We start from the raw sequence: 61,687 nt of genomic DNA, 5'->3' as shown, positions 1-61,687 counted from the left end.
GCGAAAAAATGAGAAGAGAGCAAAGTTTCTGTTTTGACGGTGATCCACGCGCTCTGTATCCGCCGCCGTAACGGAACCGTAACTCGTGACCGTGGCGGCGAGTCAACCAATCAGGGAAGGGTTGTACGTGGAACTGGATGCACTGGATGATTGCTCTTTTGGGTGACTTTTGTTAATTTTTGTTTAGTAGAAACGCAGTGAGGGAATTGTTTATAGTATATGTGGTAGGTGAAATATATATCACCATTTTTAATTTGACTTTGCTTGTTTCTTCCATGTATTTGGTCTTGAAATTTAATTTTAAAAAGAAAATGAGTCCAAACCTGGCTTTAATTTTTTTTAAATAATTTTTTAAGAAAAAAAAGACGATTTGATAATAATTGAACATGTTTTAGTCTAATAATTCAGCATCAAACTAGAAGGAGAAATATTCTACCGATTCTCTTTCTATTTGCACAGGTCGGTGTTTAAAGAAGATGTAAAGTTGTAGAGGTTAAAAATGAATAGTTAAGTTATTTAATGTATATTTATATTATTATTTTTGACATGGTATATTGATAGTTGATATTAATATAATTGAATTCACAAGTGTTAAACAAAGAGAGCATTATTGCAATAATGTATATATACCAGATTACATTCATAACAAGGACTTGTTCATAACACCCATCCTTTCAACATGACCAATAAATGTTTTGGGTGGTAAGCCTTTAGTTAATGGATCCGCTATCATTAAATCTGTACCAATATGCTCAATTAACACTCTACGTTTCTGCACTTCTTCTTTGACCGATAAGTATTTCAAATCCATATGTTTTGCACCTTTCGAGTACTTATCATTCTTAGAGAAGAAAACAGCTGCAGAATTGTCACAATAAATCCTTAATGGTCTAGCAATACTGTCAACAATGCCAAGCCTTGAGACAAAATTCCGCAACCACAAAGCATGAACAGTAGCCTCAAAGCATGCTACAAATTCAGCCTCCATGGTGGAAGTAGCAATAACTGATTGCTTTGCACTTTTCCAAGAAATTGCTCCTCCAGCCAATAGATAAACATATCCAAATGTGGATTTTCTTGAATCCACACATCCTGCATAGTCTGAATCCGAGTAACCAATCACTTCAAGATTATCTAACTTCTTGTAGGTGAGCATATAGTTCTTGGTGCCTTGTAAGTACCTAAGAACTTTCTTTGCAGCCTTCCAGTGGTCCATACCAACAGCAAAACTGATTATATATATATATATATATATATATATATATATATATAATTAAATTTAAAATATTTTATAAATTTAGATATTTTGAATTGAGTTTTTTATTTATTTATAGAATGCTGAATTTTTTTTATATTTTTCCATTGAGTGTATCGATTATATTTTTTATTAATTGGTTGACTTAACTATTATATTATTTTGTTATCTTATCTATTTATCTTTTCGACTTCACAGGTTAAGAAATATGAGGATATATGCTTAATATGGGATGACTGAAAGAGTCTCTTTATAGTTTTAGATGATGACATCAAAATTATGAGAGAATATGTTATCCAACACAATTTCAATTAGAGTAATAAAAGTCAATTGTGATTTTACATAAAATTTATAGGAGACTTGAAAATTAAGTAAGCTTGTAAGAGAATTTTACTCATTTTATTTAATTATACATTGAATTTGAAAATTATTTGAATATAAGTTATTGCAAATAAAAGAAGTTACCTTTAATGATTAGGTAATGGTGAATTTATAGTAGAATTTTGTTTAGTTGTAAAGGTTTTATTAGGTTAGTTTTTATGTTACATTTTAGATTTAAACTTTAAAATCATTTTAAATATTAAGTCATTGTTGCATATTGCTCAATTAAGTTAGCTTTGAAAGCAAAGTAGATTCACTCATGGTATTTTGTAAAATGTAATGTTATATGTTGCACCAACAAACATACAACAAAATATATATAATTAATATTTCAATCAACTAGGATGATTTGTACAATATAAAAATTATATAACTATGTAAAAACTTTTTTTTTTTCTAAGAAGACCATCTTCTATTTCACTCTTACACATTTCTTCCATGTGCACTATCATTTACTCACGTATAACATACAATCATAATAAATGAACAGACTATAAACCAAACAAAAAACATATACATAGTAACCTCGTGCAATTGTAATATGTGTGTATAATTTCAACCTACTTTTTACTCTAAATTACACACCCAACTTTTCTCATATAGCATACCATCATCATAACTCATTTATCACATTACTATTCAGCCCACATGGCTTAACAATACATAACTCACACAAATAACAATCTATTGGCTCAACCCAACTGGCTTAATAATCTTCAACAAGAATCAAATGTCTAGATAACTTATCTCTCACTGGCCTCACATATAAATGCATCCCCTAGAGGTTCATTCCTCGACTTTCAAGACTTAGACATTTGACTTTATTTCTGGAAGACATGTGTATTGAATAGAATCAAAGGTTATGCACCTACGATATACTATCTCACACTCCCACGGAGCTCGCTCTGACATAGCAATAAAGTAGGACCAATGTCCCTCTTAAGTATGACAGGTAAATTCCTTACACATGCATGGTTAGATCCTTTTTCATATTGAAGCACCAAATTGTAAAAACCTTCTTCAACACAATTAGATATCTTCTTCTATTGAGTTAGATACTAGTAGAGTAGATTTAGGATGATATATTCAAATCACAATTCAATACACCTTAAACCCAAATTAGTATAACACTCCCTTCCTTGAAAGTCAATATACCCCTATCATCCACATAATTCATATATCACATTTCAAAAACTTTAATATAAACAAAATGTTAGTATTTTGTCTAAATTTGTATTTACAAAAATCCATTACATTGAATAAGTTAAGAAACCAAAAACAACAAATGTTTTTTTAGCTCAAGCATAAATGTGCTTGCTTGAATGAAAATATGATAAAAACTTGGTTAAGTTGCAATGTTATATTTGTTTGAGAAAAAATATTTTGAATAGTAAGATCTAAGTCTATGTTCTATTTTCAATTGAACAAATATAAGATATATCATCCCTCATAGCAAAATCAAACCAGTCCCAAACTGCAACAATAATTCAAAACTTCATATTCATCAACAAATCGACATAAATCAAACACTTTAACCTAACAATTCAAAATGCCAATATGTCAACTCAAATATTACAATTAATATATTTTCATCTAGACAGTAATCACATAGTTAACCATGCTAGATACTATTATAATTGTATAGTTTCCCTTACCTAGATTGTAAGCCACTACCGAAAAGAGCATTACCTCTAAATATCTCTACTCACATTGGATGCAATATCTACACACAAAAAAACTCATATAAACTATTTAAACACACTTTAACAATCCTAATCAAACATATATTCATCTCAAGCCCTTAAACCTCACATGCAAGTCCCACAACCCTTGTATACAACATATCTCACTAACAAACACACAAGAAAGATAAAAGATGAATATAATTGTAACACTCTTACTAAGGATCCTATGTTGTACTCCAATCGTTAAACAAATGAAGGGTGGAATAAAAAATCTAGAAAAAAAACAAAGAAATAATTGTTTTAGAGAAATTATGATTATTGCAAAATAAAACTCAAATAATAAAAAGTTTTATTTATAATATGTTTTTCTAATAAAATATTCAAGTATCATTTATAAAACTATTTTTATTCTTAAACTATTTTCTAAATCCTTACGACTTATACTTTCGGTTATTTGAAATATCATTTTGTTATATTTAAATTTTATTTTGAATGGTTGAAAATTTTATACAAAACATATATATTAAAATTGAAAATATTTTTTAATATGTCAAAAAAAAAATAGAAGGTAATAATAAAATAAACAAAATTTGGTGTTGATTGTGAAAGATAGAAGGACAAACACTTCTTAATTGTTAATATGAGACGATAGATTTGTAAATTATTATATACTAAAATAAAGCATGAGGTATAACACACAGTGAAACCACGTAGTACCTTGAACCAACCGAAAGAAGAAATGATCGTAGTGATGCATCCTTAATATGTGCTAAGTGTCAAAATTTGTAACGTTAACCACTACTTGGTCGGTGCCCCAACACAAACATTAATAACTTTTCGTTAGGATAGGGATGAAAAATAAATAATTGTATTAATTTAACTGAATTTTAAAAATAGTTTAATTGATATAATATTTTAAATTAATTCAACTGAATTGTATAGGGTTTTTAGTAAATCAAATTCAACTCAATTACAGTTATTTAAAATATATTATACTGGTAATATATTTTGAATTTTTGTTGGTCTTATGAGTTATGATAACTTACAAATAATTTAAATTTTAGTAATTAAATTACCATAACGGTTCAGTTCCGATTATTTAATCAAATCATATTTTTTTTCTTCTTCTACTTCAAGATTGTTTACATAACTTGTGATAGTTTTAACTTTTGATATGAACCCTTGTTTTTAACTTAGTTATTCTCTTTTTCTCGAAAAAAATAATACATTTGATAGAGAAAAGAGATGTCGTTTTAAGAAAATTATTCAAGAAAACATATTAATTACTACTTTAATAAATATGAAAAAAAATCTTAAAATTACAATTATAACGAAACAATAATAGTGTTGAGTAAAACTCTAAATTATTTTGGAAAATAACACCACAAATATAATTTCTGCTATGAACATTACCTAAATAGAATTTCAAATACGATTAAAATGTTTAATAACATTTATTTAAAAAGTATATAAAAGTTTGTATTTGTTTCAATACTATTTTATTTCAATTTAATGTCTTTTTATAGATTTGAAATTTGGAATTGCTATCACAATTTTTTTTTTCGAAAGACGAATTAAAAGATTAAATAAAAATGTATAATTAAATTATCTTTAACTTATTTTTCATAAGCGAGGTATTGAGATGTGACACTATTAAGATACGAACATACGATTCAAATAGATTTAATATTAATGATAACAATTAATCCAAATGATAAAGATTAGAACAAGAATATTTTGACAACTAAATTTAATAATCTTAATTTACAACATGAGGTGATATTTTATAAGTCATTTTAAAATATTAAAAAATAAAAAAAAGTAAAAAAATGAAAAGTTACTTAATTAAAAGATGTTACCTCATACTATAAAAGAAAATTATAAAAATGTAGTTATTAAAATATTTTTTTTTAAATTACTAGGAATGGAAAACTTAAGTTTAACACTATGGATTAAATTATAACAATTCAACATTAGTTTACGACCACTGAATGATATTGATAGCAACTTTTTGTAAATTAACAAAAGAAATTGTTTTAAAAATGGTGATTTGATAAGAAGATGAAGAGTAAAGTAAGGGTTTATGAAAACGACAAGGAGAATAGATAGTTGATTAGGTACGTATTCAAGTGTTTCTTCTAAGATTGTAATATTATTTTCTTTTTGTGTGATGATTAATGCTAAAAGACACAACATGACAAAGATCCAAAACACGTGTAGCTAAATCCAAGGTAAACTTCCTAACCTTTGCTTCATGAATGAGAAGATAATGTTCCCATCACTTTGAATAAAGAATAACATTTTCTTTTTCTTTTTCTTTTGATCCACATTTCATCATCTCTTAAACATTCATATTTTTAGAGGTCATGTGAAAACATCACACACATCCACAAACACATGCTTTCTTTTCTAGAAAACCTCAAGAAAAAGACTCACACTCACCATAATCTAACTATTTTCTAAAATTATTTCCAAATCATATACAAAATTTAATGGGAGTCATATGTATTTGTTTTCAGTCAATTTTTCTACAAAAAAAAATTAATAAACATGTATTTTTGAGACAAGAGATAAATTATTTCTTTAAAGGTATTTCATTCTTTATAGGAGATTTTTTATCATGAATTTGTGTTAAAATTTATAAATATTTAATACCATTTTTATAAATAAATATATTATTTAAAATGAGATTGATAGATATTTTTTTTTGTTTTTTTTTTTAAATTATTAGGACAAAATTTATACATGTGACATGAGTCGATTTATAAAAAATTTGATACCACTTTCAAATTTAAAATCTGATTTATTAAATTTAAGATTTTTTATATAAAATTTAACTTTATCATTTTTAACTAATATAAATAAGTAATTTATAGAAGAATATATACAAAATGTATAATTAGATTGTATAAAGAAGTAGAAAAGAGTTGTAAAAGGTGTTTACTTTAAATGTTCAAATAAATAAATTGCAGAATGGTAGAATAATATAATAATGTATTCGAATATAAATTTAATAATATAGTAATAGCCATTAATTCGTGAAGGTTTTATAACTCAAGATTTATATATTGCTTAAAAGTTTAAACCTTTATCACCTTTATTACAAGATAAGATACACATCACTTTTAAGTAATTATAATTTTCTAATAACTTCTATTTAGTATTGACCATTAATAATCTTAATATTTATTCTCTATTCTTGATAATAATTATGATTAACGATGGGTTTGTACATTATGACATTTTGATATTTATTTTTAAAAAACTTGAATTTTACAGGTTTAATATTTAGTTGACATTATTTCCATTTTCGAGATGAATTTTCTTTTAAATTTTTTAGGAAAGGAACTTGTTTATAAGTTTAAATTAACTTATGCATAAATGAAAATAACTAAAATGAAAAACATCCGAAGAAAGTTAATATGAAAAACTATTACAACTTAACTTATAACTAACTTAGTTTTAGTTGATAATATATATTTTTTTCTTCTCTACAAATATTTTGCAAGAAGTTTCTATAATCCCATCTTATATAATAACATATTATGCGTATGTGTTAAATAGTGTATAAATAAACGGAACCTTTAATTTTATTTATAGGCAACTAAAACTTCAATTTAATATTTCGAAACGTATTTTACAAAGGATTTTATCTACCGACAAATAATTGTATTATTTGGTTGTTTGTACCAATGTCTTTATAAATTAAGCCCAAGAATGTTCATATAAAAATTATATTTGGTGAGATTTTGACAAGTATCAATGTAAATAATATTTTTTTAAACAGTGAGATATGAGAATCATTCTCGAAGATCAATAGTCAAATTGCAATTTTCAAGGGTGATTCTGGTATCAAATACAAGGAGTTGTTCTAGTATTATAATCTTTAGATTGATTTTAAATCTTTATTGGGTACTATTTTGATTAGAAATAAGCTAATTTATAATATATAATTGAAAATAATTTGTATTTTTTTATTCCTTTTAAAAATCTGAAGAAAAATTAATTGCACAACTCAAAACCTTTACCCTTTTTTTTTAATTTTATTTACTTTAAACTTGAGAAAATAAATTTAAACTAAGAATGCTTATGTTCTTACATAAGACATACTTTATTATACTCAATAAATATTCTTACCTATATTAAAATAAATTTTGGGTTTTGTTAACCAATAGTTAAGAATAATTAATATGTATTGAATCTTACAAAAATACATAATTAAGTGTGATATTAAATGAAATATAATCTAATAATCATTAATACAGTTTTATTTTATTTAAAAAGCAAAAATACTCACAAACCTGTTTAAATTTTATTTAATGATCACCGGTAAAGTTAAAAAATAATTAAATAATAAAATTATTATATTTTAATATTGTTAAAAATTAAATAAAATTAAACATAAAAATTTAAATTAACAAAAAAAAAACATAAGAAAATAGTGTTAAACATTTAAAAAATTTACAAAAAAAAATACAACTAAAATATTAATTTAAAATCTTAAAAATTTCAAAATCGTAATTTTTTATCAGAAAGTTATTGTTTACAAATTTTAAAAGATATTTTTATTATAAAATATGTTATATATATTTATATTATTTTAAATAATGTATTTAATTATTTGAGATATCAATGTAAAAATATAGAACAAATGTGCATTTTAATAGTGCCATTACACATTCCTAAGATTTTCCTTTATTACTAGCTACTAACTTTTCATATATAATTTAGACGTTATTACAAACTTTAACCTCTTAATTATACTAATATTTTAAAATTTATCAATCATTTACCACATTTTTGTGCTATTTTTATTAACTAAAAATTCTAGTGCTATTTTACAATAGATTTATCAGTTTTTTTTTTATATATTATAGACCAATTTTTTTATCCCTAAAATCAAAAGGGAATTTTTGAAGAGGTTATTCCGTATTGATAAATGTTATTATCCGATGCTTCAAATAAGTTAAATACCAATTTTGAATCATGTATCTTAAAATTTGCTGTTCTAGAATCAATATTCTTCAAGGGTTTTTAAAGTACATATTTTTATAAAATAGACTTTTCATTTTATTGTTATGATTTAATTGTATATTTAGTCTATAAAATTTTAATATATCTTCAATAAATATATCAAACGTAAATTAAATATTAATAAATGCTTTAATAGAAATTAAAAATTAATTTCAACAAACTTTGTTAGAAAAAAAAACAATCTAAATGACTCTAAAGTTATATTATAAAAGAGAATATAAAGTTAATTTAATTCTGAAAAATCAACTTGTAAGTAATATAAAGTATTTCTTAAAAAAATATGATTTGATGATAGAAAAATGTTTTTTTTTCAATGTAAAGATTTAATAAAGATATTTGTTATTCCGGAAGGTACAAGAAGATGAAAAAGTTGTTCCAGGTGGGTCATAGATATTTGCCTAGATATTTGCCTCCGTACGAACAAACTTCAACTACTCACATTTTCAATAAAAAAAAAGTTGTTCCACTGAGAAAAACATGAGAACCCTAGATATTTGCCTCCGTACGAACAAACTTCAACTACTCACATTTTAGGTGTACAGACACAAGTTTAATCTTCTAAGCACTTATTAAGCCAAAAAAAAGATGAACATAATTTTAATATATTAGAATCTCTGAAAAAATATTTTTATTGAAACCATAATATTTTAATTATTAAAAGGTCAAAAATAATATTTTTAATCGAGTACCGTGTATTTTATATATCTTTATCAAGTATTTTAAAGACAGTTGTTGGGTCTGTACTGGTTTATAATTTTACTAAAAAGAGGGGGTAATGTGAAGCAGACAGCTGAAACAATTATTGCTAAGAAGAACAAAACTATGATCACAATAATTGATTAATGATCGACGTCACAGCAAACAGTTAAGGAGAGGTGACTGTTGCAGTTGAAGAAGAAGATAGTTTAAATTGGATGAAGAAGATTGAGAAAATAATGACATGACAAGGAAGGAAAAAGGTTGTGTGACAAAGCATCTCATAGGTAAAATAGTTATGAAAAATAAAATTGTGTATTTGTAAAAAAATAAAGAAAGTGAAAAATAAGAAAAAGTGTAAAAAACATTTCAGATTCAGTGACTTTTGGAAGAAAAAATCATGTATTTAACATAAAAATGAACTAAAGTTTAGTGATTTTTCTTTCCAAAAAGTCACTGAATCCCCGAGAAAGAGAAACTCTATTCTCTCTTCCTTTTCACCTCAGGAAATCTATTCCAGTAGGATCTGGATCTCACTATGCATGGGGTGAGTATCGGAAAGGAACAGAAGAAACTGTTTACACAGAGGAAGACGAAGTAAAAGCTAACATGATAAATTTTATTCATCAGAGGTTAACCTATCCAAAGGTAACCACTTCCATGGGTCCATTTGGAGTTTTCAAGTTCACACAACCAAGATCAGATTATAGAAAGTTGTCCTGAAGGTTCAAATTAAATATCTGTTCTTCAAAACAACAGAGGTAAAGGAAAACTACCTAATCACAGGTTCCACTACACAAACTTCCGAGCTCCTTCCTAGGCGATTGTGTGAAGGACTAGTCTGACAGCAAGAAGCTTGAGGTTGCTACTGGAACAGAATCAGTCAAATAATGGCCAGCATTTCGCTGGTGTTATTGAGGAATGTCGGTATGATCCCCAGGTACCAGGTTGTCACTTTGGTGATCTTTTTCTTCTTTGGTTTCAGACCTGACAAAAATTTGCACCCAAGTTAATCCAGTACTCATATAATGCAACACAGATATATAAAGTGAATCCAACTACGCAGCAACTTACACAATTCGTCTAACAAATTGTCCCCTAATACGAGGCCGCTGTTCTGCTAGTTTTTTCCTGCTATGATATCGAACCTGGAAAAGGAATGGAAATTCCAGAATATTGAAACAAGTCAAATTGATGACGACAATATATAACATCTCGTGCTTATTAACGATGAGGATCAACTCATTGACGAAAACATGGCCATACAAATCATACAAGGCAAGTACGAAGTACAATGAAGCCTTATCCTACAAGTCATACAATGACTACATAATTCACATAATACTACTCGGCCAGGGTAACTTGGGCAGTAAATATCTTAATTTTTAAATAAAGGAAAAATAATTTGATAAAATTGCAGAGAAGATCACCAGACCATTCATTTATAGAGATTATACGAATACAATGACAAGGGCATAACCACACCTCAATTCTCAAATTGACAAAATCCACATTCAATAAAGATCTTCAGCGAATATATTATAACCACGCAATTTAAAATAGAATTACCCTTTTCTCAAAGCATCTTTCTTTTCTCTTTTGACGAAACTTGGTCAAAGCAGCCTCTCTCAATGAAAGTCGTCCTTCATCTGCCCCATTCCCAATGTTTTTCCTATCAATGCCACCAACTCCAAAGCTCCCAGAAGCCACATTGCCATTTTCCATATTTACTGTCCTCATTGTCAAGGTTCCGTCCTGTCCATTGCTCCCATGTCCATTGCTCCCGTGATCACTCTCCCCAGCATTTCCATCTATTGTGTAGTTTGCAGCATTACTTTCTGCTGGCCCTCCAAACGCATTTGATGATACACATTGCTGAGCAGTGTTGGTTGAGCTTTTGAGTAAGAGATCATGCTCTGATTGGAGATCTACAGCAGCTTTACGGGAAATGTGATTATAATGGTGATGCTCATAATGAGTGTGCTCGGCTTGGAATTCATGTTCAGAGCTTCCCAGTTGTCCTCTAACAATTTCCATATATTCTTCCCGGGCATAAGTTTTCTTACTATTGTTCGGTAAAGTTCGGCGTTCAGAGGAATTAAATGAGCCCAGCCCTCTTACAGACTCTGGCATCTTGTCAAAAGTACAAGGTTTGGTGCCAAGATATGTATTAGTGGAGGCCATGTCATTGATGTTGTTGCTCCCATTAGATTGTTGGTTTGGAGGAGTGACATTTGAGTGAGATGGAAAGTTGTGTATTACCTCTGCATTAGGTGCAGCTGAGCCATTGGCTAGTGGAGAACAGCTTCCTACATTTCCGGTTTGAGCCTGATAAGAGGTAAAGAAAAACATAAGGCTTACCCAAAGATAGATTAAGCCTTTGATTATTTGAGGGAAGAGAAATGTGTGGAGAGAAATTCATGGAAAAGAAAAAAAAAATGAAAAAAAAAACGGAAAGAGAGCGGAAAAATAGAAATTTTACATATAAACACGTTTGATTTGAAAAATGCAGAGAAGGAAAGATATTTTTTAGAATCAACCTGTTTACCTCAGATATTTTTGTTTATTTCTATTCCATTTCAAATGATTTTTTAATCTATTTTATTTTCCACTTCAATTTATTTAATCCATTATTTTTCTTAATATACCAAGCTCCACCTGAACTCTTGAGGTGGGTGCAAGCTGAAGCACCTGTTAGAAAAAAAATAGGCAGTTGCTCCTAACAAAAGTAACCGGTGGAAGGAAGGAAAGAGGCAAAAGTGTCATTTCCTCTCCTTTATTCCCATTCACACGGAAACAGTGTATGGGGGCCTACATGTATTTTTTCATCTTTCCTCACCTTCCTCCTAAACCAAATCAACACATTCTTCTCCTTTCTTCTTCTATTATACCAAACAAGACCTAAGATTTGGTGATAAACAATATTCTCCAGCTACTGGTAGTCAGAATCAGCTTGCCAATTCCACATAAATAACTAAGACATACAGTATGTTCACATTATTTCTTCATATCGTTTATTATAACTTTTGTGTCAACCCCTTTACCCCCTACTTGTTGGCTGGGAAGAAATCGAATAGTCATTCAGAGATGATTCATGGTGAGGAGTACACAGTCAGACAAGTTGATGAGGTGAGTGGGATTTTGGACGGAAATGAAAATCATGCAACTCAAAAATCTCAATTTCAACACAATACAAAAGTTGTCAAAGGACCGAAGGACATCACCTGGTTAGCAGAAGAAGCAGTATTATATCTGCACAATGAAGATAAATGTTATGAATTATAATGCAAACAATATTTGCTTCCACTAGAACTTAGTTATGCTGGCAAATTTTTTCTTACTTTGAGAATGCTGATTGGTCTGAATGTCTTAAAACATTGCATTCTTCACCCGTGACATTTTTAGGATCTCTTACTTCTCCCAGCCTTTTCAAAGATAGTTCCAGGGATGGATGCTCTTTGGGGCAACAGTTTTCTTTCGTTAGTGAGAAACCAGAGAACCCATTTGGAGTGTTCAAGTCTCTGCTTTCAGCCTGTGGACTGTTGCTATCAGTAACATCAATAACATTCATAGTCTGATTTTCCTGTGTCCTGGTTTTACCACCATTGCATTCCAGTTCTCCTTTTTCACAGGCATTACTTTGTCCTTTAACTATCTGCATATCATCATCATCAGACATTTTATTTGCCCCTTTACCCATTGGATGGCTAGACAGTCCCTCAAGTCGATGCTCTAGTTGCATACTCAAAGATATTCCCACAGCTAAGTCCTTGCCCATCGCAACATCATCTGGAAAGAAAATAACTAAGTGGTTTATTCGGGGATATATCCAAATCCATATAGACAAGTCTAAACAATAGATACTATCAAGCCATACCAAGATGATCAATAAGTTCAAGGCACTCCTTTTCTGTTGCATGCACCCATCTACTACTAACTTTTTCAGTCTTCGTTTGCATCACTTGGGCACAAGTGCTATCAGGGGCATCAACCAATTGTTTATGTGGTGAAAGTGGATGAGGACTGCCAACTTGAGCCAGACATTTAGTCCACGAACTCACAAAAAACGGGAGCTTTATGTAAGGGGCAATCAGGCAGAGAAGTGCAACAAAAAGAATTCAATGAGAATCGAGAAATAGCATAGAAATGAAGTGGCAGACACGAACCAGAACAGAAAACAGCACAGAAATGATCACAAAAAAAAAACTAATACAGCAAAGCTACCTTCTTTGTCCCAAGCCCTAGCTAGGCGTACAACAAAAGGAAGTAATAAACATTATCATATTATATATAAAATGTAACATAAACAAAAGTGATGCATGTATTCCAGTCCAAACAAGAGCAGCAAAGATTTTTCATAAACTGCACCTGCCATAAAATTTGGGCCCCCTTGTTTTAAGCAACACCTTGATTACAAACCGATCAAAAATTGGTTCAAAGTAGCACACATCAAATGCTCACAAGAGTCAAAATGGTTGTTTTGTAGGAAATTAGATAATTAGATAATTTCTAATGTTACAATGTAAAATATATGTGCGGACATTTTTTGATCTGACGTAATACAGAAAACTAGAAAGAGTGGGGTGGGGCCTAGTGCTCTGCAATAAGCTGAAGCACCTGTTTGAAAAGTATAGTGTGATTTGAAGAGATTTGAAATGAAAGTTTGTGTATGATGTAATATGTATGAAAAGTTAAAAAAAAATATTAATAGATAAAATTCAATAATTACTATTTTGCCCTTAGTCGTAAAAATAATTTAAAATAAAATGTAACCATTATTATTATGATTAATTGGATTAGATTGCGAGACAATGGATGGCGAATTTTAAAAATTAGATTTGTTCCACTTATATTCTCGTGAAGATCTACCAATACAAATTCACAGGAAGCCTATTTTTGTAATTGTAGTTTTAACATGTAACTTTTGTAGTCTTTCCGCGCCTTCGATTCTTCACAAAACCACCTAAACAAACAATCATAACTTCTCCAAAACCAAACACAGGCTAAGTGATTTAATTACATCTCAAAATTAGGAGTAGATGCTCTCAGTATATTTTATATATTTTGTTGGATAATTACAGGGATAGAATGTGTCTATTGAAAGATAGGAGTTCCCTTATGTTAGATGTAAGGGACTTAGGCCCATCTCTTTGTATTTTCCTATTTATAAATGCATAACCCTAAGCACTTTACACAAATTGGGGATTCAGCCTATGTCTCTCCCTCTCTCTTTTATTTCAACATGGTATCTAGAGTTAGGTTTAGTCCTTGCCTCCATGGTGAACCGGTGCTAAATTGTTTTTGGAATTTTTTCCGGGTCTTTGTTTCTTCACCACCACGATGCTCTACCACCACCTAGTCTGGTCTCCAAGCTGTGCCCTATCGCCATCTCCATTGCTTACATTGCCATGGCTGTCGCCACGACCGTTTGGACAAACAACACAATGATTTTGCTCACCTCAACTAGGCAACCACGAAGCCACAAAAATAGCGGCAATCAAAGTTCCAACAACCCACCCTAGCCCTCACTAGCACCCTAACCCTTACTGGCACCCCCGCTTCCCACCACGCATGGCGATGCATCCAGCCTCTTTCCAGATCTATAACTTTCATCGTGATCAAAGTTTGTTGAATTTTTTCACTTTTTTTGGGGTTGTTTCTCTCTACTGGCAATCATTTTCTCTCTCTACAAATATTTGTGTCCTCCTCTGCTGCTCTTACACATGATCGGTCTATCTATACCAATTATAGTTGTTAAAAGGTGAACTTTAAGCCTAACTCAACATCACAAAACATGCTTTTAAAGTGATATTTACACCCATATACAGTAAATTGGTCTTAGTTGAACATAGTTGATGTGGGACTTCCAACAATATTAATGTGCATCCATCCATTGAGAAATTAGATGGAACTAATGCTCATACTTGGGCATTAAACATTAGTCTTTGGCTTTAGAGTCAGGGTTATGTTGATCATCTTAATCAAAAAGTGGCCACTATTGCTGAAAATGAGCTTTCTTATTGGTTGAAAATTGATGCTTAATTATATATTGTACTCAAGTCTACCAGTCACTTATCATGAAAACAAATATTTTGAGTGAAGTAATTTTTTAAGCCAAACAAGTTCAAAGGTTGCTGAAGTCATAGCTCTATATTCTACTTTTGCTTTAGATCTTGCCACAACACTTTCTTTCTTGCTCTTCCAAAAAATCAAGTTACCTCCAATGGAAACATAGTATCTGGGAGTAGATCTTCTATCAGAAGGAGATATCAAAAGGAGATCATGCCCAATAAACATTTGATAGCAAACAACTTTTTAGTATTATTATAGTGACCATATAGCAAACCATTTCCAGGAGATCCTTTAACGTACTTTAATACGAATGACTGCATTACAATGATCTACACATGGGGAATTGAGAAATAGACTCACCACACTAACTTCAAAGGAAATATCAAGACGAGTAACATTAAGATAGTTCAATTTTCCAACTAATCTTCTGTACTTTTTAGGATTTGAGAAAGGTTCCCCTTGATTAGGTAAGAGTTTTGTATTGGGATCTATGGGTTTCAACAAATTTTGAGTTCATTAATCCAATTTCCTCCAAAATATCCAATACATACTTCCATTGAGATATAACAATAACATTGTTGGATTGTGCTACCTCAATCCCCAAGAAATATCTACATTTTCCAAGATCTTTGGTCTAAAAGTGGTGACAAATGTTCATCTTGGAGATGTCATCATAATCACTACCTGTAAGAACAATATCATCAACATATACTATTAAATAGATACACACAACACTTGAGTGATGGTAAAAGATGATATGACCTGTCTCGCTGCGAGTCATACCAAGTTGTTGAACAACACTACTAAATTTTCGAAATCACGCCCTAAGTGACTGTTTCAGGCCATATAAAGGTTTTCGAAGACGACATATCAATCCAGAAGACTCCCCCTGAGTAACAAAACCTAGACATTGTTCCATATAATGCAAATCGCCATTAAAAAAAGCATTTTTATCATCCAGTTGGTAAAAAGACCATTGTTGAAGAGCAACCATAGATGTAAATAAGCAATCAAAAGTCATCTTTGCCACTAGAAAAAAAGTATAGGAAGTGGAGTTTAAGTCTAACTCAACCCCACAAAACTGGCTTGTAAGGTGAGGTTTGCACCCCACTTATATACTATGAAATTGTCTTATTTCTAGTCAATGTGAGACTTTCAACACCCCCCTCACGCTAAGGTATATACCATCTCGTGCGTGGGTTTAGAAATTGGTGGTCCAATAGCGGGTAGAACGAATGTCCAAGAAATCTAGCTAGGATAGACTTCTTAAACAATGACTTTGATACCATGTTGAATATAGAGAAAATAGGGTTTGAGATTAATCTCACTTGTGTATAAACCACACATAGGGTAATCTATTTATAATAGAGAGATGTACAACTAAAAAGAGCAACTAAAAATAAATAGAGTAAATAGAAGATATTGTTTGATATTGTGATTAACAATATCTTAACAATATCAAACAATATCTAAACAATATCTAATAACCACAATCCAAACAAAAAATTTGAGTGTAATCTTTGACCACAAGACGAGCTTTGATAGCAAAGACCCACCTACAATCAACAATGGACTTCCCAGATGGTAATGGGACGAGCTCCCAAGTTTCATCAAGCATGGCCTGACCAACCAGGATGGGCTAAGGCATCACCTACAAATTTTTGAATTGACACAGTAGAAATAGACGAAAGACACGTATGAAAGATGGATATAGTCTATGATAACTCAAAGCAATGTAATTAGAAGATGGATTACAGTAGAGCGTATACCATTACGAAGTGCAATTGGAAGTTCAAACTCAGTTGTTAGAGCCAGACGGGTTGGGGGATTGAACACTAGAAGTGAGTCACCTGGTGGACAACAAGAATGTTGTCATCGACTATACACTAGAAGGGTTGGTGGATTAGACACAATAGCAGGATCACAGATAACATGAATATTGACCATATAAGGCAGAGACACAGAGAAGACTCATCGAATGTGACATCAACTGAAATAGAATGACAATTAAGAGAAGGAGAGAAACATTTATATCCTTTTTATAATCTAATGAATTGTGTGACCTAGGAGATCATTTACACATACCAAAGCTAAAATAATGAACAAAACATGTAAACCCAAAAACTTTAAGAGATAAGGGATGAAGAGGTTCATGAGGAAACAAAAATAGAATGAGAGATTTTGTTATCTAAAACCGAAAACCGAAAACTAAAGATGACATGTGATTAATAAGATAACATGCAGTGAAAACATCACCCTAAAAATAGTCCAAAAATATTGAGGAACCTTACCATGAATTAAAATTGTGCAAGTGGTTTCAATAATGTTAGAATAATTGCATCTATGTTGGAAAAACCCTAAAGCTGTACCTACTTTTGGACATAGGTGTCTAGTGCAGTCCCTTAGTCTTCTATGTATTGTTATATTAGTTTTTCAAAATAAATAAAAGAAAGTGAGAGGGATCCTCTAAACCCTTTGATCATATTTTTTTCTCTGTTTTAATCTTAAGTTGGTATCAGAGCATGTTGATCCTGCTCTGTCAGTCTCCGTCATCTTCGACACAGTTTTCACTGTCGTTCACCGTCTGTCACCGACCACCGTTGACGGCCACCACAATTTTCATCGAAGACCCCTGGATCCGGAGTGCCTCTCCAACCGAAGGCCAACCCTGCCGCTGTTCGCCGCTGCTAGGCGCATGTCGTCCACACGCCACCTTCTGCTTATCGGAACTCTGTCACGCCATTGTCACCAGTCTCGTCAGACCTTGTTGTCTTCGCTTTGAACTCAAAGTTCCATTCCAACATGGTTCGAAATCACCCCGTGTGAAAGTCACCAAGGGCTTTCATTTTCTTACTGTTTTTACACCTTTGCGCTGGTTTCTTGCTGTTTTCATCAATAATGGCCAATGGAAATCCTATTTCATTCACTAGAAGCCCCTGCATTACTTCTGAGAAGCTAAATGGACAAAATTATTTATCGTGGGCTGCATTTGTTGAAATGTGGTCCTTGGCCAAGGTTATCATGATCACCTTGAACAAGATGGAAGCAATGTGCCAGCTGAAAAAGTTGAACAATGAAAACAAGTTGATTTCCAACTGTGCCTCTTATTGTGGCAATCCGTGGAACCAAGACTTATGATGCCCCTTAGAGTTTTCAAAACATGCCACTCTTTTTGGACGAAAGCTCAAAACATTTATGCCAACAATATGCAACATCTCTACGATTTTGCCAACAAACTTGCATCACTCAAATTGACAGACCATGATATTGTATCCTTCATGACTGAAGCCCAGCTGTGGAAGAACTGAGAATGTTCTTGGAAGTCGGATCTTTAGAGAAAATTTGGAAGAAACTGCACAAATATTATGGTGATGATCGTCCGTTCTTTACATCCAGATTTTGATCATATCAGAGATCAACTTCTGACTAGTCATAAGGTCCCTTCCATGGATACTTTAACCACATGCCTTCTTCCTACCCTAATGCCTCAACCCCACGAGGCTCATGCACTAGTGGAACCATTTGTCGTGGTTTCACACGAGGAAGAGGAGGGCGCGACACTAGAGGAGGTGGACGTTGAGGTCGAGGGCATCCTCAATGCACATATTGTAAATGGATGGATCACACCCAAGAAAACTGCTACTCCTTGCATGATTTTCCCTCTAAAACAACTAATGTCTCTAAGGCTGAAATTGCTTACTCAACTTTCACTGAGGATGAATATCAATTGTATCTACGCTTAAAGTCTAACAGCTTAGCATTTCTCAATCCATAGAAGGTCAAAATTCATGGGTAATTGATTCAGGTGCATCTGATCACATATCTGGTAATACCTCTTTGTTATCAACCATTTCTTTTCAAGAAAAACATAATTTTATAAACCTTGCAAATGGTTTTAAAACTTTCTCAAAGGGAGTAGGTCAAGTCTTTCTATCTCCCTCCCTGAATGTAGACTATGTCCTTTTTGTCCCTAATGATCCATTCAATTTCATTTCCTTAAGCCAATTAAACAAAACGTTAAATTGTTCAATAACCTTTGATAACAAATCTTTTGTTATACATGAGCATGGTTCGGGGAGACAGATTGGAGAAGGATATGAAGCTGGAGGATATACCATTTCAGATCTCGTTCACGAGTGTCCTGTGTTGCAACTCCTAGTCCTAAAATGTTACATGATCAGCTTGAGCATCCTCGTTTATCAAGATTAAAATAATGTTTCTTGAACTTAGTGGTCTACAAACCTTAGAATGTGAGTCATGTCAACTAGGCAAACATATTAGATCTACCTTTTCTAAAATATCTCCATCAAAGTGTAATTCTGGTTTTTTTATCATCCATTTCGATATCTGGAGACCTAGTCGCGTCTCATCTTTTGGTTTTAGGTATTTTGTTACATTCATTGAGGAATATTCGAGATGTAGAAAGATCGTTCTGAATTGTTATCCTTCTTCACATCTTTTTTGAATGAAATCAAGAATCAATTCGGTTAAATAATCAAAATCTTAAGTGACAATGCCAAAGAGTAGTTCTCATATTTTTTTTCTGCCGTTGAGTTCACATGGTATATTACATTAGTCCACTCGTACTCATACACCACAGCAAAATAGTATAGCAGAAAGAAAAAATAGACAATTGGTTGAAACTGTTTGTACCCTTTTGCTTGGTCCCATATTCCCGTCCATCATTGGAGAAATGTCATCTTAGCTGCATGCCATCCTCCTCTCTCAATCATAAGATCCATTTCTCCATTCTATTTCCAGAGAATCCTCTCTTTCACATTCTATTTCCAGAGAATCCTCTCTTTCACCAATTGTCGCTTTCCTATTGTTCTTTTCTATCCTCAGTGTCTTCTATTACTATTCCCAAAGATATGAAGGAAGCACTTGATCATCCTGGATGACGACAACAATCAATGATTACAGAAATGCAACTTTTGACCAGAGTAATACTTGGAAAAAAGTTGTTGGATGTCGATGGGTTTATACCATTAAAGTTGGTCCTAACAATGCGGTCAATCATCTTAAGGCCCGATTAGTTGAAAAAGGATATACTCAAGTTTATGACCTCAATTATAGTGATACTTTCTCTCCAGTGGCCAAGATGACTACTGTTCGCCTCTTCTTTACCATGGCAATAATTCGTCATTGGCCCCTCCATCAATTGGATATCAAAAATGCATTTCTTCATGGCGACCTTGTAGAGGAGGTATACATGGAGCAACCTCATGGGTTTGTTGGTCAGGGGGAATCTGGTAAAGTTTGCAAGTTACGTCTCTCTCTCTATGGCTTCAAACAATCTCCACGTGCTTGGTTTGGTAAATTTAGCTCAGTTGATCAAAGTTTTGGGCTCAAACGTAGTGAAGCAGATCATTCAGTTTTTTATTGGAATACCCCTCTTGGGAAATGTGTTTACCTAATTGTTTATGTGTATGATATAGTTATTACAGGAAATGATGTTGTTGGAATTTCTCAATTGGAGTACTTGTGCAAACATTTTCAGACCAAGGATCTTGGAAGTCTCAAATATTTTTTGGGTATTGAGGTTGCTCAGTCAAAAGATGGGGTTATAATCTCTTAAAGGAAGTACACTCTTGACATCCTACAAGAGACAGGTATGCTTGACTGTAAGCCGGTAGATAATCCTATGAACCAAAATAAAAAACGAATGGAGGAAGAAGGTGAATCTTTCCCTGATCCGGAAAGATATAGGCAGCTTTTGAAAAGCTAATTTATCTTACTATTACGAGATCTGATCTATCTTTTGCAGTTGGAGTGGTTAGTCAGTTTATGCAAGTCCCATGTCTTGGACACTAGAATGCCATCATCTGTATTTTAAGGTAGTTCAAGAAAGCTTCAAGACAAGGTTTGCTATATGAAGATAAAGTTAATGTTCAAGTCTCTAGATACTATGATGCTGATTGGGCAGGCTCCCCTATTAGCAGACGCTTTACTATGGGATATTGTGTCTTCCTTGGAGGAAATGTTATCTCATGGAAAAGTAAGAAGCAAAATGTAGTGACCCGATCAACCCCTGAAGCTGAATATCGGGCAATGGCGTCTGTCACTTGTGAACTCATGGGTAAAACAATTTCTTCGAGAGCCTAATTTTTGTGAATTGTTAACATGAACGTGTATGTGACACCCAAGCTGCTCTCCACATTCAGTCATTTTCATGAAAGGACTAGACACATAGAAATTGACAGTCATTTTCTTCGGAAAATGTTCGTGGAAATTTGTACTGGCTTCGTTGGATCAAATCACCAACTTGAATATGTGTTGACCAAGTCATTAAGGGGACCTCAAATTGAGTTCATTCGTTCCAAGTTTGGTTCATACAATTTGTATGCTCCAGCTTGAGGAGGAGTGTTAGAATAATCACATCTATGTATTATCATTAACCCTAAGTATAGGGTGTAAAGTGTTGGAAAAACCCTACAACAAAACCTAGTTCGACACCAAAGTGTCTAGTGCAGTCCCTTAGTCTTCTATGTATCCTTGTATCAATTTTTCATTATAAATAGAAGAAAGTAAGAGAGATCATTTAAGCCCTCTAATCATATTTTTTCTCTGGTTTAATCTTAAGTAATAAGATGTCTATTTTTGCACTCATCCACCCCATTTTGTTGAGGTCTATAAGCACATGAAGTTTGATGAAAAACGTCATGAGAAGCCATAAAATTTTGAAAAGAATGTGAAAAACACCTATAGGTATTATCACATCGCAAAGTGCGAATAGATATCCCACATTGATTTTGAATTTCATTGTAAAATGCTTGGAATTTAGAAAACAACTAAGGACAATTCTTCATATAAAGCAACCAAGTACATCTTCAATAATCATCAATAAGTGACAAATACCGAAACCCTAAATTAGACTAAACATGACTTGGTACCCAAATGTCATAATTAACTAAGGCAAAAGGAGATGAAACACGTGAGACACTTTTAGAAAAAGAAGAACGACTTGGTTTTCCTAATTGACATGACTCACAAGAAAAACTGGATAACCTAAGCAAATTTGGAACAAGTGGTTGTATCCTGGCAAGGCTAGGATGACTCAGCTGAGCATGAATAAGAGAGGCAGAATTTACTACCAAACTAACATGTGCATATGTTCGAAGATGATAAAGACCATAAGACTCATATTCAATGCCAACTATCCGACTCGAACTATGGTCTAGTAAACAAACAAAATCTTTGGTAAATGAGTTAAAGGGATAATAAGTTAAAGGGAGACCTAGAGACATAAATAACATTATCAATTGATAGGGAAGGAAGAAGGTGAATAGTACTAACTAACACCATGTGAGGAGACCCTAGACCCAAGGTAATGGAAGGCAAATAATCCAAAGTAGATTGAGAAGACAAAAGATTTATTACTATAAATGTGATCTGTTACACCTGAGTCCAGAACGCAAGGACAAAGAGAGTTGGAATGAGCTAGGAAAACAAAAGATGTATTGTGTGTGCAACAGATGATACAAAACCAGAGGTCTAACAATCGTCATACTATTTGAGAAATTCATTAAAGATAGCAGTATGCCATGAAGGCTCAAACGAAATAGCAACAATAGAAGAGGCCATAGGTAGTTGTTGAGAATGAAAATAATTGTCAATAAAGGTAAAAAAAAAACCTTAAAATAGTAAAAAAAGTTCACGAAACCCAATCAGGACAAAATTTGCAGATCTCGAAAGATGGCACCAAGGCGAGTCTAATGGCAGTGGTCGCCATCAGACGCGCCGCCATGCACATCAGGAATTGGTGATAGAAAGGAGTAGTTAAATAGAGCATGGAGGCGCATCAAAACTCAGATCTTTGTGATTCTTGTAGTGCGGCAATTGCTTGTCCATGTGAGGAGACCTTAGACCCATTGGCCATGTGAGGATGACAAAATATTTATTACTAGAAATGTGATATGTGGCACTCGAGTCCAGAATCCAAAGACCAAGAGAGTTGGAATGAGCTAGGGCAACAAAAGATGTACTAGTGTGTGCAATAGACGTAGTGGAACCAGAGGTCTAACAAACCTCAAACAATTTGAGAAATTCGTTAAAGATAGCAGTTTGCTATGAAGGCTCAAACGAAATAGCATCGGTAGAATAGCCCATAGGTAGAGTTTGAGAATGAAAATAATTGCGATACAGGATAAAAAAACCTTAAAACCGTGAAAAAAGTTCGACTACACCAAGGTGAGTCTGATGGCAGTGGTTGCCACCACACACAACGGGAATTGGCGACGGTAGGGAGTAGTTAACCAGAGCATGGAGGCGCGTCAAAGCTCTGATCTTCGTGATTCTTGTGGTGCAGCAATCGCCTGTCCAGGGGGAGCAAAATCGTGTCACTGATCCAAATTCTAGTGCCGACGACGGTGATGATGACAACGACAATGATGACTGCAGTGGGGTAGGGAGAGCAAATTGGGTGATGGGAGAAACTATGGTTGAAAATAAAAACTAAACGATGCCAAAAAAATTTAACTCAACACATAGGGTTATGCATTTATAAATAGAAAAATATAAAGAGATGGGCCAAGCCCTTTACATCTAACACAAAGAATACTTAGTATTAGCACGGAGTGGCTGCATTTTAAAGAATACTAAGTCTTCGCCAGGAGTGCTTGTGTTCCAAATAATATTGAGTCTAAGCTAGGAGGGGTTCCATACCAAAGAATACTTAGTCTTTGTCAAGAGTGACTCTTTTCCAAAAAATACTCAATTTTAACCAAGAGCAACTACTTCCCAAAGAATACTCAATCTTTGCCAGAGTGGTTGTTTTAGAGAATACTCGGTCTTACCCAAAAGTAGCTACGTTTCAAACAATACCTAGTCCTAGCTAGGTGTGACTACAATCCAAGTAACACTTAATGTTAGACAAGAGTAGTTAGGTCCCAAAGAATATTCACCTTGTATTTTGCAACGGTAGTCTGTGTAGTGGAACTTAATCTAGAACATAACATAGTCCGGTTTTATACATGAAAACATCAAGCTTAAATCTTTCTCCACACCAATCTCCTTACATTACATATTATTAAACAACAACTAGCCAAAGGAGAATTCCTTTTAAAAAGATTTACGAGAACTCTTGAGAGTGCGCCCGTCAAGTTAAATTAGCATTCAGCTGTATTTCATCATACGCTGACATCACGAAAATGTTCAAAAGTTTTTGATACACAATAAAGCATTCCCTTCTTCTGTATTGTACTTGTTTTCACAAAGTGACTTAGAAACACTGGTTTATAATTCCTAGAAAACAAATCTAGAGAGAACAAAGAACCTCTCAATCCCCATTTGAATTGTTAGACAAAACCGTACAGTAGATAACAAACAAGGTTTTATAATTCACTAGATTATTTATTGCTCAAGTTTTTTCAAGTGAAACTCCCAATGTAAGTGATAACCCTGTAGATATAATTTTTAATGGGGTAATTGATACATTAACCACCCACCTAACAACTTTAACAATTCTACACTAAATTGTTCCTGAACAGAAAATAACTGCTAAAAATTACAAAATTTTGATTCTCCCTAAATTAATAGCTAATTTCTACAATATGTGATTCAAAATTAGGTGCAATAATAATTAAAAAAAAAAAATAGAATGCTTCATACTGTCATCAACTCTGTGAACAACAAGAACATCAATGATTGGATATGGGACAATGGAAGGACAAAATAACTATGGACGACAAGATAGTTCATTGACACCTATTGACTTGTTGCATAAGGTAGTTGTTATGAGAAGTAACTGCCGCATGCTAAGTGAACCCTATGTAGGTTAAATTGAACAACAAAAGACATCCATTACCTTCTCTTCTTTACTGATCACTCAAGTTAACTAATAACTACCCTAATGCTCTGTTTAAAGAGGAGAAAAATAGGTTAGATAGAAATAAGTTGGTAGAGTGAAAATAAATGACAAATGAAGTAGAAATTAAAGATGTTTGGTTTAAGAGAAATAGAGAACAGATGAGGATAGGGATGAGTAGAAATAGTGAGAACAAAATGGGTCTCACCATTTTTAAAAATTATTTCTCCTCTTCTCCTATCCCCCACCATGTTCCATCTTTCTCCTTCCAACCAAACAAGGCATAAATGACAATTCAGACTCATCAATTCTTAATGTTGTTTATTTATCTGTTGCAGTAGTAGTCCTGCTTTGTAGACCCATATGACTTGTACAGAATTTTAAAACCCTTATTTTCTGGCTGCTTAGAATTACCATATCAAATTGCACATGTGAAGCAAGTCAGCATGGAACACTACACACTATTACTGAGACATTAGAAAATCATTGATCTATCCATAAAAAGCTATGAATGTGTTCTTCAAAGCTGAACCACATCTGTTGCGCTTTAAATAAACAGCAAAAAGTAACAAAACAAGAATTTAGAAACTAATTTTCATTAGGAAAAAATGATATCTACATAGCAAATTGTGGTAATCTTGCCCCCATACAGGAAAATATTACATAAGGGTTATTCAGTTAAGAGAATCTAATCTACGCTATAAGATATGTGTAATACCTGAGTGCCACTTCCATTGTCACTTCCATCTCGAATGCTCAAGCCTTTGCTTCCATAGTCATTCTCCTCATTGCTGTCACTATTGTTTTCAGAAGCATCGTTACTTCTTGACTTCGTAGATTTTCTGGTGTTGGTTGCACTTTCACTCCCACTGCCACTAGACTGAGGAAGTGTGTTAATTCAAATTGAGGAATGAATTGGTTATTAAAGAATGAATTTAATGTTTAAGTTAATCAATGATAAGGTCCATAGGATAGAATATCATGCACAGAAACTATATGAAATACATTAATTCATTATTGATTCTTTAAGGCATAGATTTCTACATAAAACAAAAGAAATTTCAAATTTGATTGAAAGGAGGTAAACAGTATTTATCTTTTGAAAACTTCTTGGTCGATCCTTATATCAGTTAAGGAGAGGCATTCAACATTGAAGAATGAACTACAAAATTGGATATTTAAGTTTATTAAATATAAGATCAACAAGATAAACGATGTTGTACAAACTAGATGGTTGTCATATAGGTATATTCTAGTCGAGTAATTATTCATACAGGCTAATATATAGTGTGGAAGCAGACCCTAACTAGTGTACTGAAATTAAGATTGATATTTACCATATTTTCAGTCTTATTTTAGAAAGTAATTACGCTGTTAAGTCTATATACTCTAATTGCCTAGCATGGTTGTCCGAGAAAGTGGATTTAAACACAACATAAACCTACAACACCAGGTTGAAAAGAAGGATTTGCATTCACTTATATTATAATTAGATGTGAGATTTCCATCATTTTTATTGAGCTTGACTTGTACCCAAAATTCTAGCATAGGATTATATTACGGGTAACAAATCTTTATTTTCTTCTCTATCTTCTGCAGGTTATTTTTACTTTCGATTACCACGGGCGACGGATATAAGGTCTTATCCCTTGGTACCGTTAATCTTTTTCCTTCTTTGTCCATTGATAATATCCTTTATGTCCTTGAGTCTCCATTTAACTTATTATCCATTAGTCATCTCACCCGTTCCCTTGAATGAGTAATTTCTTTTACCAAAAGATCTTGTTTGTTTGCAAGACTGGAGTTTGGGACAAATGATTGACACCGGATGTGAGTCTCAAGGTCTTTATGATCTACGACCTTGTAAGTAGGATATTAAATGCATTACTAGAAGTTGGTAGAATATTAAATTTATTACTAGAAGCTAAATAGAAGCTAATAGAAGATTCTAGAGACCTCCCTGTAATTATTACTTTAGGGTTAGAGTTCTCTATATATAGAGACTAATGTACTATTTCAAATTATCTAATTGAATAAAATCTTCTTTCTTTCATAATAATTCTTTCCGGTTGGTATCTGAGCTTCCAATCTTGGGAGCCTTGCTTCCACATTTCTTCTTTACCGTCTTAGTTACGGTTCCTTTTAGGGTTGTTTGAAGGGCACCCATTTCCTTAAAATATTGGGATTGCCCAAAGAGCACCTAACTTGTGGTTTTATCCACCCTACTGTCCACTGAAGTTGTTCTCGGACCTTCATTAGACCTTCGTTGAAGTTGTAACCACCTCTAGAGCTTTTTTGTCTAATTGTTCTCGTTTTAAAGTAATCCTATTATTTACTTAAGCATGGCAGTTCCTCAAAGCAATGTTGAGCCTCTAACTTCAGAGATATATGCTCTACGTGTTGAAATTGAACGTTTAGAATCTCTTATGTAGTCTACCAGTAAGTCACCTTCGGGTACTAGCTCTTTAGCTATGACTGGTAAGAATTTCAATTCATCTTTTAATGTTTCTCAAACTTTATGTAAGGACTCTTGGGTTCTCGACTTTGGTGCCACAGACCATATAAGCCCTTATTCATCTCTTTTAACCTCATGTTTCTCTTTCCGAAAACAACATTATAATTGCCAATGGGACTCATACTAATTCCTTGAATTCCTTGAATATTAATTGTGAACTTGACCTTGATGACTTGCTCATTGCCTTGAGAGGAACTCAATCTTGTACCAAGTATCCTATTCTCATTTTATGACTATTAAAAACCTATCTATCCAGCATCAAAGTTTCCTCTCTGCCATTGATGCAATTAGAGTCCCAACTTCAGTTGAAGAAGCATTAAAGGATGAGAATTGGGTTCAAGCCACGAATGAAGAGATGAGTGCCTTAGAAAAGAATCGAACACTACTCTTAGTCTAAATTGATGATATGATTGTTGCAAGAGATGATGAACACGAGAAACAAATCTTGAAAGATCTAGGAAAGTTGAAGTACTTCCATGCAATAGATGTAGCTTACTCTAAGAAAGGTATCTATATCTCTTAAGAAAGTATGTTCATGACCTTCTCAAAGAAACAAGTATGATTGATTGCAATACCACTAGAGCTCCTATAGAACAAAACCATAAAATTAGGAGTGATGAAGGCAGTTCTTCAGTGAATAAAGGCCAATATCAAAGATTTCTTGGGAAGCTCATTTACTTAGGTACACTAGACCAGATATAGACTATGTTGTGAGTGTCGTCAATTAGTTCATGCATGATCAAAAGGAGAAACATTTACAACATGTAAACAAAATCCTTCAATATTTGAAGACAAGTCCAAGAAGGGAATTATTTCTCAAGAGAAATGAAAAATTAAAATGGAAGTGTATATTGATGCAGATTATGTAGGGTCTGCTACAGATAGGAAATCTACCACCGGATATTGCATGTTCTTGGGTGGAAATTTGGAGACTCAGAGAAGTAAGAAACAAAATGTTGTAGCAAGGTCTAGCCCAGAGGCTGAGTTTCGAGCTATGGCACAAGGGATGTGTGAATTGTTATGGTTGAAAATCATTCTAAATGATCTTAAAGTAGCATGTGAAGAACCCATGATCCTTTATTGTGATAATAAATCAGCTATTAGCATTGTTCACAATCCAGTTCAGCATGAAAAGACCAAAAACATAGAGATAGCATATTTGTTTACAAAAGGTCTTGTTACTGAACAAATTCATGATCTCACACACAAGCTGGGAATGATAGATATCCATTCACCAACTTGAGGGGGAGTGTTGTAAGTAGGATATTAAATGCATTACTACAAGTTAGAGAATATTATATGTATTACTAGAAGCTAATAGAAGATTCTAAAGAGCTCCTTGTAATTATTACTTTAGGGTTAGAGTTCTCTATATATAGAGACTAAAGTACTATTTCAAATGATCTAATTGAATAAAAATATTCTTTCTTTCAAATTAATTCTTTCTAGTGACCTTCAGCACATGTTGGCATAGTTATGGATTCTCCATCTCTCCTTTGAACTCAGTTGGGTCATCCTAGTCTTCCCAAATTCCAGCAGCTTGTACCCAGTTTATCCATTTTATCTAATTTGTCATGAGTCATGCCAAATAGGGAAACAAAGACGTAGTTCGTTTTCTTGTAATGTCTTACGACGTGTTTTGTCTCCTTTTGTCTTGGTTCATTATGACAATTTGTGACCTAGCCATGTTAAGTCTAGTTTAGGATTTCAGTATTTTGTTACTCTTATTAATGATTATTCAAGATGTACTTAATTATTTTTAATGAAAAATCATTATGAGTTGTTTTCTATATTTCAATCCTTTTACAACGAAGTTAAAAATCAATTTGGGATTTCTGTTTAAACTTTGTCACTTGTGTGTCAGCCCCATAACTCTTTTTCTGTTTAACCATTCTAAATCAACAGAGACTGCTAACCAAACAACTGTCAAATTCGTGAACCAAAAACATCCCAAACACATCTTGTAGCCAGTTTGTGTAAGTCATGTGCCACCTAGCCAGCTTGATTCATCATGCTGATTGTCGCATTTACTACTTGTTACACATATGCTTCCATTGTACTTGGGCTAAGAGCCATGTGTCAAGAGGTGTCAGTTTAGTTCTTTATTTCTATTGCAACTAATCCTAAAGCAGATCAGATTCAATCCTTAACTCTAGCTAATTCTGAACTCAAGTTATTTAACATAGTTTGTAGTCTTTTATAAAATAGATTTTAAACCCAACTTTGGCATGATATTTTGTTACTACTAATCATAAAGCTTCTTGATCCGACAACGATGGCAACTGTTGTTTTTTATAAAATAAATATTAAACTTAACTCAACTTCATAAAACTTGCTTATAAAGTGAAATTTGTACTCACATATTATAATTTGATAATATCTCTATTCAATGTGGGATCTCCAAGACCCACATGACACCGAGAACTAGACATCTCAAGCGCGAAACAAAACATTTGTGAGTATTTCTATGGCAGTCCAATAGTGGGTAGCTTAATAGATCAACCAAGCCTCACTTTGGTAGACTCCATTACCATCTTAAAAGTAAACATTAAGTCTAACTCAACCTCCCAAAACTTGTTTGTAAAGTAAGGTTTGGACTTAATTATATTTACTTTGATTAAACCATATCTCTAGTCAACATAAAATCTTTATCATAATCCCTTCACCAGAACTAACACAAGGAAAATTCTCCAACTCAAATCATAATTTCTCATCCAATCATTCTAAAACATGTTGAAAAGAAACTTTGGTGGTAGAAACATCAAATCATGGTCTTACAACATTTGTATAACATTTCTCCAAATTGCACCATGTTACTTCCTAGGTAATGATCAAGTTTCGATAAAGTGAATCTGGCAACAAGATGACCAAATTTGTATGTGCCTCCTCTCTTCTATTTGGATTCTCTTTTGTAAGACAATTGCACTCAAGCTAATATAAATTTTTCCTAGCATGAATTTTTCCTACCATGAAGGCCCGACCCATTCTCTCCCAACACCAACCTAATCTCTTATCAACTCCTGGTCCATGGCCTTTGGGGACCCAGCTCAGTTCCATCATTTTGTGGATATAACTATATCACTTGTGTACATGCACCACTTGGTTTACTTCTGAAAAACTAACTTGTCAACTAATTAGGAATATTATACATATCTTTATTTAAATCTTGAATTATTTTGGTTTATTTGGTTTCTATATAGTTCCCTATCTAGATAAGATTTATACACCAGAATGCTCAATTTCAGCTCCTGGTTGGTGTTCTTATTAATTAAGGATCCTTTATTTTTAATAGGCCAAATTATGCTAGTCCTTGAAATTTGAGGTGAATTTGGTTTTCATCTCCTAAATTTACAAAAAGTTCATTTTAGGGTCCAAAAACATACTTTGTTTTCAAATTTGAGGAATTAAAGTGGTTTTGCTAAACTATGAGGAACCCAATTCAAGAATTAAAACCATAATTCTTTTGAAAACATATTATAGTCTCTCAGGTTTATTGCTTAGGGACTAAAAATGCATTTTTTATAATATTTGAGAAACTAGAATGATTCTTTTCACATTTGGACAACCTAAATTGGATTCACTGCAAATTTCAAGAACTAAAAACACAATTAAGCCATTTATATTTTATTTATTAGGATAGTCAATAAATAAATACGATACAACTAATTAAGGACTTCTTCATCTTTATTTTATCAATCAAAACAGATGTTAATAAATCCTATTCATTAGGGATACCTTTGTATGCCTTTTTAAAGGATGGGCTTGGTTTTCAAGAAAACATTCTTGGTTTTTAGGAGACTTGAGAAAAATAAAAAGAGAGAATATATTGTAAAAAGTTTCTACAAACAAGCCTCTCTTAAGTTCTTATATTCATATAGAAATTATAGATTAATCAGAGATGCAATGAAAGAGAGAAAAGAGTAGAAAACAAGTATAATCACCTCTACGACCCTAGGTAGAGATAGGTACAACTCAAAACAACCTTTTAATAAAGGCTTTTTCTAAGCCTATTTTGAGATTATTCTAACACTCTCTTTCAAGTTGAAATATACAAATTTGTTTGGACCAAACTTGGAAAGAATAAATTCAATCCAATGTCCTCTCAGATTTGCAAGAAGATAACTAGATCCGACAAAACCCCAGAAAAAAAATCCTGCACTACATTTTTTGAATAAAATGAGAGTCGATTTCTCTGTGTTTGGTGTTCCCATAGAACACAAGAATGGAAAAAATGTGGAGAGCTACTTCAATATCAACATACATCTTCATTTGTTCTTCTTCAATTGTTCTTGATGGAACTGTTTTACTTATATAAATTTACAAGTGAGAGATGTTACTGTCCTATATTCAAATTCAAATTCAGTAGTTGAACGATCAACTTCATTTTGTTCCATACTTTTCCCAGAAATTTCCTGCACTAAAAATTTGTAACCTATAGTACAGCGTCTATCTACAGGAGATCCTGAACATCACAATACCTACATATTTCGAATTCCAATACCTTCATTAACAAACCTTGTGCTCAAGAAATTTTGGTATCTTTGAATAGGAATGACAACATTCCAATCATCAATACAAGGAGTCTACATGATCTGACTAACACAAACTGCAAAGGACATATCAGGTCTAGTAATAGTAAAATAAATAAGTTTTCCAACAAATATTTTATATCTTTTGTTAAGAAGTAGACTTTAAAACTAACTCTATCCCACAAAACTGACTTGTAAAATGAAGTTTGCATTCACTTATATGTTGTAAATTGGCTCATCTCTAGTTGATGTGAGACTTTCAACACACTTGTCTCATGTCGAGGCATATACATCTCGAGCGTGGAACTAGACATTAATGGGTGGTCCGATAGCGAGTGCAACAATAGACCCAACAACAAACTTCATTAGGATGTACTCTATGTCATAGTTCTGATATGTTAAAAAGTGAACTTTAAGCTTAACGCAATCACACAAAACCGGCTTATAATGTGAGGTTTGCATTCACTTATATACTATAAATTGACCTTATCTCTAGTCAATGTGAGACTTCTGACACACCTGCCTCACCCCGAGGCATTAATTTTTTATTTGGGTCAATAGGACTACTCATTGGTATGCACTCAATCACACCCATCTCTTTTAGCATATCAAAGCCACATTTCCATTAAAATATTACAATGCCTTCCTTTGATTGGGCCACATCAATGCCCAAAATACATTTGATATATCTAAGAACCTTGGTCTAAAAATGATAGCAGAAGTCTTCCTTTAGCTACGACATTCTAGCAATATCATTGTTTGTAATCAATATATCACCAACATACATCATCAAGTAAACACATTTTCCAAGTGAGGTATGACTCATGATATGCCTCAATTACATTTTAGCCTTAAGGTTTGAACAACATGGCTAAATTTTCTAAACCAAGTACGTGACGATTGCTCGAGACCATAAAGAGAGCAATAAAGCTTACAAACGGTTGAATATGTGAAAACTAGGTATAGGGTTCATCTCCCTTGTGTTAAAAATACACATAGGGTAATGTATTAATAATAAAGAAAATATAGGCTAAACCCAAATACAAATAATTATGTAAAATAACATACGACACAATATATCTAACACTCCCTTTCAAGCTTGTGCATATAAATCGTGCGCATTAGGTTTGTTACAAATATAATCAATTCTAGGTTCTCGTAAAGACTTAGTAAAAATGTATGTTAATTGATCACCTGAGTTAACAAACTCAGTTTTGATGTCTCCAGATATAATATTTTCTCAAATGAAATGAGAGTCAATCTCAATGCGTTTGGTCCACTCATGAAAGACAAGATATAGCTAATATGAAGAGTAACATGATTGTCACATATAAGTGTCATTTGAGTGACATCTCCAAATTGCAACTCTTTAACCAATTGTTCAAGCCAAATAAGTTCACAAGTGGATAAGGCCATAGCTCTACATTCTTCTTTTGCACTATATCTTGCCACAACACTATGTTTCTTGATCTTCCAAGAGATCAAGTTACCACCAATGGAGACATAATATCCGAAAGTAGATCTTCTATCAGAAGTTGATTTCTGTCGAATCAACATCTGAATAATAAAGAACTTTTGTACTGTTATTGGAATCATATAACAAACCTTTTCCAAGAGATCCTTTGATGTATTTTACTAAACGAATGACTGCATTGCAATGATCTTCATATGGGGAATTGAGGAATTGGCTCATTACACTGATTGCAAAGGAAATGACAGGCTGAGTAAAAGTTAAATAATTCAATTTTTCAACTAATCTTCTATATTGCTCAGGATCAGACAAACTCTCCCCTTGATTTGATAGAAGTTTGGTATCAATATCCATGGGTGTGTCAACAGATTTAGAATTCATTAACCCAGTTTCCTCCAAAATATCCAATGCATACTTATTTTGAGATATAACAATACCATTATTAGATTGTGTTACCTTAATACCCAAGAAATATCTGAGTTTGTCAAGATTTGGACAAGCCATACTCCCCCTGAGAAACAAACCTAAGAGGTTGCTTTATATAGACTTCCTCCTCTAAATCACCATGAAGAAAAACATTTTTAATATCAAATTAATGAAGAGGCAAATGACAATTAGTTGTCATGGCAAAGGAAACATGAACAATAATCATTTTGGCCATCAAATGGAAATCTCAGTGTATCCTCCGACCACTAATATAGGCTTGAGACAATCAACTTAACCATTATGTACAACTTTAATGCATAAACCTACCACTAATATAGGCTTGAGACAATCAACTTAACCATTATGTACAACTTTAATGCATAAACCTAGTGACATCCAACTTTCTTCTTCATGGATGAAAAAGAAACTAACTCACATGTACTATTACTTTCGAGACCCTACATTTCAACAATCATGACTTGTTGCCAATAAAAGACAAAGGATACTAAACAATTTAATAACTTGGTTAATTGACTTGAAGAAATAAAATTGAACAGACATGCATGAACAAAGAGAATCAATTTTAGGTTAAAGAAAGAAGAATCAAGTTTAAATCCATTGACTACAGTTATAGATGAGGGATTTTAGGAAAGGGAAAAGAACAAAGAAGTATTACTTTTGAGAAGTTTGACATTTCACAATTCGACAAAAATGGGATCCGTAGATGATTGTGTTCAGCTTTTGGATTTCAACCTCCAATATTCTTCATCAAAATCTTTTGGTTCAACAATTTCAGATTTTGATCTATTGGTTGTCTTTTTAAGTAGCAATTTTCCTGGATATGACCCATTCTTTTATAGTATGTGCATTGAAGATGCCCACAACCAACACGTCCTCTAATGCCATGAGCCCCCTCTTCCACATGTAGATACCATGGCAAAGGATAAAGTAGATTCTACTTTTAAGAGCTTGAACACAAAGAAGTCATGTTGTTAACCTTTCCATAGTTAAACTAGACCTATTCAAATTTGATCCCTAATATGATCAAAATTTGGATTCATTGCACAAAGGGTCATGATTGTACGTAATTTGTCCATCTAAATTTCTTCTAGGGTATCAATTGCAAAGAACATCATCATTCTTCAACAACAAATTGACCTTTAGCAGTAAAAGACATCATTCATGACCTGTTTGTTTAAAAGATGTCAATTTGTGAACAAAATCAGAGTTGTTGAATGTCATTAACAAAAATACGTTGGGCCTTCTACCAAAAGGTTGTGCATAGTTTGAAAGTTTTAAGGGTTTCCACTATATTGGGCTCCAGAAATTGCCGCAATAGGGCGTAGAGTTTAAAGTCCAACTTTTGCCATTGTACTATATTTTCTTACTAGATCTCACTAACATCCTTTTCCAAGATATCATGAAACTCTTGACATAGAAACCAAAGTTCAACAGATTTTGTTCAAGACAAATGATTTTTTCCATTATGCTTTTCTAACGTAAAGGTGGGAGAACTTGAAAAATAGTATGTTGGCCATAAGCCATTTCTAACTAGAAAATAGGGGTAAAACGAGAGCTCTACAAAGAGAAAAGGGGAGCCAAACAACCAATCAACAAGGAAGGGACAAATAGAATAGGATTGCAGGGGAAGACGAACCCAAATGGGATGACACATGGGAAACGCAAATGTGCAGAGTTGAACTTCACAAGGAAAGATGCTCCAAATCTGGTGGTTGCAAGAGAAAACTATTATGGTGGATGACAACATGCCAATGAGCAAAGGCTGGACAACGTTTTCTTCCCTGGGCAAGACAAGGACAACAATAGTGGGATTAACCCACTCTAATACAAACTTCAGAGAATAAAAATAGAAGATATACTTTAGAGAGCTTGTACGAGACTCTCATGCTTATATAGAAACTTTAGATTAAATTAAGATTCAATGAAAAGGAGAAAAGAGTAGAAAACAAGTAAAGATACTTCTAGAACCCTAAGTACTAATAGATACAACTCAAAACAACTTTTTTCCATAAAACCTATTTTAAGCATATTCTGCGAACAAAAGCTTTGTCATGGACAAATTTACTTCCCACCATAGGTTACTAGAATTTTCTTATGTTTAGGCTCTTAAGTTGATATTCCACATAGGTTCATAAAAGACTTGGCCAGTTCATTCAATACAAGTCCATGGTGGAGCTCTAATTTGGCACCATAGTTAAAGCTATCAAATCTAAATGAGTGGTGAATTTCCTATATTTTAGAAGTTCTAGGCAAATGCTTGGATTATACATAGCCTTGCCTATCCACACATGCGCCATTGGATGAGTCTCATTTGGCAAAAGCACAGGCACATTGTTGAAATTGCCTCGATACCTTTGGCTCATGCCAACATCCCATTTTAGTTTTGGGATAACACTTTCATCTCATTTCCCTATCTTATCAAGAGGCTTTCATCCCTTATACTTGACAACAAATCATGCCACTCTTCATTATTGAGGAAATCTAACTACAAAAGGCTGGAGGCCATTGGTATGCTTCCAACCCAATTTTGTGCCCTTATTTTTCAAACCAAACTAACATACAAAACTCAAAATGCGTTCTTTTAGGGTACGTCATATCTTATGAAGGCAACAGGTGTTTAACAAATGATGGGTACACATTTTTATATTTGTAAAGATTAAATTTCAGTACACAAGAAGTATGAATAATGTATAGCCAGTAGTTCGTGATCTTTTATTCCTACATTGTAACCTTAATTACATTTACATCACAAGCTTATCAAAGTATAGCATATTTATTTGGTTATAGACACATTCAATAATTCTACATGGCATAGTGATTAGGATTATTGTCGCAAGCATTCATCCCGATGAATGTGCTATTCATGGGTGAACAACATTCATCCATACTATCTCCTCTCTTCGCCCAACGCCATGCCCTTAATCTTTATCTTGACCACACAATCAATGTTGCCCCACATAGATGATATATATGTCGATTGACCAATCTTCATCTACCATCAAACAAACAATCATGTTCTTCTTCTCACTAGCACATGGAACTTGTACCAAATTGGTGCATGAGCATTTCCTTTTGCAAACCCACCCATCGATGACCCTCTTGCCAACCCACTCTTCCTTCCACCACCCTCCAAAAGCACTTCTCCCCTCATTTTGCATGGTCTACATGAACTCCTCTAACTCTAATGTGACATTTACCCATATCTTGTCAATTCTATTGAAAAGATTGCTTGTAATAAAATGTTGTGTACACACGAGTATTCTTATTTATAATGAAACATAAAGTAATAAGGAACAAATTAATAATTAATAATGAGAAATATATGCTAAGGTATTTCCCTCTTTTGATGCATTTAAATCTTATAATAATTCCCTATTTAATGAAATTAAATCACATCTTTAACACCCTCTCCTCAAGCAAGAACATACGAATCATGAGTCAAGTTAGTTATAGAAGTCATAAACATGAGACCCCTTGAGAAACTTAGTGTACATGTTAGTTAATTGGTTGCAAGAGCTAACAAAGTCAATAATGACAACTACACACATCAGTATGGTTCAAGTGTGTGAAGATGACATGGAGGAGTTGTTAGCACATGGTGACAACTGTTTGTGAGTTAGACATCATAGTGGTTGTCCGATAAGGGCCTATCATCATAGGGTTGCTTTGAAGCTTAGAGGTCGCAAGGCTGCCAAAGAGGAAAAATTGCTCAAAGGACGTCGTGGCAGCTTTTAGAGAACCAAAAAATGTTTGGGTAGCTTCGCAACTACCGGAAAGAAAAAAAAATGTTTAAAGGACACAATAACAACTAGATAGTGATTGGTGGAAGGGTGAGAAAGAATAGGATTATGATTGAAATATTGGTGAGGAATAGTGGCGGGACCAGGAGATGTTGGAAAAAGTTCAGGATAAGGAAATTTGAGTTCATTGAAAATAACATCTTTGGAAGTATATATGTGAAGAGATTTGGCAAACGCAAGTAATCCTTGTAAGAGTTGGAATACTAGAGAAACACACATTCTTGAGAACGAAAGGAAGTTTATGATTGTTATATGGACAAAGGAAAGGAAAACAAGACAACAAATTAGATATTATTAGATTTGTATAATAAATAGCTTTTTATTTACCAACATTAAAGGGGTGTAGTAAATATTTGTATATATACAAATTAGATATTATTAGATTTGTATAATAAATAGCTTTTTATTTTCATATTCATTTTTATGTTATTTCCCTATTTTAGTTAAAAATGTTAGTCATTAAGATGGTCAAAACCGCATTTGAAGCATAAGATTGTATACGTCTAAGACCTCCTCCTTCCTCTCCAATTTTGCATCGCCATAAGGTCACAATTTTGGTGGATCGTTTCATATCATCGATGCAAATTGCAACTTGTGTGGGATAGATAATTCTCAGGAGTGTGGGAGTAGTCATACTCCTAGCCTCAATGTTCCATACAGTGGTGCCTCTCATGTTGTTTCTTGCTCATGACCTAAAAGCAACACCTCTCACGACATCATGGCGCTTCCTAATTGTGGCACCTCTCATGGCCTTACATCTATGTTTCTTGCTTGAGGCCTAACGATGTCTTTATGACTCATCTTGCAGCACCTCTCATAAGGGACCTTGTGCAACCTTTCACGACACACCTTGTGACCTTTCACGACGCTTGTTAGAGGCACCTATCTCGGTTTCTAGGTCATTATTTTTCCTTCTAAAGCCAAATTATTGAAGCGGATAGCCCCATTACTTAAAAACCTCATGTAACCCAAGCAAAACTATCTCTCTTCCTTAACTAAAATATGTTGTGAACCACTCTCCTTTTACCAAAAAGCAAAGACTTCATTCTCCTTTTGTGCGTACATATTCGAACTTCATAAGTTTTGTAGAATCTTACAATCCATGTTACAATTTTCGATTTAATATCCAAACTTCCCTCTCCAATCTTCAATAAAACATTGATTCTAATAACCTCGATTTTTTAGGCTATAAAATGGAGATTATTGCTCAACTTTAACTATGTAAGAAAATAAAGAATAATTTTATCAATAATAATCACACAAATTACATATTCATTACCTTTATTTCCAACAATCAAAACCTCTAAAATAAAGAAATAAAAAAAAATGTTGATATTAATAGGAAAGATGTTTATATCCTAATTACTATTGAGATATTGAGGATATGTTCATCCTAATAATTCTTTATTTACAACAACTTCATTGCAGTTGGTAAATGAATATCTATACCAAGATTTTTAAACTCGAGAGTTTACGTAAACTTGTGAGAGTCCGACAAACTCAGATCATAAACTTGTAAGAATCTACTTTAGATAAAAAAAATATTAAAATATTTATGAATAATATAATAATATATATTGTTATACGATATTTATTATAAATATTTTTTTATTGAAATATTACTAATATTATTATTAGTTGATCATATTGTATTTTTAAATATTTTTTAACTATTTCTTATAACATTTAATTACTTATACCTATCATATTTAATATAATACAAAAAGTGTCTAAACTTTGCAAAGAATTTGAGCCCAAAAGCCAGCAGAAACCCTACCTTTCAAATTTCATCTTTCATGACTCCCTAACTTACCAACGTGCAACAACATTACCTTACAGCATAACAACCTTCAAGCAGCAACCTTACGAGCGCAACAGGAACACAGTAGCATAGGAAGGTTGCAGACCACGAACACCACTGCAGAGATGAGCAATCATGAAAGCAAGCACCCATGAACGAACACGAGCTCCCACGTGCGACGAAGGCCAAGCGACAACCTCGACTTCAACGACAAGCACCAAGACAAGAAAGGGTCAACAAATGCACGATGGAGAGTGCTTCAGAAGAAGGAATGAAGAACGATCTGAATCAGAAAACACTCAAACCCTAATCCCATAGAGTTTTCTCTACAAATGTGCGCCAACAAACTATTTTTGTTTAAAACTTTTTCTCTAATCAAACTCGCCAAATCGTTTCAAACTCGGGATTTTGACCGACTAAACCGAGTCAACATCCAATTCTACCAAGTTCACTTGGAAAACAAGTTTGCTTCCGAGTTGACTCGAAACCCATGACTAGGAACGTAAACTCATCCGAGTTAACTCGTGAGTTTGATAATCATGATCGATTCCATTGTTATTAATATCAAATAATATTGGATACCAAAAAGTCCTTCATGAGAAAATAGTGAAAGTGTCACAGTTCTGGCAGAAACATTGCGGACAAAGATATAATATATACATATAGATAATATAAAAAATACAATATATAGATATAAATGATTTTAGAAAATCCAAAAATATAAATAACTCATAATAATATCTTGTCTAAGAAGTTCAAATAACAATAAAATCAAATTAACACCACAAATTTCAAGTTCAAAATTTAAAATACAGTAAAACATAATGTAGGAGTGGATGGTTCAATGTGTGTAGGGTGGATTTGCAATTTGCAGCAACTACTGTAACAAGGGTAGGGGCTGCTGCAATAGCAGTGTCACTAGCAACGACATCAAAACAGCACAAAAATGAAGGAGATTGTTGGTTTAATGTGGATAGGGTGGCCTAGGTATATATGTTGTTCTAATGTGTGGTTTGGTCGAGTTGGGTTGGGGAGATAGTATAATAGATGCATATCTAAATTGGCCATAGTGGCTCTTCAAGACAGGATTAAGTTAATGTGTCATGTTAAGGATGCTTGGATGGGTTTTGAATGGCAAGATATTCTTTCTTTTTCTGGTTTATGCGATTTTTCTTCCCTGGTCATCCTTGGGGAAAGGGATATACCGAATTGGAAATTGGAAAACTCTAGTGTTTTGAATCAAAAAGCTGCTAGGAATTATTTTTTATTGGGGTAGGGTGGGGGCCTGATTTTGTTTGGTGTTATTCCTCATGCCAAATCTTGTGTTATGGATACTTTTGCATAGTAGGTTGCCTAGGAATGATATCGTCCAAAGAAAAGGGGCCTCTCTATGTTCCTTGTGCGGCTAGAAAGAGGAGTCTCCATCTCATCTCTTTTCTGGTTGTGATGTGGCCGTAAGTTCTGGTTGTGGGGGAAACAAATTTTTCAAAATTTGATGATTGCTTCTATTGATTTAATTATTCATTTTCTCAAAAAGCATATCAATCTCTTATCAGATTGATTTGATAGGCAGTGGTTATTAGGATTGGCTAGATGATTTGGCATACGAGAAATCATGCTAAACTTTTGAAGAGCATTGATAATTTTGTGCTTGTTCGAACCATTCTTGATGTTGTGAGAAGATCGGGTCAGAACTCAAAGCTATCTATACAAGACACAATGGTTGATTTGAGGATTTTGAAAGTTATTGGTATTAGTACAAGATTGGGCAAAGCTACTGAGTACAAATAAGTTATATGGCACTTTCCTCATGTTTCTTGGGTTAAAGTTAACACGGATGGAGTTGTCTGGGGAAGTCCTCGTTTATCAACTTGTGGAGGTATTTTCAAGCGAAGTATGGGGAAATATATTGGGAGTTTTTTTGCGTTTCTGGGAATTCAGAATGCGCTTTTTGCTGCGATTATGGGAGCTATTCACGCCATTGAGTATGCTAGAATTTTCAGATTTAGAAGACTAGTTGGAATGTGATTCAACTTTGGTTTGTCAAGCTTTCTCTCATTAAGAGTTTGTATTGTTGTGTATTACAGGTTGTTGGAGGAAATGTGTAAACTTTTGTAGTGGTATTGGTTTTAAGGTGTCACATTTTTTGAGATGGAAATCATTGTATAGATAAGTTGGCGAGTTTAGGCCTGTCTTCTAGGGAATAAATAGTATATGGTTATGCTAGCTTTCATAAGCTTCAACTTTTATCATAATAGGTTTCTTTTTCCTAAGTATAAAGCTAGTTAGATTGTGAATAGCTTCATAGTTGGCTTGTATTTTGTTCATGGGTTTTGGTTTGGACCCCACATGAGCTCTGTATTTCTTTTAACAATATTTACATCTAATGGCAAATGATACATGTACCTTGGGGTGTCAATATAGCAGAGATGTCAAGGAGCATAGTAATGCCTAGCACGCGCTTTACAAAAAAACAAAAAAACAAAACATATCCAAGGAGAAGAGAAATGTTGAAGTGTTCGTTAATGCTTGTTGTTGTGATTAGATTAAGCATAATTTTGTAATATTGATGTTCAAAGTTGTGTACTTGATCAATTATGGTCATTGAAGTTTGTTATATGACAATATCGTTGTTTATAATAAATTGTAAACATTTTTTTTATAATTTTATAATTTATAATCAATATTAAAAATAATCCCGTGCATTGCATGGGTCAAAAAAACTAGTAAAAAAACAATGGAGACTCAATTTCACTAAGTCTGTTAAGACGAGAGTGGATAACCTACCAATGAGCTATGTGATAGTTAACAAATTTCTCCGCAATTGGTTTTAATAACAAACATTTGGAAATGAAGGGCTCTACCTACTTCTAGAAGACAATTCTTCCTTCCTACGACATCTGTTGTTGCAGAGTATTAACACATTAGTTCATGAACAATATCATTGAGACAAAAATTGAGAATTCATGATTCATATATTCTTTACCATTATTAGACATGATTATTTTGATGTTTTGTCAAATTGATTTTGGACAAGATGGAAAAGTCTTTAAAAAAATTGAATTACCTTATACTTGCTTTTCATAACTAATACACGTGACACGAGTACAATAGTCAATAAAAGTAACAAAACCATTGTGCTCTAAAAATGGATTCCAAGTCAGCTCCTTAAACATTAAAGTGAATTGGATCAAATAGGAAATCACTTTCTATTACTAATAGGATAAGATGCACAAGTCTTATTGAAAATCAGTTACGACAACACAGAAGCAGAAATTGGTGGCGATTTTGCAGCTTGCCACCACAACATGGTGGTGGCATTGCAGGTTTCTCATGGCAGCCGCCTTTTGCATATCAGTTAGAAGGCACAGAACATATATGGCCAAAAACGCAAAGAGGAAAAGCCTAGTCTGTAGAGGTAGCAGCATGTAGAAGAAACCCTATTGAGTAGGGGTAGCGATGCGGGTAAGAAAACCCTACAAACAGGGGTAGCAGCATAGAAGAAAATACCCTAGTTGTAAGGGTAGTGACACAAATTTGTTCTCTTTTCGGTCTTCTATTGGGTTTAAAGCCCAAATAATAACTTTTAGAAAAAAATTGGGCCATAAACAGCCCAATAAAAACTTTATATTTAAACCTAATACCCTAATTATATTTCTATATTTTTTTTAAAATTATCTATATGAATGTACTGTATTTATTTTTGGGGTTTCCAATATTTTCCATTATCTAATATCGATAACACTAACACTAAGATGCACGATGACGCACAACGGTGACAATAATGTTGGAACAAAGACGACAAGCAGAGAGAAGCCAACCACAAAGAAGGAGAACGTGACCACTAACGCCGCCGCAACCACGAACGCCATCTCAAGCGACTACCTACGAACTACAAACACAACCACCAGAGACAGTGACGACGACCAACCACATGCGACTAGGGAGAACATGAACATGAATCCTAACACGAGTAGAAAATGGGGCCATTTTGGGTTTACAAAAGAAACCATCTTGACTTGACTCGCCAACTTGGTTGCAGACTCACAAGTTCAATCGAGTTCACCGAGTTCACGATGAGTCTACCAAGTTTGCTCCCAAAACGAGTTTGTTTCCGATTTAACTCGTTTAGGGTGAGTGGAAACGTAAACTCAGACGAGTTAACTCGCGAGTTTCATAACCATGGAAAAACTCAACAAACTATTTGGTAATAAAACAAGGGAATATAGAGTTGATAAGGTTGGATGAGGGATGTCCAACTCTTCCATGTAGTAATCATATTTAAGAACTAGCCCATGATCTTGATATTGCTTTCTAGCTAACAACGTCCATTGTTTTGTTTTGTTCCTTCGACTCCAACAAATATAACCCACTTTGCTCCATAGCAATTAAGCGTCTTCCTCGTGACAAGGTATTGAAGTACACAGTAAGAAGTGAAAAAAGTTAATGAACAATTCAAATCTTTTGTAAGTTTCTATTTGGAAATAAGATTATTGGCCAATTGTGGGACATACAAAACATCCTTTAATATAATAGATGATTCTAAAGTAATATTCTCTATCCATATGTAGGTACACCATCATCATTTGCTATCGTAATGAGTTGTTCTCAATTCATTTTGACATGAATTGAAAAGCAAAGGGAATGGAGTCATGTGATCAATCTACTGTTGAATCAAGAATGTAAACACCTTGAGACACATGACCAATTGTATTGAATGAACTCTTACTTTTCACATATTGGGTACAAAATATAAAGGACTTACTCATTAATTCAATCATTGTTCTCAGACGATCAAGTTCCTCCTTATAAGCTTTCATTTCAACATCTAATTGAGGTAGAGCAATGGATTGGTATGTTTCTTCTGGTTTGAGTTAGTATTGCCAACCCATCTTTGTGGGGTTCCTTTGTTGTCTCCTTGTTCTGTAGGAGTTTATCTCTTCCATGGAGTTTGAAACATGTTTCCTTAGTATGCCCATATCTTTTTATGGTATGAACATTAATATCTATGGTTGCCTTTTGCCAATGAAATCCTCCAAGTTTGATCCCTTAAAGAAACCATTTCGTATTGTCATGATGGCAAGCCCATCTTGGAGATTCCTTCTTTAAGCATAAATACCCTCTCAGTTTTTTCTTCCCTTACAATAAAAAATACTTTCGATAGAGGAAGCAAATTTTCCTTACCTAATATTTGTACCCTAAGTAGATTATATTCATGGTTAAAGCCATGTAAGAATTTTAAAGATTTTTCATCTTCCGTTAATTCACATGTGTGGTTGCATGTGTGGTTGCATCTATTTTGCACATTTTTCAAATTTTGGTGCTAATCTAGTTCAATCCACAATCCATTCAAAATTTTGTGATATTCTTATACAAAGAGAGAACTAAACACCTTGCTCTCAATGTCATAGTAGGTACCAAAATCCATCTTCAAAGAAAGTGTTATTTATGTCATCCCATATCTCTTAAGCTGAGAAATAGAACATATGGTTTTGACTTATCTTAGGAACCACAGATTGCCACATCTGAGTCATGATTGATGAATCTTCATTATCCCAAATCACAAAGTTAAGTCATTTGACCCCGGTCCTCCACCATAAATGCAGTTTAATCTTGATCATCTCTTTAAAATCCTCTAAATATACTAGCTTCCCTGCAAATAAGTCAGGTCATCAAGCCGATAGGAACCCACCATATATGGAAGATCATTTGGACCCAAAGGGATGAATTTCACCTCAAAGATTTGGTCTTATGAGCCTAAGAGGGCAAGTTTGATCCTTGCTGGAGCTAGGATACGTGAGTAGGCTACATGTGATAATATTGGTGGTGGTGCATGACAACCCTTGGTGACACGATTGTTGGCATAGCGGTTACCAGTGTGGGCACACCTTTCTTGACCACCCCTACCTCAAAGGGCAAGGACAGCAACAGTTGTTTATGTGGCAGCGGAAACAGAGCTCCCAATATCAGGAGTTCTGCTACCAACTTGAACTATGCGAGGAAATAGAATGATTTGATTGATAACAATCACACAAATTACATTTTCACCACCTTTATTTACAACAATCAAACATTCTAAAGTAAAGAAATAAAATAAGCTGAAATGAATAGGAAGATTCTGAAGATATTTCTCTCCTAATTACTATGAAGATATTGAGGATATTTTTATCCCAATAATCCTCTATTTACAACAGTTTATATTCAAAACACAGATATATAAAAGATCATTTAATATTCAAGTGGAAGAATGAAGTAATTCTCTATGATAAAACAATGTTGAAATTAGTTACAGTAATGCCTGAGACAAATGTAAATCAACTCACACTGTGGCATCTTCTCCAGACATGCTGCCAGAGATTTTTAAGTTCATTCCTCCGAATAGGTTTCACTAAAAAGTCAACAGCGCCTTTTGATAAACACTTAAAGACGATACCCATAGAATCATGAGACGACATCACTGCATGCATTGGAACATGTGCAATTAAAGAAACACCACATGAGCAATAGTCATTGAAAATATATTCTTAAATTTGTGCCAAAATATAACTTTGGTACACTACTTACTAATCACAGGGATATTCTTCAGTGTTTTGTGGTTCATGATCTTGCACAAAAGACCTATTCCAGACAAAATAGGCATAGCTACCTCTGTTAAGACAAGACCGATGCAATTTTCTGGATCTTCTAGGACTTTCCAGGCTTGAAGACCATTGGAAACAGCAGTAACTGTAATAGATGAAGAACATGGATTTTATGAATTTCGGTGTTTGTTGTTTGAGCTCCTACTTCTAGAGAGACAATTCAGTTCATATTAAAACAAAATAAATATAAAGACACGATTAAAGTCACCCCAGGCCCAAAATCTGATTATTAACAGTTTGTACGCAAAAAGATTGTAACTAATTAACATCAGCGCTGGAAACTAGGAAGCATCATTCTCACCTTTCAGCTTAACATTTACCATCAACACAGGATCATTCCCTTCATATAGGAGCTATCTTTCACATTTCAAAATAAAATACGCAAGAATATATCTCTCAAATAACCACAGAACAGATTAAAATACATTAACTGAAAGGTTGTATACCAATGCTGGGACCCCTTGGGTGGATAAATAGCCAAGAATCATTCAACGGTAAGAATAAAGCAAGACTGTGTAATAAATGCATAAAACATAGAACCCATCAGAAAGTTTAAACTTACTGACTTTATATATATCAAAAACCATACTTTGTGTGTGTGTGTGTGTACACACGTTGATACAAATGCATTCAAGCTACAATCATAAATATAAAAATCATACAATTCATGATTTGAAATGTACAATATGATTCAACAAGCTATCAATTCATAGCATAAGATGAATCAAGAATGACTTTAAATCTTACAATACATGAATAAATTGGTTCAATTTCATATCATTGATACAAATCACATGATTCCAACAAAAAAAAAAATTCTTTTTCCCACTTGTTTTTCACCAGTTCTCAAGAAATAAACTAGAAATTCATATACGCTAAAATTGTTAAACAAAAAGGAATCGAAGAAGCAAACTTGAATTTATTTTATTTGATTATTGAATTACTTTGTTTTTCACTCACTCATGCAATGTGTGGACTCTATTTGGATTTCATTGCTTTGTTTCCATTCTTCCAAAATAGAGAATTCACAAACACAAATTGAACTATAATTTCATTTAGTAAAACCTATGGTTAAGTTTTTTTATCCGTTTTTACTTTAAAAGTGTCATATTGAACACTATATATCATCTATATGGTGCTTAAAAAGTTGGTTCTTCTTGCTCTTGAATCTTACAATTCAATCCATATTATGACAAAACATTAGCTTGGAAAAAAAATTTGAATCATAAGTTATAATCTTGTTACTAAGGCATAACTGACCACAAAGACAGCATAAATACCTTCATAACTACAATTGCGTAAAAGAGCACGCACAACATGGCGTGTTGAATCATCATCCTCCACCAGCAAAACTTTTATTGATCTCACAGGGAGAAATCTCTCCCAGCAAATGACTGGCCCTTGAGGTGGTTGCTGTGAAACCTGCAAGCTCCCATTGATTTGAATCAGACCCCTCAATCTATTGTTTCCATCTTGACTCAGCTTATTAAATCTTGGGTTATCTTCTGTTGATGATCCAGAATTTACCCCTCCATTGGCTACTCCACAATTGAGGCTTTTTTTGTCAAAAATCATATGATTATGTTCTGCCAAACCTCTTTTCCCTTTCCCAACATTATTGTTCATTGGACCAGCCTATATCAACCACACTGAAAAAACATTGTGAGGAATTAACACACAAATGCAACACCCTCGTCAGGTGAGTCATGGATTCCCCACATCTCAAGCACTTCAACTATCAATTTCTGCAATTAACAACCCTATCCATCAGTCAAGTCAGGACTTTTATAATAATAATAATTATGAAATAAACAAAAAATACCCTATACCTGAGCATACTCCACAGGCCAAAACAAATTTATACCCACACAAATATCATGGGAGTAAATCAGAATTTGCATACGGTAATTGTTAACAGACTTTACATGAGAAAAACCTACACTTCGTAATAAACGCAAAGTTGTGATTCAAAAGTTAAGATGGAAAATATAGATCCATACCTCCAAACTCCAGCCCCCAGACAGAAATCAAAAGCTCAAAACAAAAATTCATATCAAATTTAATGAAAAGGAACGACAACCTGTTCCTGCATCAAAGAACTCTTAAAGCTTTTGTCTCAGCACAAGGTAAACTTCCCATTCATACCGATATCCTGTTAAATTAATATAATAAGTAAACTTACTTAACAGCCCTATTCCTTACATAAATAGAGACAGTTCACATATTATTTTCCATGGAGATTCCAGCAGACTTCAGAAATTCGAATAGTTAGTGGCTTATTTAATACGGCAACATAAAACAAACAAAGTCCAAAACTACAACCTAAATATCCTCTTTCTTTACTTCCTTTTTTTAAAAGTGATTTCCATCTAATTTGCATATCACCGGATAGATGCACTGCTTTTATTTACTAAATTTGATGCAAAAATTATAATTACACTGAGACGCATCGTAGATTATTTTACACGAATATATTAGCTCGGACCTCATAAATTAGGGAAGGAAACCAAATTCAAACTTAAAAAGGTTAATGTCTCTTACAAATATAGCAATGAACTTTTACTTATCCACACCAAACAAAACACGAAAAAAAAAAATCCATAAAGTACAATCTAAAACCGCGTTTTCAACCGCTTATTTTATGTTCAGTAAAACCAAAATAGCAAGAGAGGCACAAAAATTAAAAACACCAAATTCACAGGACCACGAAACCAACCTTCAGAGCTTCACTGACAAGAACCAGACCTCCATTTGCTAGCTCGATGCAGCAACTTGGAAAAAACAATCCAACACCAAAAAAAATCAAAAATCGTAACAGTCAGAGCTCCAATCTCGTTTCCAAAATAGAGCAAAACAAAAATCACAACAGCAAAAATAAATAAATAAATCACAATCAAAGAAAGAAACTCAGCAACTGAGGTAACAAGGTTCTAACATTTCTCTCAAAGCTTTTCTTTTCTTTTCTTTTCTTTTTCTTTTCTTTTCGTTTCGAATTCGGCGAAAAACGATTTTCTATGGAAAACACTTGACTGGCAGAGAAATAGCGAAGCCAAAAGGTTAAGAGAGAGTGGGGGAGAAGATATTATTCTGAGCACGCTGACGTGTACAAAATGAAGGCGTGAATGGCTCGGAACTCCACGTAGGACGCTGGGCCCGCGTGACGTGGCGCGTTGGAGACGCGTTGATTGCGTGACGTGGACAAAATCAAAAGCCGCGAGGTTATGTGCACCCTTCCGAATCTAATACGATCTTCCAGATCTGGATCCCACCACGTGGCTCACTCGCCTCGCGTATAAAGGTTCTCCCCTCAAACCCACAAGCCCCGAAACGCCGTCGTTTACTTCACACACCGCACCAAATTATCCATTCAGCACATGATTAGGTTACTCTTATTTAATTATTCATTACAAAATTCATAATAATTGTAATAATCATTATTCCAATTCTTATGAAATAATAACAATATTATTATTATTAAATATTACCTACCATGCTTGTCTTGTAGTATTTGTGTCTTTTATGCGTTATAATTGTATATGAAATTATATAGCTTCTTCTAATACGGATTTTTTTATTGAATATTTAAATTGTTTAATCGAAAAATGTTAGGAACTCTCACAATAAGACTAGTTTTCGTGTGTTTAAATATTATATGGATTAAAAATAAAATAAAATTATAATATATAAATGGATATCAATCTCATTTTCTAAATCGATTTTATATGATTGAGTTATTTGTAAAGTTAATTTTTTAATAAAATATAATTATGTTAGGTGATATATTGATTTATAAAAAATAAAACCAATGATTGTAAGAGATGAGAAAAATGACACAAGAAGTGATGTTACATTACTTTTACATTAGAGGAGGAGAATGAGAAGTACATATCTTTATTTATTCATATGGTCCTAAGGAATTTATCCTAGGTTTGAAAGGAAGTTGCATAGTTGAAATTCTTCTTTGAGGGAGTGTATATGATTGTGTATGTGTCAATTGCTATTACGGTGTGTATGTTTCATCGTTATTTTATTGAATCTACATTGGATTTTAAGGTTTCTATGTAGCAAATATGTTGGAATTGGATGAGAATGTACGGCTGATTTTCTTTAACTAAAAAAGAAGTAAATTCTTCTACTAGTTTTGGTGATACAAAATCAAGTTCAGTTTTTACAAGAAATAATGGAAGACTATTTTGGGAATGGTCTATATTAAACATGTCTAAAAATTGTTTAGCCATAATGGGATATCTCTTACATAAAAACTAATCTTTCAATCAATCATAAATTGTTGTGTAACATTATTTGTGACAAATTTACATAGTTGATAAAGATACATACTTTTCACTTGATATTAATTCATACGTTGATATTACAAGTATCACAAATTTTCTTAGTTCATAAGATGAATGCACTCATTTATTTTGCACATCTAAAAATTCTTCATATGTGTAAGGAAAGAAGAAGAGAAAATGATAATAAAAGATAAAGTAGACATGGTTATGTTGTGTTATGTGTGTGTGAAGTCAGACGAATCCCTCCGATATTTCTAGTATAAGAATGCTAGTGGCTGAGAAAGTGAGAATCTTTTTCACAAAGAGACATGCATTGTAACTAGTTGAAATTAAGGAAGAAAAGACATTAAGTTGTTGAACACAACATTAATAAGAAATGAGTTCAACCCACACATAAAAAATTGATACCAACTCCAATCCAAAATCTTAAGGAAACGAGTTTACTAATCTTTTTCCTTATACGTTGCTCAACTTTCTTATTATTTTTATTCAATGTGAGACTTAAACTCATTCTTAAATTTTCCAACACTAGGATGCACGGTTGAAATGTGCAGGTTAATTTGTTAGATCGAGCTCTTATCACAAAGCCAAAAGTTATATTTCTAGTCATAGCACAACATAACTATTTCTACTTAAGAGCATAACGGTATAAGCGTCACGATAAGATTGTGACTTGACCCACATGACTTTCACCATGAGACAATTGATGTCATCTGCAACAAAATTAATTGTGACTGTGATAGTATTAAAGTTCCAAAAATGATCCATTGGCATGATGGTGTATATGAATTGATTAGAAATGGTGACGTGGGGTTTAGAAACCTTAATGTTGATTTTGGTGAGAAATTGAGGAATCTAGAAAAGTTAATGGTGAAAAAGAAAAAGAGTGGAAAAAATAACAAGAGTAGAGAAAAATCATGTTGGACCATTGGGATTCTTTTATGACTTAACTTATTGTTGCAACCTTTTGAAAATCATGTGTTGTCTACTTTATGAGAATAGAATATATTGTTGTTCATAAGATGTAACAAAACTTGAGAACCACATATTTGCAACAACTTTCCATAAGGGGAATCTAATTGTACAGGTGCATGACCACATCATGGATAAAGTTAGAAGCAACAAATAGTAAACAACCTTTAGATCTCACGCACGAGAACTATGTCCCATGGAATTTTGGTTTGTATTATATCAAGGTATAAACTATCTGATTCAGTTTCATGGAATAGTGATTTTCAACAAAACATTGGATAAGGTCTAACTTGTGAATCTCTCAGACAAACTCATCAAATTATGAACACTTATTTGGATTTAACTCTGGGAGTGTCCAAAGAGTGCTCTTTTTATCATTCTTTTCACATAACAAGTGATCTTCAAATAAAATTGTTACACATAAGAAGTGTTATAATAATACAATTTTTTAACACATGCACTTTTTTTTTACTATCTAGATAAAGTTTAATGAAAGGTAAAGGGCTTCTTAAGTGAGAAGTAGGATTAAATAATATAATTTATAAAAAAAAAATAGTAAGTCAAAAATGTATTTGATAAAGTGGTGTTATTATCTGATGAGTGTTTTATGTTAAGGTGTATGTGTGTAAAAATTAAATGAATTAGGAAATAAAGGTTGTGAAAAAAAAAATTGTTAAGAAGGAAAATTTTACGAAATATAACGGTGAATTAGATTTTTGATAGAAAAAGAATAACATTAACAAAACTAGTAACACTTCGCAATAATATAATGATGATAAACAATGAAATTAAATAAAATATTAAACCGAGGTGATTGACTTATTTTCTGATTTATTATTTTTGTTTATTTTCGTTAAGAATGAATGAAGATGATATTAAAAAATCAAATTTAAAATTGTTCAAATTACTAGAAATTAAGTTTGTGTTTAATTTATCTTCCAAACAAAAAAAAAAGGCTTGTAAAATAAGAATTATTCTTATTTACATATTGTGAATTGTTTTGAATATTATCCATTTATAAACAGTAAATTATTGTTATGCTTAATCATTTATTCTAAAGATTATTATTTCTTTATAAATTATAATTTTTTTCTTATTTCTAGTCAATTTAGAGTTTTTAACCCACATAATGAAATAAGACGAATTGAATTGGGTTTTATTTTATTTCGCCCTACATTTATCATTTTCTTCTGCTACGATTTAAGATTATTATCATGATTTGTAACTTTATTTTAGTTATGACAGTTTGTTAACTCAATTTCGTTTTAATTTATATCATTTCACTTACTACTGTATAGAAACCTGGAGATGCCAAAAGACCACACTAAAGTTAAAATTAAAAAAAAAAAAAAACTGATTTTTTACAAAACAATAAAAATATAATCTCTAAAATGATAATTATTTTTAAGCAGGATATACGGAAAATGTCTTAATGAAAAAGATAAAAAATCAAATAGTTGTGAGTACAAACTATAGGTTGATTATTAATACTAGGACTATGAAAAGAAATTAGTAAAAAATAAATTACTTATAATCTATTATATCTTAAACAATTTAATAATATTAAAGTTTTTTCTATGATTTTTTTTATTTGAATTCAAGAAAAAATAGATTCTTATTTTATGAAAAATTGAACAAAAATTATTATTAGAGAATATTGATTTTGTCAATAAAAAAATATTTTTGAAAAATGAAATAAATATAAAACATTTTTACTTAAAATTCATGTAAAAAAATCGTAAGCGTGTCCTTTTGTTTCATGGGAAAACGGGAGGATGGTGCAAAAGGGTAAGGAAAATTCAAAAAGTTTAATTGTTCTTTCTTTTGGTGCAACGTGCAAGTAAAGAATAAAGGAGGCTCTGAGTTCAATTAAAATTTTGTTTTTTTTTAACTGAAAAATAAACCTCTATAACTATACTTTTGAGATGTGTTTGTTCTTTACATCTTTTTTCCTGGCCTTTTATTTTTTCATATTCAAATAAAGTTGATTTTTTTTTAATTTTATCTTTTAATAAATATGTTTTTTAAATTAAAATAGATAAAACTTATAATTTTATTTTTATTTACCTAAGACGTGTGTTTCCACCGGTTTCTAATCAGTAACCTGAAAATCGTTACTTTTATCCATTTTATTTATAAACCAAACAAAATCGCGTAATATTACTTTTCCTTTTCGAAAAGAAGAATGATCTTTTGAGCAAAACTGGGAATTAAGGAATATTAAGAAAAATAACAAGCATTGAGATCTAACGGAAGGATTAACTAAATTACGAAGAAAACTAAGATTTATCATTATTTATATATTAATTTATAACGATGTATAAAGATATTGTTAAAAAAAGGTTAAATATTTTTATGACCTTTTTGATTGTGAGTGAGAATATGAATTAATTTCTTTTCAAAATTGTCACTTAATTTAATTTCTAACTTTTGAAATGTGTGTAAATAGTACAAATAGTATTATAAGATGCTGATTTTAAATGTCAACTAAACTTAACAAAATTTTATTAAAAATATTAAATTCATATTTTTAAAAATTTGTAAAAATTAAATTAAGTCAGAATTTCAAGAAGGGAATAATTCCCATTTTTTCTCAAAATTAAGATATAAAAAATATATTTAACTTTAAAATATACAAAATTTATTTTAGAATATAGTATAAATGAATTCTGATTTTATTAATCTTTAATGGGAAAATAAAAAATTAATTTTAAAGACAAACTTTTATTTTTTTTAAACTTGAGATGCGAAATTTGGGTTGATACACTCAATAATTTAATATCATTTAGGAATCTAGACATAAACAATTTAAATATATTTTTATACCCTAAAATATATATATATATATATATATATATATATATATATATATATATTAATATTAGAAGAACATAATCATCATGGAACTTCAAAATTAATAATCATACCTCAAATATAATCATACCTCAAATATAATGATTAACCTAGTAATATTATTGTAAAGAACTTTGAGATCGGAATATATGTAATCTTAACTATTTGATTTTATTTATAAGTTTTTTTTTCAATATTATTTTCTCATGTTTTTTTTTTATAAATGTATTACTTCATTTCTCTTTATTTTTATGAATCAATTATATTTTGTTTAGAATAGGTTTTTCTCTTCCTTAGATTCCAAAATCTTATTTTATTCTTAAATGCACATGCAAGGTTTGATCTAGTTAAATGAATTTCTACTAATACTAAGTTTGGTTAATACTGATATTTTTTGTTTGTAAATTAAGATTTTCAATAACAAGTTAGAACTTTCATATCTTAATTGTGCGCTCTTCTTCGAAAAACACAATTCAACAATATAAAAGTTAATATGTTAATGTGTTTGATATAATTAAATGGTTTAATCAAGTTAGAATATTATAATTTAGTAGATGTGGATATTCGTAGATGAGTATTTGAACTTAATGAGTATGTTGAACATGAAATCCTAAGTTTTTGTATATTTGAGTTATGAAATTGAAAATTTGGATTGAAGGAATAGTTTTAGCATTCTTGTAGTGGAATATGTACATCACCGAAGTTAACTTAATAGTTTCCAAGTAATCTTAAATTGGTATTGAATTGTACACTTTTACTTTGTATGGTCAAAAATTAGTTAGTATGATTTGAATACGGAAATAATGTTTTAAGTTAATCATTTTAAACTTGATTTTTTAACTTTTTAACTAAGTAAATGATTATTTGAAAAGTTGAAGTCTTCATAAGAGTTATAGTTTAACTTTCTTATCAGATATTTTTTAGTATGATTGGAGTTCGGTATAAACTAAGATGTTTAATAGTTGTCGTAGGTTGATTTATACTTTGAGTTCCTTTTTTAAATTGTGAAGCAAGTATAACTTTGACTATATATTGAGTATCAACATGTATGAAGAACCAATATATAAAAAAAAATATTCATAAACTCGTAGATGTCTTAATTTCTTATATGTAATATTCATGACTCATTGATATTTACATAAGTAGGTAAAAATTATGTATTCAATCAAAAAATAATAACAAAGTTGTCCAAGCAACTCTTAGTGTCTCACATTCTAGGTCTTGATCAGTAAGATGATGTTTTCACGAAATCACTCTCTTTTGCTTGCTCTGCAACAAACTCAATGTGATGAATTTCATTTGTCTCAATCCCTCAACTTGAGTTTAAGGGAGCTATATATTAATATTATATGTTTATTTTTTGTTTTAATTATTCTGTAATACAACTCTGTCGACTTTTTTTTTAATCTTCTTATATTATGTAATTTTCGGAGTTTACATTGATTTGTGATCATTTATAATTGCTCGTAACTTTCATGTAACTTATATTAGCTTTTCTATAAGTTCTATCTGGCAAAACTGCATGGTGTATGTTTTACTAGTAATTAATAAAAAGACCAAATTTATATAGAACCACACGACTAATTCTCTTATTATTTTAAACTTTTTTATTTTATTATATATAATAATAATAATAATAATAATTAGTAAAACTACAAATCATTTAACATCAAATTATGAAAATGAGGATGATTAGCAAAAAGTTATTTTTGGATATTCTAAAAAGGTTGCATTCCTTCTAAATGGTTTTTATTCTCATCCGAAAAAGTTAAAAAGTTATATTTACATGAAGTTATTTCTAACCTCACCATAACTTCCATTTTTTTACTTTGCTTATTTTAAAAAATAAAAAGCATTGCGAATCGCGACGATAAATACAACAGAATTAGATAGACATGTTTTAAACATGTCTATAAATCACACTCCAATAACAATATTCTCAGGAATATACATAACTAGAAACAATATCCAATTATAATATTTAAAAATATTATTGATAAGATTATGGAAGCTATAAAATTAATTTAATAAGAAAATTGAAAAGAAAATGAGAAAGGTCGTTAGTTCCACTCTTTTATTAATATTTAGAAGATATTAAATTAGTTTAAAAAATTTACAAATACGAATAAGAGAGATTATGAATATTATATTTTCAGTTAAAAAATTATACCTAATTGCACATTTTGTCCCAAATTGAAATTTTAGCGTTAATAATCCACATGTGTTATACACGTAATACACCAAAATACAACGTAATACAAACAATGACACATGTAAGGTGTACTGTTACTGATTTAAACGGCGTTACAGAAAATAACTAAATTAAACACGAATTGCGAAAATGATGACTATTTTAAATATTTGGTAAGAATGAGAACCATCCACAATAAAAATTACAAAAATGAGGATAAAAAAAATATTTAAATCTATATACTGAGTTAAACATGAGGCCCTGAAAAACAGCAAAAAGAAACTTTGAGTCCACGTATATATTCTGTGGGTCTCAATTCTCAATAACTTCCACAAGTGAAGTGAATGTAATCCTCCAGAGTCTAGGGAGTTTCTGTTTTTTTATTTTATTTTGTACTTATAAAGTGTTTTAATATTTTTAATTTATTGTTTACTTTGAATATTTCTGCAAAAAATAAAAAGGCTGTGTTTAATATTTCTATATAAATATTTTGAAAATATATAATATTTTTATAATTAAAAATGGAACATGAGTAAATGTCTTTTAATCTCATTTTATGTTAGATTTTGATAAATGGTAATGTCCTAAAAAAGGTTCCATGAATCTAGAGTTTGGACATTCGAGTGCAAGCTGTATCGTAAACATAACCCACATTCGTTATAATAGGTACTCTTTGTGGGCATGACGGTTTCATGCATTAGCATCATTCCCCCTCCATTTCTATTTCATTTTTTCTTTTGGAAAGAATTTTTTTAAATAGTCAGCAATTTACATAGTAATTTATAAAATTATAAATTATTAGTTTTCAAAATATTTATTATTATGAATAAAAAATTATAATTTATCTTTAAAATTAATTATTATAATTTTGGTTACAAAAAAAATTAATCACTAAAAATTAATTACTTAGTTTTAGTTACCAAAATAACCGATAATCAATTATAATTTTTCATTTATAATAGTGACTATTTTAGTAATCAATAATTTTTAATTTTGTAAATTGATATCTAAATTTGTTATTATAGTGATTAATTGTTTTTTGTTTATAAAATTGATTTTTAACTAGATATTTTCATGTAGTGGTTGCTGTAATAGTGATAAATTTTACTTATGTGTAATTTTTTTATTTGATATTTATTTAAATGATATTGGGTATTTTATTTTGATGTTTATAAAATTATGATTTTTTGTTATATCGAAGAAAATCATTATTTTTTTACATTAAAATTTTGATAACATGATCATATTTCTATAATTTTATTTGTTGTGATATAAATTTTATATTTATTGTAGATCAGGATAAAAATAACTATCAATTTTTACTTTGAAGACGTAATAAATATTGTCAAATACTTATTCATCACGTTCTACTATCTTCCTAATTATGAAAAATCAACTTCAAAAGGTTAAAATTGATGAAGTTAAGAAAATCAAAGGTTTTTACTTCATAATTTTTTTAGCATAAATCCATAAAAAATCTATATAAATAATGATTTTTTTGAAAAGAAGTGTACCTTTCTTACTCAAATACTTATAAAATTATATTTATTGGTTTAATTATCCTTAATAAGCAGTATAAACCATCACCAATTTTCAATAACTTTTAATCGATTTGTATTTTAACTACCATTTAATCAAATAAAACGAAAATGTCACATTTATTATAGACTACTCAAAGTCAAAATCACCAATTAAATTTATTTAAACATCAATTAATATATACGCTCTTTAAAAAAAATCACATAAAAAACAAAGCGTCTTTTTGTTTGGTTTAATAATGAAAAGGCAAGCTATGGGTCAACTTCCAAGCAAAACCATACACTTTATTCATAATCAACACCTATCACCATAAACAAACTCCAATACTTGATGATTATTTGAATTCAAATTTTAAAAATAAAATGACAAAAAATGCAAACTAGAATCATAAAATTAAAAAAATAAAATAAAGGATTTTAGTGTTAGACTAAAAGACGAGGTTGAACAAAACCAAAAAGGGTGAATTAATTTGAAGTTAGAATTTTTACTTTTAAAACTTCTAATTATTCAAAATTTGTTTTTAATAAATTTTAAGATTATATCAAACTGAAGTAACAAATATCCAAATATTAATCTTTTAGAAAGTGTATAAAGATTTAATCACGGTAACAGTGAAATAAAGGGATTAGGAAATAGAGAAAGTCATACACGAATCATCAAAACCTTCGTCTAATGGTTAATCACCTCAAAATAAGTGATTACAAATTATTTTAAACTAATATTACAACTATCACTACAAAGTGAGATATCCAACAAAGATAATGAAAAGTAAGCTTTCGGTCATTCAAACATTCAATACCTATTAACAATAATTCTTCTAATAGATGTACACAGACACAACACAAATTCGATTGTCAATTTAAATAGCAACACATTATGAATCCAATTCTTCCAAAGTTCAGCTTTTACAAAATAAAGGGTAAAGCAATAATCATAAATTACAAAAGTCATTAATATAATAAAATTCCGTGTATGCAAATTAACTTAATTAAAATTATCAAAGTCAAAGTTTTCTCAACAAGAATCATCCCTCTCAACTTTATCTTCGGAAGTGAATCTCACAACCAATCTAGTGGAGCCAAATTCCACAAGTGGAACTAGCAAGCTGTGATTGCCATAACTCTGTAATTTGAAGGAAAAGACAGTTTACGAGTACCAAAACAGAATCCAAAGTTCAGAAAACGCAACAGAAGTGTGTATAAAGTTCAAAAGTGAAAACATATAACGAAACAAAACTTCTATTATAATCACCCAAAAATAAAAACCACTATATTGTGGCTTATCTTCAATAACTTCTGTGTAACTACTATATTTGGATATTTATACAATGCAAAGCCAAAAAGACAAAGGCTTAGGCCTTGGAAGCATATGCCCCTCTTATGCATAACAAGCACCAACGCTTTGTGGGTACCATAATCCTCTCAAAGAAATAAAAAAGGTAAATGAAAGTTGCCCTCTCAAGGCAACAACTGGAATGGGAGAACCTATCTCCCTCACCACTTCCATTACAGAATCACATGCTGCACTTGCAACTCCAAACCAAATAAAGCAATTTATAACATGTTTGATAGAAATAGAACCTTTACCACCCAACTCCAAACCTGAATAATGAAATTCCATATAAAAACCTATTTTGTCAAGGCCCGAGGCTATTCCAACATCTGATCCTGGCTGAAGTTTAGAGACTCTCTCCATATGAGCTCCTTTATGTCTTCTTCGTTAAGAGTTGTCTGTTCGAAATCAAAGATGAAAGGAGTTGGGCAAACGGGCTCCTCGTTGATCTCATGAAGACTTGCCATATATGGGTGATTTAGTGCTTCTTCGACTATGCAAAAAAGTAAAACTTATGAAGAAATGAAAGAACATGATAAAAGAGATAACGGGTAAAACGTGTTTTAGCCTTTTAGGTCTTCCGAGATTTGGTCTAAATTGATTTTAGTCCCCACCATTTTAAAACCGTAGTTTGGTTCTTGTAGATCTGAAATGTGGTGGGTTGTCTATAGAGAAGTATAGAATTGAGAAAAAATGTACCACATTAGGAAATACAAGATCTAAAACTACCGTTTTGAAGGCATATATACTACAACCAATTTTGACTGCATACTGAGGGATTTAAACTTATTTTACACAAAACTTAACGTATTACTAAAAAAAAAAAGGAGGTATACCAGTTATTCGCTTGGAGGGATCAAAGACCAACATTTTCTCAGCAAGATCAATTGCTAACGGGGACGTATCAGGAAACCGCTCAGCAAAAGACCGCTTCTCTATATGTGGAAGCTGCTTAACATATTTCTTTGCATTATCACTTCTGAGGAACCCAAGATCCGAGTCATTTGGTGAACCTAATAACTGTTTTGAGAGATGGTTATGAGGACTTTGTTCATCAAGATTTAATCATTTGTAAGCTTGAATTAACGATCAATACTAATTAAAAGATACTTGAGAAGACAAGGATCCTGGCATGCTAAGCTAAACTTTGCTGCCAATTCAACATGCAACCAGGTATTGAAGAGAAAAGATCAATACCTCAGTTATAAGGGCCAACTGCTGAACATAATCTTTACCAGGAAATAAAGGCTCCCGTCTGATTATCTCCATTAAAATACAACCAACCGACCAAATGTCAATAGCAGCAGTATATTCTGAACAATTCAATAACAATTCAGGGGCCCTGTACCAACGAGTGACAACATATTCTGTCATAAAATCCGTCTCTGAGGTTGTTCTGGCAAGCCCAAAGTCACATATTTTGAGATCACAGTTTGCGTTGAGAAGTAAATTGCTTGGTTTTAAATCTCGGTGCAAAACATTTGCAGAATGTATGTACTTCAATCCTCGCAAGAGTTGATATAAAAAGTACTGCAGTGACATTGAAAACAATATTTAAGTTTTATGAACTACAAAGATACAAATCAAATAAAACCACGAAATTCAAATTTAAAGGGTAATGATTCATAATCAGTTTCAAATAAAAAACATCAGAAGATCTGATGCTGGTTACTGAATTATTCAAGGTTCTCGAACAACAATAGATAGCATCGCAAACAGATGCAGCCCCAAATGACCAATTTAACAGTTCCATTTTCTCATTAGCATTCTTGATAATTTTTGTAATAACAACTTTCTAATATCTCTCGAGTAGTTAGATTTCTTTTTCATTTGTCTTAGATCGTTCATATCAAGAAGTCAACTTAGTTTCCAACTAATCCAAGTTGAGCCAGTGGACTCACGAGTTATACTAGCACTTACTCTCTTCACAACACTCAGTCACACCCAAAACTTCATTTAAGAAAAACAAACTTCTTATCTTATCGCTTGGATTAAATTCTTGGTGGTAGTTAGGTTACATTAACAAATGAGAAGAAACATTCGATTAAATTAGATTCTCCTCCCATACCATCAAACACGGTCACTAACAAGTAACAACTACTGAACCAAAGCGTCAAAATGTCACATAACATTCAATGCCAAAAAATACGGGGATAGGGACGAATTAAACTTATCTTCATCACTATTAAATGCTTCGTCCAGTATGGTACTTTATATAATCACTTTCCGTGAATCCTTCAAACATAATACCTTTTTCCCACATTAAACTCCAGTAAGTAAGCACCAAAGAGCCCGTTGAGTGGCGGTCATTACAACACAAACAAGACAACAAATATCTCCACATATTTTTGCCTTGATTATATAGATATCCTCCTC

General features: G+C 32.1%; 2 protein-coding genes across 9 annotated transcripts in view; both read right to left on the bottom strand.

The window, feature by feature from the left end:
• Positions 1-9,649: 9,649 nt before the first annotated feature.
• LOC114168800 (two-component response regulator-like PRR37) lies at positions 9,650-49,171 on the bottom strand. 7 transcript variants are annotated; one of them, XM_085668937.1, is made up of 13 exons: positions 48,849-49,171; positions 47,962-48,284; positions 47,660-47,877; positions 47,413-47,554; positions 46,056-46,217; positions 45,815-45,948; positions 25,647-25,808; positions 12,929-13,124; positions 12,393-12,840; positions 12,276-12,303; positions 10,621-11,379; positions 10,126-10,199; positions 9,650-10,038 (listed from the first exon to the last, which is right to left on the bottom strand). In XM_085668937.1, the coding sequence occupies exons 3-13, from the start codon at positions 47,756-47,758 to the stop codon at positions 9,963-9,965; spliced, it is 2,280 nt and encodes a 759-aa protein (XP_085525063.1). In that variant the 5' UTR covers positions 47,759-47,877; positions 47,962-48,284; positions 48,849-49,171; the 3' UTR covers positions 9,650-9,962. The 7 variants fall into 7 exon arrangements, with proteins under 7 accessions (XP_085525063.1, XP_085525064.1, XP_085525061.1 ...); XM_085668938.1 differs by having other exon boundaries at positions 48,213-48,284; XM_085668935.1 differs by having other exon boundaries at positions 47,660-48,284.
• A 10,030-nt stretch (positions 49,172-59,201) lies between these two features.
• The window catches only part of LOC114168443 (mitogen-activated protein kinase homolog NTF6-like), a 3,750-nt gene continuing 1,264 nt past the window's right edge, over positions 59,202-61,687 (bottom strand). For both annotated transcript variants that reach the window (XM_028053258.2, XM_028053257.2), the window contains 3 exons: positions 60,509-60,841; positions 60,148-60,331; positions 59,202-59,804 (listed from right to left, as the gene is read on the bottom strand). In XM_028053258.2, the coding sequence (XP_027909059.2) occupies positions 59,629-59,804; positions 60,148-60,331; positions 60,509-60,841 (693 nt within the window). In that variant the 3' untranslated portion in view covers positions 59,202-59,628. The remainder of the gene's footprint in view (positions 59,805-60,147; positions 60,332-60,508; positions 60,842-61,687) is intronic.

Source organism: Vigna unguiculata, chromosome 11, assembly GCF_037176805.1.
Source record: "Vigna unguiculata cultivar grain cowpea cultivar isolate G323 ecotype 2 chromosome 11, ASM3717680v1, whole genome shotgun sequence".
NCBI classification, from domain to species: domain Eukaryota; kingdom Viridiplantae; phylum Streptophyta; class Magnoliopsida; order Fabales; family Fabaceae; genus Vigna; species Vigna unguiculata.
The sequence above is the reverse complement of the archived record's forward strand: the minus strand, read 5'-3'. Positions and strand labels throughout refer to the sequence as shown.

What these genes read in the sequence shown, in the direction of transcription:
- LOC114168800 (XM_085668932.1), bottom strand. Translation starts at nt 47,758, where the DNA reads ATGAACAATAATGTTGGGAAAGGGAAAAGAGGTTTGGCAGAACATAAT. An exon ending in ACGCAATTGTAGTTATGAAG is followed by an intron (nt 46,218 to 47,412) that starts GTATTTATGCTG and finishes CATCTATTACAG; the next exon opens with TTACTGCTGTTTCCAATGGT. An exon ending in CTGCTTCTTCTGCTAACCAG is followed by an intron (nt 11,380 to 12,275) that starts GTGATGTCCTTC and finishes ACCTCTTATCAG; the next exon opens with GCTCAAACCGGAAATGTAGG.